Source organism: Sceloporus occidentalis, unplaced genomic scaffold (assembly GCF_023333645.1).
Source record: "Sceloporus occidentalis isolate IW3139 unplaced genomic scaffold, rSceOcc1.0.p SCAF_36, whole genome shotgun sequence".
Taxonomy (NCBI): Eukaryota; Metazoa; Chordata; class Lepidosauria; order Squamata; family Phrynosomatidae; genus Sceloporus; species Sceloporus occidentalis.
Genome location: NW_028317016.1, coordinates 10,508,432 through 10,580,520, shown reverse-complemented (window position 1 = coordinate 10,580,520; position 72,089 = coordinate 10,508,432). Strand labels below are relative to the sequence as shown.

Genomic DNA, 72,089 nt, shown 5'->3' with positions numbered 1-72,089 from the left:
ATGGCTGAAGAAAAAAAAATAACAAATGAAACTCACAATAAAACAACTCTATATACCCGCAACAATAATGGGAAATATATATAATATAGGAGAATAGGAAAGCAAGCCACTAGTTAACGTGGCAAATGATTACATGTTATTCACAAGAACAGCGTATGCATGTGTGTAAATTTTATTGATAAATAACAGCATAATAAAAGGGGAGGCATAATAAGTGTAGCCAAAAGATTGTCAGCTTCGGTACCAGTATATTTAATGTATGTTCATTTGTAAGTTGTATTTACTTTTACGGTACCCTATTGTAACAGCTCTAGCAAATCTGTTGGTGCTATATAAAATGTAAATGTAGTCATGAAAGTACAACAGTCTACAGACCACTTTATTGGGGTACAATAGCTATGGATACATTTGTAAAGGAGGCCCCTGTCTGTAAATCTCACTGCGTAAGTAATATAAACGGCAGCTACATTAACTTTATAATTATTTTCCTTGTGAAAGGAATACAGTAAGAGCATAAAGGGTCATAGCCTATTTTTTGAAGTACCCAGCACAAACTAAAAAAAAAAAAAAAAGGAACAAAACACTCACAACTAGAAGAGCCATGAGGAAACTCACCTTGCTTAAGTTTGAATACTGGTTCACCACGCTGTTACAAAACCTCTCAACATCTTGCGTGAGCAGCTGATCTGCATTTGCTATCCTGTTGTCCAAGTTGCCCATTTTGTAATAGGTAGAGGATCTTAAATGGGGGGAAAAGAGAACAATCTATGTGGGGAACGTATTATACCTTGTGATATTTTATACATCTAATGGAACATTACTGAGAAAATAAGTAATTGTCTCTTAGGCTCAAAACATGGTTATATCACCACGATCACAGCAACAATAACCACAGTCAAACTCTTCCAGCAGTTATCAATCTGGCCGGGATTTTGTTCACCGGCTCTTTGTAGAATTGATGTAATTCATCAATGTTTGTGGCTTGAAGTCCTAGTCATACAAAAATATTCCCGAGCCCCAATAGCACTTACCAGCTTGACGATATACAGACAGACATGATCCTACAGAACAACAGTAGCTGCCAGACACGAGAAATCCATCTTGTATGTCCAGTTATTTAGCCTTCTTCAAGACTATGTTAGCTGTAGCTAAAGTTTACACACACACACACACACACACACTAATCTATATATATATATATATATATATATATATATATATATATACACGCACACACACAGCTACAGTTTTTACCATCATTAAGACATGGCAAAAATTGCCCATAGATCCTGCTTTGCATAATTTTGTTTCTGGAGATATAGGTTTTAAAAGGTGGCAAACCCAGCAGAACAGATCTCTGCCTTGTAGGCCTCTATTTTTTTTTTCTCTTAGACAGCTACGTGGTAGAAATACGATACTGCACATGCTGCACGCAGATACGTGACCGTCAAAACCGAGATTCTAGCAGCTGACTGGCAGCTATATGGAGCCAAACCGAAAGTCGGCACCAAACCGGAAGTGACCCTCCTCCTACTGCGCATGCGCGAAATCGGAAGTCCGCGCATGCGCAGAACGGACCTGAGCCCAAACCGAAAGTGGTCGTCCCCCTACTGCGCATGCGCGGACGTCCAGTTTCGCGCGTGCGCAGAACGGACCTGACTAAACCGGAAGTCGTCGCCAAACCGGAAGTGACCATCACCCTACTGCGCCTGCGCGAAACTGGAAGTTCGCGCATGCGCAGAACAGACCTGATTAAACCGGAAGTCGGCTCCACACCGGAAGTCGGCCAAACCCGGAAGCGACCGTCTCCCCACTGCGCATGCGCGAAACTGGACGTTCGCGCTTGCGCAAAACGGACCTGACGGAACCGGAAGTCGCCCAAAATCGGAAGTGATCATCTCCCTACTGCGCATGCGCGAAAACGGAAGCTCGCGCATGCGCACAACGGACCTGCCGAAACCGGAAGTCGGCTCCAAACCGGAAGTCGGCTCCAAACCCGGAAGTGACCGTCTCCCTACTGCGCATGCGCCAAACTGGAAGCCCGCGCATGCGCACAACGGACCCGACCGCCACTTTTTTTTTTTTTTTTTTTTTTAAGCTGATGAAAGATTGAGACGGGTCGTTGCATAGATGAAGATGATCTGCAGCAGCATGGTAGCAGACTCTTTTCTAAAGACACAGTTGTCGGCACATGCACAGTATGTTTTCTCCAGTGTCCCAAACACCAAAGAATTAAATCTTCTCGGAGGGAAAGGCCGAATAGATAGAGATTTCCAGTGAATCCCTCCATGCATTTAGATGCAAAATTAACCATTAACCTCCATTTAAGGGTGCAATTCTTTTTAACAATATTGTACTGAATAAACGATTATATGAGCATCCAGGTTTCACATACGTCCTGTAATTGGATTATATCATTTTACATTCTCTTGGTAAAAACACGTTTAATCTTTAATGTTTGTATATGTGTATATATATACAGTATATATGTTTTACAGCAAATAGCATGTAAATTGCGATTGTCTGATTCTATTTCTGCCCTCACACAAACATTTGTGCGTATCATGTACATTATATAGATATATGTAGATATATGTATGTACTTCACATAGGACCTTTTACTTTACCTGGGCATGTTAGGTTCCCCATGTTGTTTTTCATGCATGCATGCATATATATATATATATATATATATATATATGTTACTCACATTGTAACACCTACACTTTTAGTGTGTTCCAATTAAAAATGTGTTTTGTGTGTCACAATAAAAAAATTTGTATTAGACCTGAGAGTGCTTGTTCATTTGTGCAAACCTCTTTTGCTATACATAATATATATTATATATATATATATATATTTATATTATATTCACACACACACACACGCATACAAATTTGGTCCATCAAAATATCAACCAGATCAGAAATACAGAAAACAGGCTGCGGTCTGATGACACGTTGTTATCACTAATTCAAGTTTAAGTTTAAAAGGCTAATTGATTATTAGAAAACTCTTTTGCTATATTACAGCTACAAATTTCCATGAAAACAGCTAGCAGACCCCAAACATTTAACCAACTACAATATTTTAACCCATCTTTGAGAAGTACCTGCCTCGAGCCCCGTGTGTATTTCCTGATCATTGCCTCTGGGTCTCGGCGCGTATGATTCTTCTCACCTGATGCGGCAGAGGTAGGTGGCAACACAAAAACTCACAACTATGGATAAATATCACTGTTCTGTTACTGCTTATCTTAACGGGAAAATATAATGTCACAGACAGCTTCACCAAAAATCATGTTAAATATGCATTAATATGCTTTCTTAAAAAAAAAAAAAAAAGCAGCCAATGAGTGACAAGAAAGCCATGCATTTCCCTTGTTACAAAAGGTAGGTGCTTTTATCTTATTACATTGCAAGACAGCAGAAAAACATTCAACTGATACCTTACATCTCTTCCCAGGAAGACACACGAAATAAAATATCTTCCTTCACTGAACCCAATCAAAAATAAAACCTCAGACCAATATAAGCAGGCATATTGACATGCAGCATCCCAAAACCTGCAGTTTATTATGTCATCGTTCCAGATGGGAAAAGTTGCAGTACACAATGAACACGAATGGACTTAGAGCACTTTCCAAGGGCTATAGCCAAGGAAATTTAGAATATGGCAGCAGCTAAGATATATAAGTATTGAGGTGCGTTCAAATAAAATAAACAAGAAAGGGAACAAGTGATTCTACAATAAGCAAAATACTTTATTAAGCACCATAGTGCTACTAGAGCATAAATCATAAAAAATCAATACATACATGGCAGAAGAGCAGATAATGTGGAAGATCCCCAGCGTTTCCGCACAGCAGAACCACCGAAGTCCATCGAGGCTGCCCGTGTGTCCCGAGACAGTTCTTGGTCTTGTTTTAGCTTCAAGGTGGCTTTATGCTTGTTCCATGTATGTTCCCTTAAAAAAGCAAATAACAGGAATAGGTTGCAGTAGTTGTCTTAACCGAGCAGAAGGGGTTCTAAAACATTTGGTCCGGAGTGAGGTCACTTACCAATGGCAGTAGGTAACTCGCAGGAGTCGAGTCCGGTCACTCGGCAAGGGTAGCAGGCGAATTACACAGGAGTGGTGTCAGGTCACCAGAGAACAGGACTGGGCAGCGGTCAGGTCGATGATTACAGCCAGATAACTCTAATAGGATTGGGTTTCTTGCCACGACTTTTAACAACAGATAAAGAGTCAGATTACGGAGTTGAAAGTCAATAAAAAGGAAGCCATGAGCACCGTAAGTGTAAGGTGTATGCGTGAGGTCTTACACGGCTATTACTGCTGGGCGTTAATTAGCACCATGTACTACAAAGAAATGGAATGTGAATCAGTGCTGTCCGGAATTCCAAAACCTGCAGAGTTTCCAATGGAAGCAGAGACTTACGGATAAACACACATAATATGTATTAACTCCTTAATTCCCTCTTTAGGGATTTGAGAGGTAGACAGTAGTTCATTTTTGGTTTCAGATCCACGTTGAGGACAGAATAGACTGTCCTTAAGTGTAGCGAGGATAAAATGTGTAATAATAGTAATGGAGATCTGTGTAGGGAGAGGAACAACCCAGGACCACCATAGAGCTGTCTCTATTTAGCATGATTATAATGCTAGGAGGGTACAGGTAGGCATTTTCATTATGCGGTGCTGGCGAGTGTTACCGTCGGACAGCACCCAATATAAAGCCAACGCTTGCCCTTTTCCTACACCTTTGTTCACCAGAAGAAATGCTCTCCACTCTTCAGTCCTTTTTCCCAGTCTGTCTCTGGCGTGGTGCGGGTACTATAATACATGGCTGCCCAGCAAAGCCGGCTTTTCCTCCCCATCCCCTGTTTCTTTTGATTGATTAAATATTAATTGCTTACCATTTGATGAATGCTCTCTTTTTCTGCCAATTGACAAATATGTTTTCTCGTGTTCAAGCTCCAAGAAAGGACCCATGCAAAAAACAAACAAACAACAAAACAGTAAAATTTCAGATGAAGAAAAAAGCAAATAAAAAAGAAAAGATGCCAGAAAGACTCCTTCTGCATCAGAGGAAAACATCATGAAAACTGATAACTGGTTTCGCTTAATCAGTTCTATTATAACATACATAACACATAACACCCTCAGCTTCATTAGGTTAACTGCAGCTCTAGTTTTATTATCATGAAGCCCAATGGAGTGATCCAGCTGATTATTGCTGTGGTTGCTTATAGCAATTAGACCATTTTTCAGCCAGCAGAATAGCTTTGTGTCTGAAATGCCGCCCTGACCCAGGCAAAAAAAAGAAAAAAAAAAAAAAGAGGAATATGATACGATTGGCGTCCAAGACCTGCAGTAACTGCGCTAACTACGGCTGTATAAAATAGTTTTGTGTGCTTGGGTTTATCTTCAGCTCCGTAGTTGGCAAAGGACTACAAAACCGAACGCGAACGTTCAAGCGAACGCAAGCGCAGACTATTATTATTATTATTTACTGTTTTATATCGCACCATCAAATTCCAGAGCGCTGTACAATGGGTAGACAGGACACAGCAAGTAGCGTGTAACATAACACATTGACTTAGAGAGACAACAGGTGAGGAGAGCCCTGCTCAAAGGAGTTTACAATCTAGAGGGATTTAGGGTGTATTACACCATAGTTAAAAGGTGCCATTGTAAGGGATAGACTAGCCACACTAGTGTAAGTATTGCATTAGAGGGACTAGGAGAGATGAGCTAAGGGAATATGGGGGTTGTTAATGTGCAATATTATAAGCGTCCTTAAAGAAGTGGGTCTTGAGGGATCTTTTGAAGGACCGAAGGCAGGGGGGAGAAGGATAGACCGGGGGAGGGCATTCCAGAGGATAGGAGCAGCCCTGGAGAAATGTCGTAAGCGTGCATGAGAGCTAGAAATCAGAGGAGAGGATAGAAGGAGATCGTTGGATGAGCGGAGAGACCGGTGTGAAGTGTGTTTAGAGAGATGAGCGAGGAGATGTAGGGAGGGGAAACGCTGTGAAGGGCTTTGAAAGAAAGAGTGAGGATTTTGAAATGAATCCTGAAGCGCACAGGCAGCCAGTGAAGAGACTGACAGAGGGGAGAGACGTTAGTAAAGCGACGGGAGGGGAAGATGAGTCTGGCAGCAGCATTCATGGTGGATTGTAGAGAGGTGAGTCGGTTAAGAGGGAGACCAGCTAAGACAGAGTAACAGTAGTCAAGACGGGAGATGATGCTGGGAGTGAGGGGAGGAGGTGACATTGAAAAGCGCTTGGGATGAGACAAGGGGAGAAGAAAGTAGTCATGGTGCATTACAGACAGAGTGTGGGGTTGCAGGTGGCTGGAGAGAGATAATGATTTTACTAACAACAGAGGAAAGAGGAACAAGAGGATTGTGAACACGGTATGTGAAGGAAAATGGTGATGGGAATGGAATGGAGGTGGGGGAAACACAAAAAGCAGTAGGCAGCACTTGACAGTTCAGTGGAATATTGATTGCAGGGAGTCTCCCAGGCCTTTTCTGTCCTTCCTTGTTGTCCTCCTTGGTGAACTCCCAGATAGCGGCATTTAGTAAAAATTGGCACTTGTTTGGAAAGTGGCACATTTATTAAGATTTAAAAAATAGGGTACTTAACCTTAGGGGGCAGCGGCAGCTGCTCTCCTCCACTGCAGTCCAATCACTTTCCACGGGTTAGCTGCGTGAAATCAGGTGAAGCACTTTGCACACGCGCACACAATGTTCGCAGAGTTGGGGATGGGGCAGTAAGTATATCACATGGCAGGAGATATAGAATGCACAGAAAATAGCTGGTGAGGGGTGAGCCGGGCCATTCCAGTGTGCCCAATAAAGCCATATATTTTTGAAAACTAGACACCCCAGGGTATTTTAACTCTTTGCATGCACACATTTTACCACCAGCATTTTTTCAAAGTTTGCAGTAGTATTTTTTTGTGTGTATTTTTCCCCCCACACACCTACTTTATGTATGAATTTACAGCTCCTGGTACATGCCGCTGTCACACGACACCCCAATATGTGTTCAGCAACATCTCCTGAGTACAGTGATACCCCCACATGCATGGGTTTATCATTTTTGGGGGGAACTAAAAGGCCACATTTGGGACGTGTGCATTTTTCTAATTGGAAATTAGATGTGTGGCCATCCTCTCCCCCCCCCCGTGTTAATTGGAACATTGTTGAACCCGGCCAATTCAATTTACCCCATCAAATCATAAATTTGGGCATTTAATATGCCAGTATTTTAACTCTTTCCATGCGAGAATTGTTTTAAGCTAATGTGCTAATTTGAGGACTTGCTCACAAAAATATATTTTTCATATATAAATTATTTTATTTTTTACATTTTTTTCAACTTGAAGGTTCCCCTGATAGTGACATCAGTGGGAAATAATTTTTACATTTTACTGTTTTATTAAGCTATTTTTTCTAATTATTTTTAATTTATTTTTACTAATCGCACTGTGATTAGAAAGCTGCGCTCCATTGACTTGCATGGTTGAATGTCCTGATCGAGGCATTCCAGCGACAACACCATTTCAGTTTAGGAGGCGATCGTTGATCGCCTCCTAAACGCTTTTAAAACGGGCGTCCGGAAGTTGACACCCCGGGGAGGGGCCAGACATGGCCCCTAGTGCCGATCGTGGCGTTGCTGAATGCCTCGAGGTCGAGGCATTACAGAAACACCGTTTGGATGCAGAAAGCGAACGTAGATCGCTTTCTGGACCCGTTTAAAGTCATGACGGTCCTGGCACGTCAATTGTCACTAACCTGATGTTAGTGCATGACGTGCCAGAACCGACAATTGTCATTAAGGGGTTAAAATATTTATGGATAGGGAAGGCTTCCCCACGACACTTCCTCAAGCGCAGACCTGTATACCTTGCATTCGCTTCTTGGATAAGTGATGTAGTTTACAGTGACGTGATATTACACCCCGCGTGATGAGCCCGGTGATTTATGCCAGCAGAACAGTATCCTAGTAGCCGATGCATACCTCCACCTTCATGCCACTTCATGGGTTGTATTTTGATAAATAAGGTGTATGAGTTTCTATGGGTAATGTATTTGCCATCAAGTTGAAGTTATTATTGGTTTAGTAAAAAAAAAGGGTATGTTAAAAAAAAATATATAATAAGGTATCGGAATGGTCTTACTTACATTCCTTCCGTCATTGCGGCCGCTGTAATCAGTCGTTTTAAGTAACAGTGATTTTGAACACAGGTGCAGCTCTAAGATGCTGGCGTGCAAGCAGTTCTTCACACGAGGGTACCGGTTTCCACGCAGTCTGCTTCTCCAGACGTGTTGTTTTTTTTTTTTGTTTGTTTGTTTTTTGTCCGTTCACATCCAACCCTTATGTTTGTATTATATCGGAAGGTTTAAAGCCACCAAGCGGTGTAGACAATTTTTGTTTTTATCATTATTAACCCACAACAACCTGTATAATTATTTAAATAAGCGAGAGGTACGGGGAACATTTGAAGGGAATACATCAATGTGTTGCCCACAAAGTATTAGAATCGGATATTGTGTAAGTGAGATTCCAACTTCAAGAAGTGCATCATTGCAGAGTATGGAACGTAAGGAAATGCGAGTAAAATTAATGGGTCACCAACCAGGGGCGTAACTAGATGCCTCAGGGCCCGGGTGCGAGAATCTGTGAAGAGCCCCCCCACCCCCGCCAAAAAGACATGATTTTTACCCAACAATTTTTTTTCAACTAATTCAACAAATTCAATTTACATATTGAATCATATCTGTAAAAAAAATCAAAGAAAAAGGGGGCGCATGTACAAAGGGCATAATCCAGGGGTGTCCAAGTTTTTTCTCCAGTGGGCCACTTCATCAGAATTGTATACGTGCGCGGGCCGCACTCATTTTTCACTGTGACAAAAAATATGGCCTTTAATAAAATATGCAGATTAAAATAAAGTAAATAACACAAAACCTTTACTCTTCCTCTCACTGATTTCTGGGCCTTGAAAGTTTTGCGACTACAAATTCAGGATTCCCTAGATTTATTCTAGGGATGAACTAAAATGAAAATTCTGGACCAAAACATTCAGGGTTCACTTAGCCAAAACCGAAAATGACCCCCACCTTTAAAAATAATACTAAAAACTCACATGTTTAATAAAAGTAGGTAACACACAATTGGACAAAATTAGCAATATGACTTGGCATGATAGGAGTGTGATTGCTAACAGCAACCACACTCCTATCATACCCAGGCAACCAGTAAATGCTGGTACCTAGGCATGATGGGACTGTGCTCGCTGTTAGCAATCACACTCCTATCACGCCAAGTCAGCCAGTACATGCTGGTACAGGGTGGCTGTAAGTGATGTGCAGACCCCATACTGCTGGCAGCTAGCTAGGTTTCAGCATGCACTGGCTGACTTGGCATGATAGGAGTGTGATTGCTGTTAGCAATCACACTCCTATCATGCCAAGTCAGCCAGTACATGCTGGTACAGGGTGGCTGTAAGTGCAGACCCCATACTGCTGGCAGCATCACTACACAAGGGGGGGAGCTGGCCAGGTTTCAGCATGTACTGGCTGACTTGGCATGATAGGAGTGTGATTGCTAACAGCAATCACAGTCCCATCATGCCTAGGTTCCAGCACTTACACATCCATGCTATCACACACACACTCATTTATTCATATAATCATTAATTCACAGATTAATTCCCTCAATCACACACACTCATTCAAACACCCTCCCCACCCCCTTACCTGCACTGCAGCTCCTCGATGCTGCTCACAGACTTCAGCAGGGGGCGCGGCCTCCCTCTGCCTTCTCTGCTAAAGCACAGAGGAAGTAGGATGTCACGTGAACTCCGCTTCATCTGTGCAGTCCAGAAGACCCTCCCACAAGTAAGTAGCAGGGCTTGAGGTGCGGCTCGCGTAAGATCGGTTGCCCTGGCTGCCGATCTTACGCGGGCCGCACCTCGAGGTCTCGCGGGCCGCATTTGGCCCGCGGGCCGCATGTCGGGCGCCCCTGCCTTATTTTAAAAAAAAAAAAAACGGAAAAAAGATTTCGGGCGGCCCCTTGGCTTGGGCCCCCCTGCCGCCGGGGCCCGGTCGCGACCCCGGTAGTTCCGCCACTGTCACCAACAATGGTCACTCGTAGTAATTTGAGGCTAGCATAAATCTATGTAAAGGGGAACACAAAGTTACAATTGACCAGGGAATTTGCTCATTTGAAATATATCTATTTCCGACGAGGCACTGAATCTCTCTTTTATCTTTCCGACCAGAGAAACTTGAATACATTTGAAGATCAAAAGGAGGACTGTGCTGACCCGAGTGCTCTGTGTGGAAAAACAAAACTAACGTGAAATTACAAAAAGCCCAAAGTGTTAACTTTGCATCGAACCCAATCCGTGGCTACTCGATTAGGAAGTCATATTTATTGAGGAGTCTGTTTAAATTATATGTGGAATATTATGCACTAAAGAAGTTAAACGAATTGTGGCAAATGTTTGGATTTCAGTTATGTAGACTACTTTAGTGATCAGTCATAGAAGTCAGTCCCCCCCCCCCCCCCCCCGCGCACATAAATTGGATAATTTATGGTATTTCAGAAATCACTACTTGTGAAATGTCTGTGTGATTTTCCAACATATACTTCATTGCAGATTTCCATGGGATAATGATTAAGTATCCTATTACAGTGGGAAGGTAGGAGTGTATACTAGGGCATTACACATAGGATTTCATCCATGTAGTTTATGCAAGTTTACAGCTACCCGCTTCCTTACCGGTATAATATGGTGGTGGAGTGTTCAGGAGAAAAACATTTTTTTGCACATTTTAACTACCTTGGATGCTTTATAAATATCCACGGTGACACAGGTTACTTCAAAAGGTTTTAGCAATAACTGGGGGGGGGAAACAGACCAAGTACTGTTTAAGGTCTGAGTCTCTACATCGCATGGCACGGGAAGTTTTCTATGGCCGCTGGTTAGAGCCAACCGTACGGATTTGTTCCAGCGAATGCAGTAAGTTTGTGGATCAAACGTTACCCAGAATGTTTACCATTTGCCAGGATGACATTAAGCACAGAGTAGAGACTTTGGGGAAGGATTCACACACATTCAATTTACTGCATACTTAGTGCATGCCTTCATCAAGCACATTTCTATGTTACACGATTTGCTCCACCCCCCCCAAACACATCTACAATACATGGTTTACGTTCCAGTAGAGACTGCTCCGTTGAACAATGTAAAAAGTCATCCTACTAGTTTCAATTAATAGATTTAAAATCTTACTGGGAAGGACATGTAAATCTTTATCAGGGAACTGTATAAAATCTGACGACGTATGAATTCAGTCCAACCCGCACACCTAGTGAGACATACGAACCTGTCAACTGGCTCTATTTTGGGCCAAGTGCCAACGCTCAGGGATTTTACTGAGCACGCCGAGTATTTATGATACTCAACTGATTAGTCAGGTGCAAACAAATTGAACCGGAGATTCATTTAAAAGGAAAACCGTTACAGTAGATGCAATGCCCCAGCGTATCCCATCAGAGCCAGGTGATCCTCTAGTCTAGCCAGCGGTATCTAGTGCAAAACAAGAAGTGACACAATCATCTACGATCCTACGGCCATTCTTTGGTCAAAAAAACAAAACAAAAAGAAATGATAGCATTCGCTTCGGAACTAAACTTCAAGGAAAACGGGAGACACCTTTCTCCTGGCTAGAAAAGTTACAGTAGTTGATTTCTACCATATAAACCAAATTCACTTATTTATACCCTGAACTTTCAATGTTAGCGTAGTATTGGTGTTGATTATTAAACGGATAAGTGCACAATTGCCAGTTTTCTAAATGGCACATGAATTGTTTAGGATTAAACAATAATCTGTTAAAAAAAAATAATAATAAAAAAAAAAAGACTGCATTATATTTCGCCACAAGTTACTTTCGATTTCCGGTGTACCCCGATATTTATCAGCATAAAACACTTAAGAGCTGAATTCAATGGCGTCATCTGTGATCTGCTTGAACTCAGTTTCCTCTGCTGTCCATGTGGAGGTAGTACTGCGAGAGAGGGGAAACATGAATCAGTGACCTCAATATTACGGAGCAAAATAATAAAAAAATTAGGTCTAATATTAGAAACACCACGTGTATCACCAAAAAAACCAGATTTGCACATATACTGGTGGTGTGGCTGTGCCATCTTCAGGCCTTAAGCCTGGCACTGGCATTACAACATAAGGATCCCCTTAAAATGAATAAGGCAAAGCACGCTTTCTTGGCAGAGGTAATATTACGTCTCGTAAGAAGCGGCCTTTGCCTCATCAAACAAGAGTTTAGGTTCTCCCTAAACAGCGATCGACTGTCCCGGTGACCACAAGGACACAGAATGAAATATTATATGCGGCTTAAAAGTATAGCGAGGCCCAACTATGATTCAGTACCTGCCGCCTATTCCTATGAAAGGTGCCCACTCACTCGCAATGGCAAGGGTCGGGGTTTCAGCTTTCTCGCTTTACAATTCAGTTTGCCGGTTTGTCCAGCCTCAAGGGCTGAGCTGGCCCTGTATAATGCACAATGTGATAGGCGAAGAGACTTATTATTTATGTTTTATATAGCACCATCAGATTCTGTAGCGCTGGACAACGGGTAGACAGGACATAGCAAGTAGTATGTAACATAACAAATTGACTTACAGCAACAACAGGTGCGGAGGTCCCTGCGCAAAGGAGTTAATCTAGAGGGATTTAGTGCCATTGTAAGGGATGGAGCAGCCACACTAGTGTAAGTACTGCATTAGAGGGGCTAGGAGAGGTGAGCTAAAAGGGATTTTTTGAAGGATCGAAGGCAGGGAGAGAGCCGGATAGACTGGGGGAGGGTAACTGGTGCTACATGATCGAGAGCAGATGTGAGAGTGGAGTTATAGACAGAGGTGGCGTTGTTAAGGGCATGTCATGTTTGAGATAGGAGAGAGAGTAAATTGATTGAGTTCTGAAGTTCTGAAGGTTAATAGAGCTGAGGTCTGTGCGGAGATCTGTGAGAGCCAGGGACACCTTTATCTAATCAGTATCCATGTCTTAAAGTTCTCTGCCTTCTCCCCACCCACCCTTACAAATGAACAACGGCGTAAAGGTAACATAATGGGGAGGAATAATCACGTAGATTCAGTGAGAAGGAGAAGATAACTCCCAAGGTACACAATTAAGGTGGGTTTGTAACATATATATGCCTTGCTTATTTAATGCCTAAGCATAGTTACATATACGTATTTAGTGTTAAGAACTATAAATGTGTGTTTTTAGCAAAAGGGGCACATTCACTAAGTCTCCAAGTAGTAGTAGTAGTAGTAGTAGTAGTAGTAGTAGTAGCAGTAGTAGTAGTAGACGTTGTAGTGTGGTCACTTTTCATAGCATTTTCTTTAGAGATGAAGGGAATTATGATTTTTATTTTTTTTTAAATACAATTATGCAGACTCTGCAGTGCTTTCATGAAATGTTTAAAAGACTTACCTCGTGGTGCTTCCATAAGGACTTTCTGTGTGACACTGTGCTTCCTTTTCTTATCCTTAGCTTCGTTCACAGTTGAAAGAGGCAACGTGCTGGAGACAACAGACGGCATTAGAAGACCAATGTATGAAAATCTGGAGCGTGTGTAACACAACGTCTAAGCAACTGATTTTGGAACACGCGGACAGCAAAAAGTTTCCACGATCGGATGGCTTCTGTGGATAAAATTCTGTCAACGGCAGAAAATGTCACTGAATTTATAAGGTCCACACGCTAACGGCATTTCTTTATAAACGTCAAACAATTCTAAACTGCCTGCGGTCCTTCACTTAGTGTGTTTCAGTTTAGGAACTCTGGACGCATGCGGAATCCCAATCTGCACTGCTTGGGCACCGTGTGTTTAGTTTTATTAACTACAGGAGCGAAGCTTTGGTCGATTAGTTAGCACAGGGTTCCATAGGGATCTTCAACTGTCCATATTTACAGTTTTGTGCACATTGGTGTTATTGCCAGAGCTGTAAGACTCTTGTGTATCGTAATCAAAGTCAATAATCCAAAGTGACTGATTTAGCATAGCCACAGTGAAAACTCTCAAACATACTGGAGACGGCAGTTATTGTCGGAACAGCAACCTTTAACAGTGGGTTCACAAGGTGAGAGACAAAACGTATTACTACATCTCTCATTCCATAAACTGCTGTGAGATACATAACCAAGCCACGGGGAACTGAACTCTTAGGCAAGGTCAAGCCACCCCTTATTTACAGAACTGGGGCATAACTACTAATCCTAAGGGGGGACCTGGTTATATCATGATGACCACAGCAGTAATAACCACAGTCAAATCTGTTCAATCTGACCGGGATTTTGGCCCTCTGCTCTTTGCACAATTGATCTAATTCATCAATATTTGTGACTTGTGTTGTTAAAGAAGCCCTAGTCACACAAAAACATACCTGAACGCCAAAAGCATTTGTCAGCTTGACGACATACAGAACGATATCCAAAAATGGCTGAAGAAAAAAAAATAACAAATGAAACTCACAATAAAACAACTCTATATACCCGCAACAATAATGGGAAATATATATAATATAGGAGAATAGGAAAGCAAGCCACTAGTTAACGTGGCAAATGATTACATGTTATTCACAAGAACAGCGTATGCATGTGTGTAAATTTTATTGATAAATAACAGCATAATAAAAGGGGAGGCATAATAAGTGTAGCCAAAAGATTGTCAGCTTCGGTACCAGTATATTTAATGTATGTTCATTTGTAAGTTGTATTTACTTTTACGGTACCCTATTGTAACAGCTCTAGCAAATCTGTTGGTGCTATATAAAATGTAAATGTAGTCATGAAAGTACAACAGTCTACAGACCACTTTATTGGGGTACAATAGCTATGGATACATTTGTAAAGGAGGCCCCTGTCTGTAAATCTCACAGCGTAAGTAATATAAACGGCAGCTACATTAACTTTATAATTATTTTCCTTGTGAAAGGAATACAGTAAGAGCATAAAGGGTCATAGCCTATTTTTTGAAGTACCCAGCACAAACTAAAAAAAAAAAAAAAAGGAACAAAACACTCACAACTAGAAGAGCCATGAGGAAACTCACCTTGCTTAAGTTTGAATACTGGTTCACCACGCTGTTACAAAACCTCTCAACATCTTGCGTGAGCAGCTGATCTGCATTTGCTATCCTGTTGTCCAAGTTGCCCATTTTGTAATAGGTAGAGGATCTTAAATGGGGGGAAAAGAGAACAATCTATGTGGGGAACGTATTATACCTTGTGATATTTTATACATCTAATGGAACATTACTGAGAAAATAAGTAATTGTCTCTTAGGCTCAAAACATGGTTATATCACCACGATCACAGCAACAATAACCACAGTCAAACTCTTCCAGCAGTTATCAATCTGGCCGGGATTTTGTTCACCGGCTCTTTGTAGAATTGATGTAATTCATCAATGTTTGTGGCTTGAAGTCCTAGTCATACAAAAATATTCCCGAGCCCCAATAGCACTTACCAGCTTGACGATATACAGACAGACATGATCCTACAGAACAACAGTAGCTGCCAGACACGAGAAATCCATCTTGTATGTCCAGTTATTTAGCCTTCTTCAAGACTATGTTAGCTGTAGCTAAAGTTTACACACACACACACACACACACACACATACACACTAAAATATATATATATATACACACGCACACACACAGCTACAGTTTTTACCATCATTAAGACATGGCAAAAATTGCCCATAGATCCTGCTTTGCATAATTTTGTTTCTGGAGATATAGGTTTTAAAAGGTGGCAAACCCAGCAGAACAGATCTCTGCCTTGTAGGCCTCTATTTTTTTTTTCTCTTAGACAGCTACGTGGTAGAAATACGATACTGCACATGCTGCACGCAGATACGTGACCGTCAAAACCGAGATTCTAGCAGCTGACTGGCAGCTATATGGCGCCAAACCGAAAGTCGGCACCAAACCGGAAGTGACCCTCCTCCTACTGCGCATGCGCGAAATCGGAAGTCCGCGCATGCGCAGAACGGACCTGAGCCCAAACCGAAAGTGGTCGTCCCCCTACTGCGCATGCGCGGACGTCCAGTTTCGCGCGTGCGCAGAACGGACCTGACTAAACCGGAAGTCGTCGCCAAACCGGAAGTGACCATCACCCTACTGCGCCTGCGCGAAACTGGAAGTTCGCGCATGCGCAGAACAGACCTGATTAAACCGGAAGTCGGCTCCACACCGGAAGTCGGCCAAACCCGGAAGCGACCGTCTCCCCACTGCGCATGCGCGAAACTGGACGTTCGCGCATGCGCAAAACGGACCTGACGGAACCGGAAGTCGCCCAAAACCGGAAGTGATCATCTCCCTACTGCGCATGCGCGAAACCGGAAGTTCGCGCATGCGCACAACGGACCTGCCGAAACCGGAAGTCGGCTCCAAACCCTGAAGTGACCGTGTCCCTACTGCGCATGCGCCAAACTGGAAGCCCGCGCATGCGCACAACGGACCCGACCGCCACCTTTTTTTTTTTTAAGATGATGAAAGATTGAGACGGGTCGTTGCATAGATGAAGATGATCTGCAGCAGCATGGTAGCAGACTCTTTTCTAAAGACACAGTTGTCGGCACATGCACAGTATGTTTTCTCCAGTGTCCCAAACACCAAAGAATTAAATCTTCTCGGAGGGAAAGGCCGAATAGATAGAGATTTCCAGTGAATCCCTCCATGCATTTAGATGCAAAATTAACCATTAACCTCCATTTAAGGGTGCAATTCTTTTTAACAATATTGTACTGAATAAACGATTATATGAGCATCCAGGTTTCACATACGTCCTGTAATTGGATTATATCATTTTACATTCTCTTGGTAAAAACACGTTTAATCTTTAATGTTTGTATATGTGTATATATATACAGTATATATGTTTTACAGCAAATAGCATGTAAATTGCGATTGTCTGATTCTATTTCTGCCCTCACACAAACATTTGTGCGTATCATGTACATTATATAGATATATGTAGATATATGTATGTACTTCACATAGGACCTTTTACTTTACCTGGGCATGTTAGGTTCCCCATGTTGTTTTTCATGCATGCATGCATATATATATATATATATATGTTACTCACATTGTAACACCTACACTTTTAGTGTGTTCCAATTAAAAATGTGTTTTGTGTGTCACAATAAAAAAATTTGTATTAGACCTGAGAGTGCTTGTTCATTTGTGCAAACCTCTTTTGCTATACATAATATATATTATATATATATATATATTTATATTTATATTATATTCACACACACACACACGCATACAAATTTGGTCCATCAAAATATCAACCAGATCAGAAATACAGAAAACAGGCTGCGGTCTGATGACACGTTGTTATCACTAATTCAAGTTTAAGTTTAAAAGGCTAATTGATTATTAGAAAACTCTTTTGCTATATTACAGCTACAAATTTCCATGAAAACAGCTAGCAGACCCCAAACATTTAACCAACTACAATATTTTAACCCATCTTTGAGAAGTACCTGCCTCGAGCCCCGTGTGTATTTCCTGATCATTGCCTCTGGGTCTCGGCGCGTATGATTCTTCTCACCTGATGCGGCAGAGGTAGGTGGCAACACAAAAACTCACAACTATGGATAAATATCACTGTTCTGTTACTGCTTATCTTAACGGGAAAATATAATGTCACAGACAGCTTCACCAAAAATCATGTTAAATATGCATTAATATGCTTTCTTAAAAAAAAAAAAAAAAGCAGCCAATGAGTGACAAGAAAGCCATGCATTTCCCTTGTTACAAAAGGTAGGTGCTTTTATCTTATTACATTGCAAGACAGCAGAAAAACATTCAACTGATACCTTACATCTCTTCCCAGGAAGACACACGAAATAAAATATCTTCCTTCACTGAACCCAATCAAAAATAAAACCTCAGACCAATATAAGCAGGCATATTGACATGCAGCATCCCAAAACCTGCAGTTTATTATGTCATCGTTCCAGATGGGAAAAGTTGCAGTACACAATGAACACGAATGGACTTAGAGCACTTTCCAAGGGCTATAGCCAAGGAAATTTAGAATATGGCAGCAGCTAAGATATATAAGTATTGAGGTGCGTTCAAATAAAATAAACAAGAAAGGGAACAAGTGATTCTACAATAAGCAAAATACTTTATTGAGCACCATAGTGCTACTAGAGCATAAATCATAAAAAATCAATACATACATGGCAGAAGAGCAGATAATGTGGAAGATCCCCAGCGTTTCCGCACAGCAGAACCACCGAAGTCCATCGAGGCTGCCCGTGTGTCCCGAGACAGTTCTTGGTCTTGTTTTAGCTTCAAGGTGGCTTTATGCTTGTTCCATGTATGTTCCCTTAAAAAAGCAAATAACAGGAATAGGTTGCAGTAGTTGTCTTAACCGAGCAGAAGGGGTTCTAAAACATTTGGTCCGGAGTGAGGTCACTTACCAATGGCAGTAGGTAACTCGCAGGAGTCGAGTCCGGTCACTCGGCAAGGGTAGCAGGCGAATTACACAGGAGTGGTGTCAGGTCACCAGAGAACAGGACTGGGCAGCGGTCAGGTCGATGATTACAGCCAGATAACTCTAATAGGATTGGGTTTCTTGCCACGACTTTTAACAACAGATAAAGAGTCAGATTACGGAGTTGAAAGTCAATAAAAAGGAAGCCATGAGCACCGTAAGTGTAAGGTGTATGCGTGAGGTCTTACACGGCTATTACTGCTGGGCGTTAATTAGCACCATGTACTACAAAGAAATGGAATGTGAATCAGTGCTGTCCGGAATTCCAAAACCTGCAGAGTTTCCAATGGAAGCAGAGACTTACGGATAAACACACATAATATGTATTAACTCCTTAATTCCCTCTTTAGGGATTTGAGAGGTAGACAGTAGTTCATTTTTGGTTTCAGATCCACGTTGAGGACAGAATAGACTGTCCTTAAGTGTAGCGAGGATAAAATGTGTAATAATAGTAATGGAGATCTGTGTAGGGAGAGGAACAACCCAGGACCACCATAGAGCTGTCTCTATTTAGCATGATTATAATGCTAGGAGGGTACAGGTAGGCATTTTCATTATGCGGTGCTGGCGAGTGTTACCGTCGGACAGCACCCAATATAAAGCCAACGCTTGCCCTTTTCCTACACCTTTGTTCACCAGAAGAAATGCTCTCCACTCTTCAGTCCTTTTTCCCAGTCTGTCTCTGGCGTGGTGCGGGTACTATAATACATGGCTGCCCAGCAAAGCCGGCTTTTCCTCCCCATCCCCTGTTTCTTTTGATTGATTAAATATTAATTGCTTACCATTTGATGAATGCTCTCTTTTTCTGCCAATTGACAAATATGTTTTCTCGTGTTCAAGCTCCAAGAAAGGACCCATGCAAAAAACAAACAAACAGCAAAACAGTAAAATTTCAGATGAAGAAAAAAGCAAATAAAAAAGAAAAGATGCCAGAAAGACTCCTTCTGCATCAGAGGAAAACATCATGAAAACTGATAACTGGTTTCGCTTAATCAGTTCTATTATAACATACATAACACATAACACCCTCAGCTTCATTAGGTTAACTGCAGCTCTAGTTTTATTATCATGAAGCCCAATGGAGTGATCCAGCTGATTATTGCTGTGGTTGCTTATAGCAATTAGACCATTTTTCAGCCAGCAGAATAGCTTTGTGTCTGAAATGCCGCCCTGACCCAGGCAAAAAAAAAAAAAAAAAAAAAAAGAGGAATATGATACGATTGGCGTCCAAGACCTGCAGTAACTGCGCTAACTACGGCTGTATAAAATAGTTTTGTGTGCTTGGGTTTATCTTCAGCTCCGTAGTTGGCAAAAGGACTACAAAACCGAACGCGAACGTTCAAGCGAACGCAAGCGCAGACTATTATTATTATTATTTACTGTTTTATATCGCACCATCAAATTCCAGAGCGCTGTACAATGGGTAGACAGGACACAGCAAGTAGCGTGTAACATAACACATTGACTTAGAGAGACAACAGGTGAGGAGAGCCCTGCTCAAAGGAGTTTACAATCTAGAGGGATTTAGGGTGTATTACACCATAGTTAAAAGGTGCCATTGTAAGGGATAGACTAGCCACACTAGTGTAAGTATTGCATTAGAGGGACTAGGAGAGATGAGCTAAGGGAATATGGGGGTTGTTAATGTGCAATATTATAAGCGTCCTTAAAGAAGTGGGTCTTGAGGGATCTTTTGAAGGACCGAAGGCAGGGGGGAGAAGGATAGACCGGGGGAGGGCATTCCAGAGGATAGGAGCAGCCCTGGAGAAATGTCGTAAGCGTGCATGAGAGCTAGAAATCAGAGGAGAGGATAGAAGGAGATCGTTGGATGAGCGGAGAGACCGGTGTGAAGTGTGTTTAGAGAGATGAGCGAGGAGATGTAGGGAGGGGAAACGCTGTGAAGGGCTTTGAAAGAAAGAGTGAGGATTTTGAAATGAATCCTGAAGCGCACAGGCAGCCAGTGAAGAGACTGACAGAGGGGAGAGACGTTAGTAAAGCGACGGGAGGGGAAGATGAGTCTGGCAGCAGCATTCATGGTGGATTGTAGAGAGGTGAGTCGGTTAAGAGGGAGACCAGCTAAGACAGAGTAACAGTAGTCAAGACGGGAGATGATGCTGGGAGTGAGGGGAGGAGGTGACATTGAAAAGCGCTTGGGATGAGACAAGGGGAGAAGAAAGTAGTCATGGTGCATTACAGACAGAGTGTGGGGTTGCAGGTGGCTGGAGAGAGATAATGATTTTACTAACAACAGAGGAAAGAGAAAAGAGGAACAAGAGGATTGTGAACACGGTATGTGAAGGAAAATGGTGATGGGAATGGAATGGAGGTGGGGGAAACACAAAAAGCAGTAGGCAGCACTTGACAGTTCAGTGGAATATTGATTGCAGGGAGTCTCCCAGGCCTTTTCTGTCCTTCCTTGTTGTCCTCCTTGGTGAACTCCCAGATAGCGGCATTTAGTAAAAATTGGCACTTGTTTGGAAAGTGGCACATTTATTAAGATTTAAAAAATAGGGTACTTAACCTTAGGGGGCAGCGGCAGCTGCTCTCCTCCACTGCAGTCCAATCACTTTCCACGGGTTAGCTGCGTGAAATCAGGTGAAGCACTTTGCACACGCGCACACAATGTTCGCAGAGTTGGGGATGGGGCAGTAAGTATATCACATGGCAGGAGATATAGAATGCACAGAAAATAGCTGGTGAGGGGTGAGCCGGGCCATTCCAGTGTGCCCAATAAAGCCATATATTTTTGAAAACTAGACACCCCAGGGTATTTTAACTCTTTGCATGCACACATTTTACCACCAGCATTTTTTCAAAGTTTGCAGTAGTATTTTTTTGTGTGTATTTTTCCCCCCACACACCTACTTTATGTATGAATTTACAGCTCCTGGTATATGCCGCTGTCACACGACACCCCAATATGTGTTCAGCAACATCTCCTGAGTACAGTGATACCCCCACATGCATGGGTTTATCCACATGCATGGGTTTATCATTTTTGGGGGGAACTAAAAGGCCACATTTGGGACGTGTGCATTTTTCTAATTGGAAATTAGATGTGTGGCCATCCTCCCCCCCCCCCCCCCCCCGTGTTAACTGGAACATTGTTGAACCCGGCCAATTCAATTTACCCCATCAAATCATAAATTTGGGCATTTAATATGCCAGTATTTTAACTCTTTCCATGCGAGAATTGTTTTAAGCTAATGTGCTAATTTGAGGACTTGCTCACAAAAATATATTTTTCATATATAAATTATTTTATTTTTTACATTTTTTTCAACTTGAAGGTTCCCCTGATAGTGACATCAGTGGGAAATAATTTTTACATTTTACTGTTTTATTAAGCTATTTTTTCTAATTATTTTTAATTTATTTTTACTAATCGCACTGTGATTAGAAAGCTGCGCTCCATTGACTTGCATGGTTGAATGTCCTGATCGAGGCATTCCAGCGACAACACCATTTCAGTTTAGGAGGCGATCGTTGATCGCCTCCTAAACGCTTTTAAAACGGGCGTCCGGAAGTTGACACCCCGGGGAGGGGCCAGACATGGCCCCTAGTGCCGATCGTGGCGTTGCTGAATGCCTCGAGGTCGAGGCATTACAGAAACACCGTTTGGATGCAGAAAGCGAACGTAGATCGCTTTCTGGACCCGTTTAAAGTCATGACGGTCCTGGCACGTCAATTGTCACTAACCTGATGTTAGTGCATGACGTGCCAGAACCGACAATTGTCATTAAGGGGTTAAAATATTTATGGATAGGGAAGGCTTCCCCACGACACTTCCTCAAGCGCAGACCTGTATACCTTGCATTCGCTTCTTGGATAAGTGATGTAGTTTACAGTGACGTGATATTACACCCCGCGTGATGAGCCCGGTGATTTATGCCAGCAGAACAGTATCCTAGTAGCCGATGCATACCTCCACCTTCATGCCACTTCATGGGTTGTATTTTGATAAATAAGGTGTATGAGTTTCTATGGGTGATGTATTTGCCATCAAGTTGAAGTTATTATTGGTTTAGTAAAAAAAAAAGGGTATGTTAAAAAAAAATATATAATAAGGTATCGGAATGGTCTTACTTACATTCCTTCCGTCATTGCGGCCGCTGTAATCAGTCGTTTTAAGTAACAGTGATTTTGAACACAGGTGCAGCTCTAAGATGCTGGCGTGCAAGCAGTTCTTCAGACGAGGGTACCGGTTTCCACTCAGTCTGCTTCTCCAGACGTGTTGTTTGGTTTTTTTTTTTGTTTGTTTTTTGTCCGTTCACATCCAACCCTTATGTTTGTATTATATCGGAAGGTTTAAAGCCACCAAGCGGTGTAGACAATTTTTGTTTTTATCATTATTAACCCACAACAACCTGTATAATTATTTAAATAAGCGAGAGGTACGGGGAACATTTGAAGGGAATACATCAATGTGTTGCCCACAAAGTATTAGAATCGGATATTGTGTAAGTGAGATTCCAACTTCAAGAAGTGCATCATTGCAGAGTATGGAACGTAAGGAAATGCGAGTAAAATTAATGGGTCACCAACCAGGGGCGTAACTAGATGCCTCAGGGCCCGGGTGCGAGAATCTGTGAAGAGCCCCCCCACCCCCGCCAAAAAGACATGATTTTTACCCAACAATTTTTTTTCAACTAATTCAACAAATTCAATTTACATATTGAATCATATCTGTAAAAAAAATCAAAGAAAAAGGGGCGCATGTACAAAGGGCATAATCCAGGGGTGTCCAAGTTTTTTCTCCAGTGGGCCACTTCATCAGAATTGTATACGTGCGCGGGCCGCACTCATTTTTCACTGTGACAAAAAATATGGCCTTTAATAAAATATGCAGATTAAAATAAAGTAAATAACACAAAACCTTTACTCTTCCTCTCACTGATTTCTGGGCCTTGAAAGTTTTGCGACTACAAATTCAGGATTCCCTAGATTTATTCTAGGGATGAACTAAAATGAAAATTCTGGACCAAAACATTCAGGGTTCACTTAGCCAAAACCGAAAATGACCCCCACCTTTAAAAATAATACTAAAAACTCACATGTTTAATAAAAGTAGGTAACACACAATTGGACAAAATTAGCAATATGACTTGGCATGATAGGAGTGTGATTGCTAACAGCAACCACACTCCTATCATACCCAGGCAACCAGTAAATGCTGGTACCTAGGCATGATGGGACTGTGCTCGCTGTTAGCAATCACACTCCTATCACGCCAAGTCAGCCAGTACATGCTGGTACAGGGTGGCTGTAAGTGATGTGCAGACCCCATACTGCTGGCAGCTAGCTAGGTTTCAGCATGCACTGGCTGACTTGGCATGATAGGAGTGTGATTGCTAAGAGCAATCACACTCCCATCATGCCTAGGTTCCAGCACTTACACATCCATCCAGTAAATGCTGGAACCTAGGCATGATGGGACTGTGATTGCTGTTAGCAATCACACTCCTATCATGCCAAGTCAGCCAGTACATGCTGGTACAGGGTGGCTGTAAGTGCAGACCCCATACTGCTGGCAGCATCACTACACAAGGGGGGGAGCTGGCCAGGTTTCAGCATGTACTGGCTGACTTGGCATGATAGGAGTGTGATTGCTAACAGCAATCACAGTCCCATCATGCCTAGGTTCCAGCACTTACACATCCATGCTATCACACACACACTCATTTATTCATATAATCATTAATTCACAGATTCATTCCCTCAATCACACACACTCATTCAAACACCCTCCCCACCCCCTTACCTGCACTGCAGCTCCTCGATGCCGCTCACAGACTTCAGCAGGGGGCGCGGCCTCCCTCTGCCTTCTCTGCTAAAGCACAGAGGAAGTAGGATGTCACGTGAACTCCGCTTCATCTGTGCAGTCCAGAAGACCCTCCCACAAGTAAGTAGCAGGGCTTGAGGTGCGGCTCGCGTAAGATCGGTTGCCCTGGCTGCCGATCTTACGCGGGCCGCACCTCGAGGTCTCGCGGGCCGCATTTGGCCCGCGGGCCGCATGTCGGGCGCCCCTGCCTTATTTTAAAAAAAAAAAAAACGGAAAAAAGATTTCGGGCGGCCCCTTGGCTTGGGCCCCCCTGCCGCCGGGGCCCGGTCGCGACCCCGGTAGTTCCGCCACTGTCACCAACAATGGTCACTCGTAGTAATTTGAGGCTAGCATAAATCTATGTAAAGGGGAACACAAAGTTACAATTGACCAGGGAATTTGCTCATTTGAAATATATCTATTTCCGACGAGGCACTGAATCTCTCTCTTTAATCTTTCCGACCAGAGAAACTTGAATACATTTGAAGATCAAAAGGAGGACTGTGCTGACCCGAGTGCTCTGTGTGGAAAAACAAAACTGACGTGAAATTACAAAAAGCCCAAAGTGTTAACTTTGCATCGAACCCAATCCGTGGCTACTCGATTAGGAAGTCATATTTATTGAGGAGTCTGTTTAAATTATATGTGGAATATTATGCACTAAAGAAGTTAAACGAATTGTGGCAAATGTTTGGATTTCAGTTATGTAGACTACTTTAGTGATCAGTCATAGAAGTCAGTCGTCCCCCCCCCCCCCCGCGCACATAAATTGGATAATTTATGGTATTTCAGAAATCACTACTTGTGAAATGTCTGTGTGATTTTCCAACATATACTTCATTGCAGATTTCCATGGGATAATGATTAAGTATCCTATTACAGTGGGAAGGTAGGAGTGTATACTAGGGCATTACACATAGGATTTCATCCATGTAGTTTATGCAAGTTTACAGCTACCCGCTTCCTTACCGGTATAATATGGTGGTGGAGTGTTCAGGAGAAAAAATTTTTTTTGCACATTTTAACTACCTTGGATGCTTTATAAATATCCACGGTGACACAGGTTACTTCAAAAGGTTTTAGCAATAATTGGGGGGGGGGGAAACAGACCAAGTACTGTTTAAGGTCTGAGTCTCTACATCGCATGGCACGGGAAGTTTTCTATGGCCGCTGGTTAGAGCCAACCGTACGGATTTGTTCCAGCGAATGCAGTAAGTTTGTGGATCAAACGTTACCCAGAATGTTTACCATTTGCCAGGATGACATTAAGCACAGAGTAGAGACTTTGGGGAAGGATTCACACACATTCAATTTACTGCATACTTAGTGCATGCCTTCATCAAGCACATTTCTATGTTACACGATTTGCTCCACCCCCCCCAAACACATCTACAATACATGGTTTACGTTCCAGTAGAGACTGCTCCGTTGAACAATGTAAAAAGTCATCCTACTAGTTTCAATTAATAGATTTAAAATCTTACTGGGAAGGACATGTAAATCTTTATCAGGGAACTGTATAAAATCTGACGACGTATGAATTCAGTCCAACCCGCACACCTAGTGAGACATACGAACCTGTCAACTGGCTCTATTTTGGGCCAAGTGCCAACGCTCAGGGATTTTACTGAGCACGCCGAGTATTTATGATACTCAACTGATTAGTCAGGTGCAAAAAAAAAAAAGGGAATCTTTGAACGCAATAAAATTAAAAATGAACCGGAGATTAAGCAGGTCTAATTTAATTTTTATACAACTACAAAGCATATATTATGTTAGTCTCTATTTTTTTTTAATTGTGTAAACTTTTAATGATGATCTTCCTTAGAATCACTCTTCTAATAACCTGGTTAATTATCCCATATAATAGCGACTACTAGTGGTCACTAGGAAATCCAGCATTGGACCACAAGCGGTAAAATATTTTTTCCTATAACAGCGACATCTAGCTGCCAACTAGTAAATTCAACATTGGACCACAAGCGGGTAAAATATATATATGCAGACATACGGTATATGCCGCCAAGGGTTAATAGGGCGAGATATAGAAAACATTATGTTAAGCTCATGGAAATGCATCGTATCTGGAATGAAAACTTTAGAATCCGAATGTGATTATTACATGCTGTGCGCTTTGTTCTGGGAGGGGGGCCGTATGTAGTGTACTGCAGTAGACTTTCCCCGTTAACAGGTCACCTCCCTTCCTCTACCCAATAAATTGCCATACCGAACAATTCAGTGAAAGAATAAGAAGTTATATATAAATTATATACATAGTCTGTAGGGGGCATAAGGCATTTCTGGAGGCAGAGTGGCATATAGGTGGTTAAAAGGCATTTCTGGAGGCAGTGGCATATAGGGGGTATAAGGCATTTCTGGAGGCAGAGTGGCATATAGGGAGTTAAAAGTCATACCATGGGGCAGAGTGGCATATAGTATGGTATAAGGCATATTAGGGAGGCAGAGTGGCAAGCCTAGGGGCAGATGTACATAACGGGGGGGCAGGTTGGCAAATAAAAGGAAATATATTCCTATATCGCAAGCATGCATGCGCAATTTGTATCGCCCGACGCCCGGGACATGCAGTTCCGGGCACTGGGCAGGCAGCAGGGTTAGGATCCAGATCCCCCGCAGTGGTGCAGGGGACCTGTATCCTACTCTCCGATACGCTCAGACAGCTTCCCGTGCCGGCACCCCCCCTTGGAAAGTGCTGGCATCGTTGTCTAAGCGCATCGTGCAGACGTTCACGATAAGCTTTAACAATCTCCCTTGCCGGGAATTCCCACAGGGGGAGTCCCGGCAAGGAAGATTGTAAAAGCGTTAGTTGAATACGCGTACTGCGTAGATGTCCCCCGCAAGACCCCGGAGCACTTAACTTTTAGGGTGCGGCCTATAATCAAGCTAATACGGTATATATTTTTCTCAATCATAGCTTTTCTTAAATATGAAAAAATACTTTACGTTAATTAATAAAGAAATGAAAGTTTCTTACAAGAATATCGTGAAGAATACTGTGATCACCGTTTTGTTCCACTGAATAAAATGGAACTTTTTCCATCTAAACATTTCTGCAGTAGCAAATGTTTTGATTCCATTATGTCTAGTGTATTTAATTTATTAGGGCCTTTTAACACTTTTGCTTTCTGGCATTTTAATACAAATAATGTGATAAAAAGAATGTTTTATAGTTATTTGTATGGCAAATAGCGTGACTCCGGTATGTATAAGGGGTGCGTGTGGGTACAAGAGTTCGACTGCTGGTCTCCAAAGGTTTCCAGGGCTGCTTTTCATTCCCAGTCCGGCCCTGTGTGGAGAAGTACATCAGGGAATGTGTATGTTGCTGCATCTTTTCAGGATTACAGAGTCCATACAAAACCGAAGAGACCAATTCTGGAGCAGCATGTTATCCTTCAACTTTGCTGCCTGTTTTCAACATAGTGTTTGAGATCTACAATTCCAAGACATGCAGTTCTGCCCCATTACCTGTGTGTGGAATGAAAATGACTGTTACTTGAGGAAACAACCAGAACGACAAGAATTATTTTATACATCTAGGATGGTTGAAACATTAACCCCTACATTCCACTGGGTATTTGCTCAAGCATATGTAACCTGTCTAGTTCACAGTTTTGTGTAGAACAATTTCCACACGACTAAGTTGCGCCAAAATATCTCTATCCTTTGGGAGTAACGAGGGAAATTACAAGCCAGGCATCACCTTTCTGAACCTGTAAGTCTACGCGATTCGCATAGACAACTTCCGCTGCAGCCGGAAGGAGGTGCGGTTAGCAGCGGGGGTTGTCTGCGTCCATCGCGCAGACCTTCCCCGGCTTTCAGAGATCAGAGTTCCCCTCACCGGGAAGTTGTCTACACGCTGCCCGGACAACACACCAGAACCTCCGGTAAGTTGTGTTGTTTTTTTTTTGGGGGGGGGGGGGTTAAATGGGGGGCATAAGGCATTTCTGTAGGCAGAGTGCTCTATGAAATGCCTTTTAACCCCCTTAATGCCACTCTGCCTCCAGAAATGCCTTTTAACCCTCTATATGCCAGTCTGCCTCCTGAAATGCCATATACCTACCTGTATGCCACTCTGCCCCATAATATGCCTTTTAACCCCCTAAATGCCAGAGTGGCATATAGGGGTATAAGGCATTTCTGGAGGCAGAGTTGCACACAGCAACAGGCATATCATGGGACACAGTGGCATATAGAGGGTTAAAAGACATATCATGGGGCACAGTGGCATATAGGGGGTTTAAGGCATTTCTGGGGCAGAGTGGCAAGCCTGGGGGCAGGCTGGAAAATAAAAGGAATTCAAAACAAAATATTTTTCTCAATCATAGCTTTTATTTAAAAAAATAGTTTACATGAATTAACATTTACTGGTAAAACTTTTTCCCTATAGGGTCGTCTTATATTCAGGCTTTTTCTTTTTTTTCCCCCTAAATTAATATTGAGATTTTGGGGGGTCGTCTTATAATCGAGCAAATACGGTATATTCTGCAGGGGGCTCAGAGAAGGGCTGTGGTGACAGAGGACACCAGCATTTATTTACATAGATGGCATCAAAGTACATGGGTAGTATAATTCAAGCAAGATAAATGTTAGGATGAGGTCATAGACTTAGGTGTAACTTAAGGACGTTTTATTTCACAGAAAAGATGATGAACGCGGTGAAAAGCCTTCCAACAAGTTCGTTATGTGAGGGAATTGAGACATGCATGGTATAGGCAAATGGCGATACCGAATATAAGTAAAGACTAAGGATTGATGAGGAGAAATGTCACAGCCTAAGACTAGAGAGTCAAAGGTTTGGATGTAATGGAATGAAGTCACTTTACTGAGAGGGTGGTGGATCCGCCTCCCATCAGAAGTTGTAGAGACTCATACAGTGAAGCAATGTAAACATGCATGGGTCCGGCGTAAAGCAGTCCTGAATCTAACACAAGACTGAATAAGGGCTTAACAGTTCCTATCCGATTTTAACCCCTTAATGACAAAGCCCGTACATGTACAGGCTCAAAATGCATTGTTTTCAATGGGTTTAGGGACCGCCCAATGTCCTTAAGGGGTTAAATTCAAATATTCTATCAAACTTATCTCCGGCAATACCCCCCACCCCAAATACAATAACACATTTTTTTATACATTCTGGAGGAGAGTAAAGGGCTCCTTCACCCACTAGACCAATAGTTTGGTGGGCGCCTAAAAGGCTTTTTTTTTTTTTTTTTTTTAAATATTACAACCCTATTTGATCCTCTATGGAGGCTTTGGGGACCTTGTTTTTCTTGTACGTTATCTTTTAAAATGTATGCTTTCCCTATTTACTTTACTTTTTCTTAAGACCAAATATACCGACAACTGCATGATAGCCATTATACAAATATTGCAGGCACCTACTGGGTACCCTAATGCCTCGGGCCATTTAGTCTTAGAAGTTGTGAACACACAGCAGCCCTTTCAAAAAGAACAGATACATTCAAGCCAGTTGTGAAGTGGATGCATTTCTCTTAATAAAGCATCTCTTACCTTGAGTTGGATTCCTTTATGTTCAGTCTTATGTTCCATATGTACAGCATCTCCAGAGTTGCTCCGTATGCACACTGCCAGGAAGAAGCCTTATCTATAATAATAATAATAATAAAAAAATAAAAAGGAAATTGGTATCGGTAAGTCTTTTTTGTCCCTCTGCTCCCACCGTACATTTCAGATCCACTACGCCAGTAAGAAGTGTGTAAAAATACATCTAAAGACATATACACAAACGCGGGAAACCTAAAGGACAACCAGGCCCATCACTTATACACGTGTAAGACTCCCTGTGGACTGCGCTCTGCGAAGGCATCAGGGCTAGACATAAAGTAATGTATTTTAATGCTACGTCGCGTTGGGCTTAAGAGCATGCATGCATACATACATACATACATACATACATACATACAGTGTACACGGGGTACCATCAGCTTCATACAGGACTGTAATCCTCAAACGGCCAGAGATCACGTACTGAGAGTTTTAAGAATCTGAACGAGGTCCGTCATTTTAGGGAAGCCGGGATTCGTATCTCGGTTACGCTTATACTTGTTGTATGTAATAAACACAACGCATACGCCATCGGAGAAACAAACGCGTCCGACAACAATACAGACATCTCTGGCGTTCGCTGCCAGAGGATTGCGCATGCGCCGCAGGGGGTCGTCCAGTGCGCATGCGCAGATCAAAAAGGGAAAATAGTTTTGCATTATACCTCGACGTTTTGCTGTAAATCACACTGTGTGCCTTGGCTTATGTCAGACCGTTATGTTACAGTATCACAGCGCCTAACGTAAATTATAAGCACCGTTTCTGCCGTTCACATACACGGTGATTTTCAGGACTGCGGAATGTTGTGAAAGCTCACACTCAGGGTCAGGATTTGGGTGCATATGAGGGACGGTACCACTGACTGGAGTCAAGCTATCAGACACTTTCAAATCAGTGGTCATGCCATCAGACGCTTTTTCTTTAGATTAGCAAAAGGTGCATTAGACCTGGAAATGTGATAATAATCATATAATGTTACAATTTTTAGTGGATTTTGCAGAGTTCTCACACAAATATATCTCCCTGCAAAATTAGATACGTTTATTAAACAAATTAAAGGTAAATATCCGCTCATATCTAGCAAATTACCTTTTATAACATTTCTGCATATATTACAAAATTCCACCATTGGACCAACGCATTTACACTGCACATATCTCACACACACACCCCTATATAATATCTTACAATATGGTGCATTTTTACTGTTGAAATTTAAAGATATAGCACCCCAAATAGCAGCGCAGTACTTGATAAATGTCATATTTCAACATTCTACATGGGGTTAAAAAAAATTCCCCCATTGGAATTTACACTGCACATATCTCCAACACAACCCCCTCTATTATTTCTGAGAATATGGTGCATTTTTACTGTGGAAATTTAAAGCTATAGCGCCCCCAAATATCAGCCCAGTAGACAGGAACTGCCATTTTTCAACATTCTACAGGGGGTTAAAAAAAAATTCCCCATTGGACCAATACAGTTACACTGCAGATATCTCAAACACATGCCCCTCTATTATTTCTGAGAATATGGTGCATTTTTTACTGTGGAAATTTAAAGCTATAGCGCCCCAAATATCAGCCCAGTACACAGCAACCGTCATTTTTCAACATTCTACATGGGGTTAAAAAAAATTCCCCCATTGGACCAATACAGTTACACTGTATATATCTCAAACACATAACCCTCTATTATTTCTGAGAATATGGTGCATTTTTACTGTGGAAATTTAAAGCTATAGCACCCCAAATATCAGCCCAGTAGACAGCAACCGTCATTTTTCAACATTCTACAGGGGGTTGAAAAAACATCCCCCATTGGACAAATACAGTTACACTGCAGATATCGCAAACACATGCCCCTCTATTATTTCTGAGAATATGGTGCATTTTTACTGTGGAAATTTAAAGCTATAGCGCCCCAAATATCAGCCCAGTAGACAGCAACTGCCATTTTTCAACATTCTACATGGGGTTAAAAAAAAATTCCCCATTGGACCAATACAGTTACACTGTATATATCTCAAACACATGCCCCTCTATTATTTCTGAGAATATGGTGCATTTTTACTGTGGAAATTTAAAGCTATAGGGCCCCAAATATTAGCCCAATTCATAGAAAATGGGATTTTTCAAAAATCTACAGAGGGTTAAAAAAAAATCCTCCGTTGGACCAATTCAGTTACAGTGCAAATTGTATGGGCAAAATCCACTAACAATTGTAACATTATATGATTATTATCACATTTCCAGGTCTAATGCACCTTTTGCTAATCTAAAGAAAAAGCGTCTGATGGCATGACCACTGATTTGAAAGTGTCTGATAGCTTGACTCCAGTGTACCACTGGGGGGTGTATTCAGCATATAAGGTCACTGTTTCATGTACAAGTTTCAGTGGAATAAGAAACTGAATTGGGCATGCAAAGAGTTAACTGCCTTACCTAATTCTCATTCCCTTTCCCTACCTTTGTTGTATCAGAAGAACGGTTTTCTGGTGGGCAGTGGCGTCTCCAGCTTTCATATTTATGGGGACAGATGGGGGGACAGGGACCAAAATAGGGGGGTGGGGGCAATTATAAAATGCTACATACACACTATATATATGTTAGACATGCATTTTTAACTACATAATATGTACTTAGCTCTTTGAAGTAAAGATTGAAATATGATTTCAAAATAACAGCTTAACTGGCAGTTTTTATTCTTTAATATTAGCCCCTGCTGCCAATATAGGGATGCACCGAAATGAAAATTCTAGACCGAAACCGAAACTTCAGCACTTCACAGACATCCACCAGCTGCCAGAGAGGAGGATCCAGGTCCCCCGCAGTGCTGCAGGGGGGAATCCTCCCCTCCGGACACCCATGTACAGTCTTACTTACGTGAGGAAATAGCAATGGTGGCTTTGTGTACATTGTTACTGGCCTTTTAATGCCTTAGATATGCTGGCCTTGCCCTGGCCTAGGGCAACATTAAATACATCACTGGAAATGGTGGTTTATTGAAAACATGCATTACAGAACCATGCATGATATTTGTTGAGCCACCTATTCACCTTTCACAGGGGTACCATAAGGGATGTTCACATTTGGACTGGTCATCCGGCACGTCCCGTGGACTGCGATACTTACCAGTACTGCTGCTCCAGTGGCAGATCTGGTCCTGCATTCTGTAGATGCCTGCTGGATATGCGCAGCCCCAGTCTGCACAAGTAGAAAATTGCAATGTGCAGCCCAGTCCCAAGCTTGTGAAAAGGCTTCAGGAGATATGACTAAACATTGGCTGAAAAGGACTCATATTACTTAATATAGCACAATTTCTTTCAATATACACCCCAGCTGACGCACTCAGCATATTTCCCAGTAAGTGCCCCCTACTGCCACCCAAACTATGTTCCATTTTGTAAATATTACAATTGCCCAACTAATGTCACTTTTATCTTGGCTTTCCAATGGTTGAAGCAGTAGCTAAAGCAATTCTCATGCCTTTTTTATGACCTTTGCTTACCCACATTAAAAATTACACCGATCTATGTGTTTTGTGGTTGCGAGCGTGAAGACCAGAATGCGGCTCTTCTTTAGCAAAGGAGGACATCCTTCAACTAAGACTTGCATCAGTGATATGTGGTAATTTTTTTTTTAAATGGATTTCAGAAATACCTATTGCTCCCCCCCCCACAAAAAAACCAAACCAAGACAGCCCTTTAAAGCACACAAGCACACGTGTTGGGCTCAATGCCCCTCTCTCAATGTGCAACATCCCTTTCTTTCTCGCTCTTTAAAAACAGCTCTTACAGAAATAGCGTGGCAATCAAACAAACACTCTAATTTCCAGTTACTCCTTGAATGCTTAATGTGTAACTTATAATGTTCCTTAATGTGAAATGTATAAGGTCTAAATTAAAAGTTTACAATGAATGATACATTTGAACCAAGGGAAGCCTTGATCAATTAAGCATACATCATATATTACACATACGCACAATAATTCAAAGTATACACATTACAAAAATATTTTTATTTGATGGTGGAAGGGGAAAAAAAAAATCCAAAAGCCAAAACTATGCATCCCCTGAATTCATAAAGGCTGGACAAGGTTCTATACAAAATGACAATTCCAAAAAAAAACAAAAAACAAAACACCTACATTTCAAGTCAAAACCTCTAAAAAAATAATTACTCTACAAGCTTTATAGTCCATTACTCGGCAAACCGTGTTCACACATTTACAACTGGCCCTACACAATAAAGGCCACTATAGGTTTCGTGCAGAGGTAGGTAGACGATGTGGCACCTCTTCAAATTGTTGTACGCACCTGGACTGGTGCCTGTAGTGTTCACCAAGTTACTTGCTTTGTGTGAGGTGGCTTTCGAAATAATTAATCCTACATATCAATAACATGTACTGCTAATGTAATTGAATAGATTTAAGACAACTGGAATAAATTAATAGTATCACTAGAACATACATTACACATACAGTTACAGACATGAAAAAATACCCATGGAAGACATTAGAATAGAACAAAAACAAAACGACAAACTATTTTCTACATGTGCTTTATAACATTAGACCCAGGAAACCATAGTTACATTTATATCATATCCCGTGCTAAAATGTATACAACCCTTTATATTGGTTAAATTCCATTGAATAAAGTTTTCAAATAGATACCGCTATAGAATGATCTGACGTAATAGCATAATAAATGCTTGTTAACACCAGAGGTGTATAATTTAATAATACATAGACTAGTTAACTTGGATGTTTTGAAAGCAGGCAAATCGGCTGGAGTCCACATTGAAACATACACTGGATTCCAAGAAGGGCGCTCAGCCAAAGCAAGCATCATCTTTTCTTGATCACTGCTTTGTGCTGCTGCCCGGTTCGGGCTGCATGAAGCTTCTGAGGGTGAAATAATAGTGATGATAGCGAACTGAATCATTCTAATTCGCACCTGGTGATTCTGTGTTATACTTTTTTTTAAAAAAGTGATCTTAATAGTAACCATAGCCTATATCTAAAAGGATCTACAACACCGCCCTCTATTCTTTCTGACCGTGAAATACTTGGAATCTTGCTCTGGTGTGTATGTTATGGATTTGTTATGTTTAACACAGATTCTAATCTCATTGGGTGTGCAGAATGATGCATTTTTTAGTTACAGGAGTTAATTAATGAAACACCTGTATTTATTAAATCTGCCCCTGGCTGCCTCTACTAAAACCAGGAACAATTACAATGAAAGCTCTATTTAAGTCCCATTGTAGCAAAACATCAGTGTTTGATGATACTCAATAGGAGCTCTAAGCTTGGACAGCATTCCACAGTATACTTCCTGTTTTCGATAGAAGAATGCCAATAAGGAATGCCAGCATTCTATTCCAATAAAGAACTGTCTTTAAGCAGGGGGTACGAGTGTTTTAACTTCCACACAATTTTCATATTAGTGCTCTTACTAGAGCAAAAAAAATCCATTATAATTGACTAAATCCCAGGGGGACGTTGACATCACACTGTAGACTGCCGAGTTGTTCAGCACAAACATAAGATGAGATAAGGCACTCTGTGATATAGTTAACCGGTGGTGGCTCCTCAAGAGTACCATGCTAGATACAAAATGCTCAGAAAAAAAACTAAAACAATAAATAGAAGGGGAAATTTTCAGGGGAACATAAAATATTGTGGTCACTCTTGTGTCTCCATCGCTATGCCAACATGCGCATGGCGAATGGTGCGGCCATGTAATTTGTATCCATCTAGTCTTATAGCAGCCACGCTACCAAGCTTTCTTCCCTCTGCAGGCACATGGCAAACTACTTCATGATCATAAGGGTCATAGTCACTTCCGATTGGGGTCATTTTCTGCAGTCCATGTTTAGTGAAGACACCCTGCAGCTTGGTGTCCACCTGAGAAAGGACATCACGCATATCCTTCAGCCCCTCCTCTGCTGCCTGCTCCACCGCCTGCTCAACCAGGTCTGCGACCTCCACCAGGTCACGGCAGAAGCTCTGAATCCCTAGAAACAAAACATACATACACATAGTCAATACATATTACTTCTACCTTTACTACATATTGTACAAATCATGTGAGACTACCGCAGTAAAAATGGTTGCGTAACTCAGGTTATCATATGGCTTAAAACCAAATGCACATTTTTAGAAAGGAAAAAAAAATACACGCTGGCCCTTTAAGAAATGACCATAAATGCCATTGTTTAAAAGGTGACAGTAGTGAGCCTTATCTGCACTCACATTCTGTTTCTATGTCTGCCCACACCTATTAAGAACCACTGATTAAGTCAATGATTAGATCACCAAATTCACCGGATGTTGCTTTATTATGCATTCTGAAAATACTCACCAAATAGTTTTGCGTCCTCTACGAACTTTTGTGTTCTCTTCCGAACATTTGCAGAGTCAGCCAAGGCTCTTCTGTACTGCTCCTAAAACATGACAGAGGTATTGAAACAATCCTTCCTGCCTAAAGCTAAATATGTGGTCAAGGACACATCATAAAGAGCTAAAGAAGTTACTGTACCAGATATGTTTTCACTAATATTGGAAACCAATATCTCCACCACATCGTATTTTGTCAGTACCAGTGAGACGTTTTTCCTCCCCTGGACACAGGCCGTTCTTTTAAAAAAGCACAAGCCTACTTCTGTGGAAAAACTAGATTTCTTGGCATACGTCCAATGCGCAGACAGCTTGCATTTAAGGCATGTACAGGATTGATGAGTTACTACGTCATTTTTTTTGTTTGGTATTTAGGTTATGTATATATGTATACACACACACAAACGTGGTTTTTTTTTCTCTTTTCACTTTTAGGGTAACATTTTACCCAAGGCTTGAAATGTACATACTTTCAATTGTATCACTTCTTCTTCTAGCTTAAGTGCTTTCCTCTCCAGTGCCCTCATGGCATATGACTGCCTCTCATCCACAGTAGTCTCATCAATGGTGGTCTGGTCACCGGCATTTCTCTGCTGAGCAGCAGCGCTAAAGGCACACAAAGGGTTCCTGAAGCAAAAATATACATTTTGGTGAGAAACTGGTACAAAACTTAATAAAAGACTGCACATTATACATATGCAACATTGACACACACACACACTGTGTGACAAAACACAACAAATGCCAATGTTACTTATTTTTTAGTTTTCAGTTTAAACTAAAAGCTAAAAACTCAGTCCTAACAAAGCGATAATATATGTAGGGAAATGCAGGGAGTATAACACAGAAGTGTGAAGCCAAACTCGTCTCCTGGAAGATAAGGAGAAGTAGGACAAGGAAGAGGCAAGTCCACTGCGGTGATTCTGTTGACACCCTCCAAGGGGGACAAAACCATAAAGTTCTCCCCTATGCTGGCACGTATTTAAAGAATAATTGTATCTTTTAAACAGAATGGTCAAAAAGGTTGCATACTCTGTATTAATAACTTCCTACTCTGTCAATAGCATGTTGAGAAATATCCAATAGGTTAAAAGCAGATGACCTTTCCACATTCCTTTTCCGACCACAACCTTTAGTGGAGATCACTTCCTTCCCTCCCAAAGGACTTTGGTTCCTATTTTATTTGTTCTGGTTTTTCTTAATACATGTGGGTAGCTGGGTTTTTTTTACCTTGTGAAACATAACATATGTCGGAGTTCTGGCGCAACACAACAGGGGGAAAAGAGGCTCCAAAAGTTTATTTGGCTAGTTTTGATGTGTTTTATACATTCAACTCTATGAATGACTTTTCTTTATGAGGAGTAAAAAAAACTAAAAAGCCCGCTATATCCTATTGAATTCATACTGAAGACTGAAATAGTACCACGTGTAACAAATCAATTTTGAGACATTACACTGGATTTCCCAAGAGAACGACCACCAAAGATCACAAGGCAATTCAAATATAAATACCCCAGAAGCACCAAGACAATTAGTTTGTCAGAGGTTTGGAAAGCACCAATCTTTCCAGCTAACCCTTTGCCCTTTAAAAAACAGATAATTAGAGGCATAGTAACACTGCATGAGGGACACAATAAGTAATTTATACCAAATTCAAGTCTAATTTATAGTATTATCAGTGTCTTAAGGGACACTCCAGCCATTATATGCACTTTATTATATATGACAGCTGGGAGATCCCTTTAATTTTACATGGCATCCCCCCTTGCAAACGTCCGAGACTTCTCCTTAATTACGATATACTTACCTCCAGTTAGCTGTAGAGCTGGTTCCACCATGGGCGGAGGTCTATTAAGACCCCCCATGTGCATGTGTGGAATGCATTCCTATAGATTTCAATGGGAATTTTTTTTGCCTCTAATTGGCTGCTTCAAGCTACCAATCAGTGACATGAGTTGTTGCACAAACGAGGAGAGATGTAACCTCTGCCTATGGTAGCTACCTTGTTTTTTTTTTTTTTTTTATATGTATGCATTCTTTTAGAGCGGGGCTATTAAGAAATATTTAAAATATGTTTAACAACATACTTGCATTGAATACAAAATGTAAAAAAGACAAGTGTGACAAATGTAAATTATATAGCTTTATTTAGGGCTGCAACTAACGATTATTTTCATAATAGATTAGTTGGCCGATGAATTGGATAAAAAAAAATAAAAATTAAATTTTCTCATTTATTTAAAATAACTGGATGTTAAAAAACAAACAGCAGAAAAAAAACAACTTGGCTTGCCACACTACCTTCCAGATATGCCACTCCACCCTCCCTACATATGCCTTATATACCTTATACCCCAGTATACCTTATACCCCCAGATATGTCACTCCGTCCTCCCCAGATATGCCTTATACCCCACAGATATGCCATAGTGCCCTCATAGATTTACAGACTCGTTCACAGCACGCTGACAATACTTTTCTACATAAATACAGGGTTAAGCTTCACTGCCCCCAGGATTTAGATTCCCCTTAGTTTGCCCCCCTTTACCTCTAACTGCACCTTAAGTTAACTTTATTAAATGCATTAAAGTTAACCCTCAGTCCTCAGCATTAAATTAACCCTAAACACCCCATCAACCAAAACTGCTAAATTAACCCTAAACACCGCACCAACCATAACTGCCCCTAAATTAACCCCCACCTGCCCTAACTTTCAGCCACCCAAATATTAATTTTATACTCAGATGAGTGTCACAGCCATGTGGACACTATAGGAATTGGGCGGGGCCAATCTTCAGAGTGACTGCAGGGAGGGACTGGGAGAAAGGGGCGGGGCCAATCAGCAGTGACTGCAGGGAGGGACTGGTAAGTAAGAACTGCTGTGAGTCACACTGAAACGGATTATAAAACGAGGAGTATTTTTTCCCAGAGCATTTGCTCTGAAAAAAACCCTCATTTTATAATCGATAAAAATGTATTCAACTAATCGATAATGAAATTCATTGGCAACGATTTTCATTATCGATTAGTTGTTGCAGCCCTAGCTATATTATCTGGCTTTTGCCCTCAGCACCTGCGTGAACCTTGACAAATAGATGCTCCTACGATACATTGTGCCTATAGTGTATTCCAGGGCACACAAAGCCTCCCTGAGGGTATTTAAAATGAGAACAATCCTTTCTTGAAGCATTATCTTCTGGTCATAATGGTCCTTTCTAGTCCTTGGTTTGATCGTTGTAGTCATGGAGGGCAGTCTCAGATGGTCCTAGTTGTGATTTAAATTGCCATAGTCAGGTTCTAAAGGCTACTTAATTTCTGGTGTTTTGTGAGAATTTGACCCTCCTTGTCCTCAATTCATCAGCTCGGTCTTTGTTTAAACATTCATGAAGGCCAATAACCTGCCAACGTGAAACATTACTGGGCACAGAAGTGGACATGCTGATGAAAAAAAAGAGACCTCTGAGAACAGTGAAAAGGGTATTTAACACAATTTAACAGCACTATCCTCTTTGTAGTTTATTTTACTAATCAGACCATCACACTGCGGCTAGTATACTGTCGACTGTCTAACCAGAGAACAGGTCAAGGCCTAATTAGGAGAACATACTCAACAGAAATCTATGCTTTATTATAATGATGTTCTGTGTGAAAAACTTCCCCCCAGGCCGTGGAACATTCACACGTTAATAGGAGTGTCTTAGCAAACATGGCTTCCTAAGTCTCTTGAAGGTAGCGCAAGAATTCTATGTATACGTCGAGTCCTATAAACTAAGTCAATCATGCAGAACAATATACAGTAGTTTTAATCCCCCCAAAAAATATTACACAACAGATACTCATCACACACATATCTTTATCAGATATGAACTATTTTACTATTCTTAGTTCCTGGATTATGCCACTGCCTACACCGACTACGGCACGCGACATTTACTCCAAAGAGGGTTTATATGATAGAAAAACTATATAATATTACCGTTGTTACAAGTTTCTAGCTATAATTCCCCAGAGCGACACCTTGAGAAAAAGGTTACCATTCCGACTCAGGTTACGTCTGCATGCATTCACTTCTCCCGCTCTACTTTCCACAACATTTTTTTTTCCTTTCCTAGGAAATGTGGCATGAATATTTCAGCTAGGCTACGTGATAGAGAGTCTGTGTACAATGGATTCTCAGCTGGGCAAATTCCTCCTCCCCAACTCCCTCCCCAAATGCAGCTGTGCCTCTCTAGAAAAAAAGCAGGCCTTCCAGAAGCTCAGGTAAAACAAATGTCACAAAGCAGACAAGAACTGCCGGGCTTCGATGGCCAGTCCTTGGTCTTGTGGGGGGTGGAGGGGGATGTTAACCCTTTCATGTCCTCTGCCCTGCCTCCAGAAAAGCTTGAACGCCCCCGTGTTTTACTCTATTTTTAACACGGGACAATTCCCTGTTTCATCACCTACTAATAAGTGCTCTTATGGCCAGAAGGATATCGGACGTAATACCAGTCTCGTGGTCATTTCTGCTGCTGATGGGAAGCTTTACACAAAATAACTTCCGTAATTCAGACTTCCACTAAAACGCATGACACAAAGTGTAAAAAGAAAACGATCACGCCAAAGAGAACATAAACTCTTGTATAGCAGTAAGCAGCAGGAGAAAGCTCTCCTGCTATCTGTATGGAGAGATACGGAGCACTGCTGGGCTTCCAAATAATAATTAACTATTTGTTTCTGGGTGATTTTAGTGTGCAGTGCATTGTGGGTCCCATTAGAAGAACACTGTTTAACGTGTGAACCCCATACCCCATGACATTACACTGCAGCCTGATATACTTAATAAACTAATGTAATGCCTTCACAGGTTTAAAAAAAAAAAAAAAAAAAAATTACATATCCGTATCAGACTGCCACCTTATTGGAAATCCGCCGATGTACCTTCCCATTTCCAGGATATGTATGATTGTTATATTATCTATGTTGATGTGCCCCCGCCAACCTTTGTAAGGTTTTGGAGATGTGAATGGGAGATCAGGACAGGACCATCGATGTGCTAACTTTGCCATCTCATGCCTCCTTAGGGTAAAACAGTCTGTTTTAAAACAAATTAAGCAATTAAACAATCTGGGGTGAGACATAAGCTATGTGTTTTTTTTTGCTTATTCGTAGAACAATGTATCATTTGATCAAGCCGTAACCAACAATTCAAATACATGGATATATACCATACGTGTAGATGCTTTAAGCAACATGGTAACTATGCAGCCGGCTTAACAGCAGATTCCCCCTTATCAGCTCCTTAGGACAGACACAGGCGACATTTACACTCAGTTCCACCCAAAAACCGTCTCCAAGCCTGGGTGTGACTAGTCAGCTCTGGCAGTTCAGCAAAATTAAGAGGCCTGTAACGATACCTCGTTGCAACCCAAAGACACCAGAACCTCGGCCACAAGACATGGAACTTGTAGCCCACCTCCAGTTACCGATACGTGTTAATGGGCGGTCGGGATAAGGGAAGCCGCCTACTTGATGAGATTTAGGGTTTTTTTACAATTCTACAAGATACATATTGATCAAAAGCTAGAAGTCTGCTTTTCTATAATGCCCGATTAACACTTAAAGCAGACCAAGGAAGCATCTGATCGACTTCAACAGGCAAGTAAAGACTTGGTTTTACTAAATAGTCCGCTTTAAGAACCCACTTAAAATTTGACAGCCAGCTAATAGATATCTATATTAAACATGACAGCATGCGAGGCGTATGCAGCCGTTCCTTTGACAGGAAATGTTTAACAACACCCCGAGATCACAGGTCTTCCACATCCCCAGGGTGTCAGGGTCCGGTAGCAGTAAATATTTATGTTACCGCCACGCAGCAGCCAGGACAATGAGACAACTGGCTCTCCGCAGGAATCACACTACATGCCACAGACCGGAAGTCCCCTATTAACAACATATACAATGGAGAAAGAGCTTGGCTCATATTGGGGCAATTTTTCTAATTAGCATTAAAAAGTAAATTACAATTTCACTCGACTGGAGCAAAAATCTGATAAAGAAAACAATTACGGAATTCTGGGATTATTTCGCAAGTAAATTGGACCATTACACCACCCACAGAGCTGCCTTTAAATGTCCATTATGTTGGAAATTATGAAAAAGATAAAGTGGTAGGTCATTATATACAAAAATACACCAGTACAAATGGTATACAATTCCCATCAAAAAAGTATCTCCTAACAGTCATCAGTTTCCATAGTTCCTCCCCAACTACTACTGTCCAGAGTCTAGGACAAAGTGTCTGGGGAAGATACTGATGAAGGAAGGTTTATGGCTTTATTTGAGACAGCAATAGAAACCAGTACACTTCTTTCAGCAGTATATAGCATACTAAGGCTGGCTAAAGGGCTTTGTGACAAAGAAAAATGTGCCTTTTAGGGCCCAGCTCAAGAAGATGAGCTCATAGATGAACAGAGAGGAACTTCGCACTCATTGGGAATTCTTTAGATGCCTTAAGAAATAATCACTCAGGCATCTTTCAGGCTGTTCTGAAGCCACTTCCCAAGAATATGCAACAGCCATTTAACAGGGTTCTCAAAAAAAACCCCCCCAAAAAAACAACTTAGATTTCTTACACACTTAAGAAACCCATCATAAAGATCTCAACAGTATTTTTATTGTAGCCGATGGGATGGTTCCTAGCCTTCATTTTTAGATTAAGAATTTACACGGCCCTAGACCTTTCTTCTGTTAAAATGGGCACACTTTTCATTCCACGTGCTCTATGATTTTTAAGATCACTTTAAAATACAGGTCTAGAAGTAGACTTAAGTACACAGACAGAGAACCAATCTACCATGTATATCAGGCACAGGGGATGTTTGGTATACCAGCGTGGGACTTCAAACTACCATTCTAACTATCCGGTGAAGCAAGTGCCAAAAACACCAAAATAGTGTGCCTGGACACAGTGATCTTAAATAAACTGTGTAAAAACATACACCTGGCCATGCAAAACTGCCTAAATATTCAGCATATACAAAGACCACCACGACAATCCTTAAAGCCAAAAACAGGGCTTTCCTAAACAACTCATGAAAAAAAAAAAATCTTCTAAGCCAGTTAACAGATACTGTAATGAAATACTCCTGCACTGGAGAGATTAGGCGACAGAGAGAGAGCAGAAACTCTATAAAGCAATAGACAGCAACTCTTCCTCTGCTGTAAGAGAAGGACCCAAATATTAAAGTGATGCGAATATACCTATCGTACGCACCTCAGAAAATGCCCCAACGCCACACTTATTACCCAGCCACACTGTACGATCATCACTCACAGCAATCATCGCCACAAAGCGATTAAAAGAAATAATGGACCTTTTAACTTGCTTTACAACAAAACGAACGTTGTATATAATGCATAGTATTTGCCTCCCCCCACGTACGCGACACATGACTTGATCCACTAGCCACCCACTCCCACTCCCACTCTCCCTCTCCGCCTGCCTGCCTGCCTGCCAGCCACAGGGATGCGGCTCTCGCCCTGTATTCGCACTACGAGCACGGGTGGTCTGCTACAGCTCAATGGCCACTTCGGGGAGTTGGATAACCCGCACCGACACATTGTGTTAAATATGAAGCAGGTACACCACGCTCCATCAGCTTCCATACTGCGCTTTCCATGCCCTTACTATGCAAATACGCATACTTATAAGGCAGCCATAGACAGGGCTCTGCACCCAATTCCAAGGCGACATGTATTGCGTGAACCTATGTTGGCTTTCTTATTGCTTACCTGACGTGCCTGGAACTAAATGTAAGCAAAATCCCAAACTGGTCCGCAGCAGCCCTAAGCCGTAACCCTGCCATGTTCATCATCACTTTCCTCACTAATGCCGTTACGCGCATGCGCGATGTTTTACAACTCATTGACGGGGCAGCACTCCCAAGGCGGCCAATGGGGAGTAGGGGTGGAACTACAGCTCCCGGCGAGCACCGCGACAGCATCGTTACACGCTGCATTAGGGATTCCGACGGGTGCTTAGTTACGCCAGTAGTAAAGAAGCGCTATGGAACCGTGAACGCGTTATACGCTTATCCTGAATAAATTATAGTTTCATAATAACATTGTAATTAGTTCCTATTATTAATATAAAGAATTCACTTGTATGCTAGCTTTATGCTAAATAAAGCAACATTTACAAGGGAAGCATGCATCAGTGTTGGTTGGAAAATGTAAGGAAAATAAATTGAACCGTGCAACCAACATCATAGAAATCATAATAATGAGCAATCTTATTATGAAATACATTTACAGCAGTCACCATGGTAATGGGTGGAGCGTTCTGTTGGGTTGTGCCGCGGATTGACCTTGCTGCATGTTCTGTCAAATTAGGGGCGCTGTCTGATGGGCACACTGACCTATACTAAAAGTGTCAAGGTCAATATAAGGACATGTGGTGTAGCACCATCTCACTATGGTTGCTACAGTATCTAGTTGATAATATAGCAGAAAAAAATGGTTGCAGGTACATAATAGCCCTCATATGCAGTTTAATCTCATACTCCTGGACCTCTCTGCTGCTTTTGATACTGTTGATTACCACAACTCATTTGGCCTTCAGTATCATCTATATGCAGATGATACCCAAATCTACCTGTCTTCTGTTCTCTCTTTGTCTCTCATGTCCAATATTACCAACTGGTTGTCTGCTATTTCTTCATGGATGTCACAACGCTACCTGAAACGTAATCTTTGTAAACTGAACTCATTATGCACCTTGCTTCCGTCTTCACCCCGATACCTAAATTCTCTATCACAATTAACAACAAAACTATCTCTCCTATTAACCAGGCCTGATGCCTTGGGGTCATTCTCGATTCAAACCTATCCTTCATGCCTTACATTCAGTCCCTAGCCAGATTCTGCATTTTGCACCTAAAAAACATCTCTCCCATCCGCCCATTCCTCACCCAAGAATCCTCAAAAACTCTGGTTCATTACTTTATGATTTCCCATCTTACTATTAAAACACTCTTCTGGTTGGTCTTGACTCTCTCCTCTGCGGTCTGTCCTAAATGCTGCTGCAAGGCTCATCTTCCTTCCCCACTATGTGAAATCTTCCACTTACTCCCTATTACCTTTAGAATTAAATTAAAAAACCTTGTGCTAACACATAAGGCCCTCCATAACACTTCTCCTCCATACATTTCTGCCCTCATAAAAAATACCTACTCGATCTTTATGTTGATCCCGTGGGCTAAGGCTTTCCTTGAGTTGAACTTGCTAACCCCATTGCTAACCCCATTTTGGGCAACAAAGAGCCACCTTGCAGATATTTAAAGTGTTTTTTAGAGCTCTGTTATAAACCAGATAGTTAATTTATTATTATAAAAACATATGTATATATGCAAACCAATTTTCCTGTAAGATAGAGAACATCTCCAGCTATAACTTAGTATATATTAGGGAGTAGTGACACCATTAGCTAATTTATTGCAGTTCCTTTCAGGGCTGCAACTAACGATTATTTTAATAATCGATTAGTTGGCCGATTATTTTTTCGATTAATCGATTAATCGGATAAAAATATTAATTTTTTTTTAATTTAAAATAATGTAATAAAAAACGTACAATTTACACTTTCATCTCTTTATCACAATGGCCTCTCTCTATTCACCTTCTTATTTTACTGACATATTAATAAAAGCTACAAGAACCCAAACACAGTGTTTCTCAAACTAGGTTTTAATACAAAGTTATTAGTAAATATTAATTCATATGTTAACTATTTTTCATATTTAATAAAAACAATGAGAAAAAAGCCTTGTTGAAATTTTTTTTATTTACCAAACTGCCCCCGGTTATGCACATCTGACCCCCAGCTTGCCACTCTGCCCCCATATATCCCTTATACCTCTTATATGCCAGTGATATGCAACTGAGCCCCCTGATATACCTTTTACCCCCAGATATGTTTTATGCCCCCCTGATATGCCTAATATCGATATGCCTTATAATTCATAATACCCCCCATACACCACTATAACTCATCCATACACCACTCTGGCTCCTCCTCCTCACATACACCACTCTGGCTCCTCCCCCTCCCATACTCCACTCTGCCTCCTCCCCCTCCCATATACCACTTTGCCCCCTCCCATACTCCACTCTGGCTCCTCCCCCTCCCATACACCACTCTGCCTCCTCCCCCTCCCATACACCACTCTGGCTCCTCCCCCTCCCATACGCCACTCTGCCTCCTCCCCCCTCCCATACACCACTCTGCCTCCTCCCCCTCCCATACATCACTTTGCCTCCTCCCCCTCCCATACTCCACTCTGCCTCCTCCCCCCTCCCATGCTCCACTCTGCCTCCTGTCAGCCACGGAGGTTCACAAGACACCAGGGAGCCGGGTAGAGAGGCAGAGTGCCGTATGGGAGGGGGAGGAGCCAGAGTGGTGTATGGGAGGGTGGCTCCCCCCTCTGACTCCTCCCCCCTCCCATACACCGCTCTGCCTCTCTACCCGGCTCGGTTACCGACAGGAACTTTCACTGCTGCTACATAGAAGCCTCAGCGTAAGTGAAGGTGAGTAACGGAGGCTGTCTGTGCGATGCAGACCCCCACCGGCTGACAGAGAGGATTATCCTCTGTCAGCCGGTGGGGGTCTAAACGATGCGCACAGACAGACTCCGTTACTGCCCTTCACTTACGCTGAGGCTTCTATGAAGTCAGTAACGGAGCCGGGTAGAGAGGCAGAGTGATGTATGGGAGGGGGGAGGAGTCAGAGGGGTGTATGGGAGGGGGAGAGAGACGGAAGTGAGAGACCGGCCGACAGTGAGGGGAATCCAGGTCCCCTGCAGCGTTGCGGGGGATCTGGATTCTAGTGTTATAATCCGATCTCTGTTTGAGGTCGGATTATAATTTTTATAATCGATAAAAATCGATTCGATTAATCGATAATGAAAATCGTTCACAACGATTTTCATTATCAATTATTATCAAATTTATCGATTAGTTGTTTCAGCCCTAGTTCCTTTCTTAAATCTAAAAAAGCTAGAATCAACTCTAGAAAACCACAAAAAAGAAAAGCAGAAAGGTGTTAGCTATTATTATTATTTGTATCATTAGTTGATGCAAGAAAAATGTTATTTGAAATGTGAATTTACAGCTCTTTTTAAATTGTATTTATTAGCCTGGATGTCCAAATTCTTCTTTTTAATTAGCAAAATATCAGTAATTTAAATGTTTGATAGCAAAACATAATCTGGATTGGTACGTTTCAATTATTTACCTGGGCAACAATAGGGATTTGCAGGCATTGTATGTGAAACATTGCATACAGTGCCAGACTTCACATGTAAACTGTAATATATGTATATAAAATCAGGTGTGGACGTTGACACTACTCTAGAATACTCAAACTGTAATCAAACTGTGAATTGGAGAGCAGTGAAATTAAGCAATGGAAACCTGAAAATGTTATTTCAAGTGCTTCTCATTAACATAGTATACAATCCAGCACCTGTATAACAGGATGTTGAACGACACCACGCAAGGCTATGTCAACATAATATTTAGGCTTTACATTTCCTAAAGTTATGTGTATTTTCCCCAGAGAGTAATATAAAACACAAGACTATATATAATGTCAGGGTCCATTGTTGTCAAGTGAAAAGTCAGGATTGGAAGTTTTATTTTGAGGTTTTTTTTTAGCGTTTCAACCAGTAATTAAGTAAACCCCAATATAAATGTTTCCGAGTGTATTCTTCACAATATGGGTGTGTAGCATAACACTTTTAAGTACAAGGGAAATTGCAATTTGCATACTATATGCATATGCTTGGGGGGGATTCGGCAGAATCCCCCACCTCCACTTTCAAATACACTGCTTCTTTTTTGTTCGTGAAACCCTTTTTTGCAAGGTGTCTGAGGTCATCTAAGAATTTGCGCACAGTTAGAGGATATAGTCAACTGATTATATAGGAGTGAAATGGCAACTTACTTTACAAAGTACTATGGTGAAAAATCAAAGATATGAAGAAAAGGGTTGTATTTAGTAGTTTGTGTAATTAAGTGTCAATTAAGTTATCACTTAATTTGTATCAAAATTGGAGGTCTTCAAAAGCTGATTGAAGATACATGAGTAACAGGTGCTGTTCAATTGGTTAAAAGTCTTATTTTTAAACTAGAGGTATGGTGCTGGTGTCAGTAGAGGCCACGGCAGTAACCAGATCCCCAAGACTTTGTTTTCGGGGGACCCTTCCTTTCCTCCTTGGCCAGTGGCCTGCAGTAAAGCCATAAACCCATGATGATCAGTGCCAGCTAGCTCATCATCTGTGTCAGGACAACATGTCCCTACGTTCAACAAAGTAGACAAATGTCAGTCCAGGTAGGTGTAAATATATCTAAAATTAATGCATTTGTATAAGAAATCATATTTTTTATGATTTACTGCTTATTTGAAGTGACACATCTATAGCTACTCCAAATAATCGTGGGAAAACCATCTATCATTCAAAATCTTGCTTCACTCAGCAGGTCAGGCTTGAGTCGATTGGTAGACTTCCTTGGCATTTTGGTGCTAATGTGAGCCAGAACTGGGCTGGAACACACGACCTCCATCGATGTGATATGGGTCTTACAGCATCATACGTGTCCTGTGTAGAGATCTCTGTTGTGTTCAGCTTGTCCTTTGGCCCTGCAACATAGGTGGAGGATGGGCTCTGTAAGATAAAGAGATGTACTCTGCATCATCCTATTTGCAGATTAGTATCTGGATAAGCTAAACTGGCCTCATTGTCCTGCTGATAGAGCACAGCATGGACTATTGTGGCTCTGCTGTTAGTGGAACAGGAGCGTTTTGATATGCTGATTACACACAGAACTGGAATGTTACAGATGTTGCGATGAAGGACACAGAGGCACCATGCGACAGGCAAACAAAGCATTGGAACTACCAACACTAAATCTCATTTAAATCATAAGGCTTTTTACATCCAGCTTGCGTGCTCATAGGGTTCACTTGGTGTGTTTATACTAAAGGCACAGCTAGCATTTTTTTCCCCCATGTATTGAAGTTTTTTTTTTAATGACCAATTCCCACAATGCCAGAGAAAAAGGGTATTTATTTTTAATTGCATTTTTTGCAGATGGTTAGTTGTACTAGAAGAAATACATAACCCCTGCATTTGGATATGGAATACTCATTGATATTCATATAGCTACTCATTGATAGTCACAGAGCTGCCATTAGTTTATGAGCTTTTTGTTCTGCTGAAAAAAAGAAGATCCTACGTTATGTTTCACATTCTGTACATCACTTCCAGAGAGGCAGAAAACCAACTATTTCAAGGGATGTTATCATGTATCAACAGTCTTCCTAACATTGTAGAGCAGTAACCATGGAGGTACCCATAGAATCTGCGGGAACAGGCCATGAGATGTTTCTTGCCCATTGCCATGGTAACACACATGTAACCCTTTTCCAATCCCTGCCACTTAAATCAAACAACATATTTGGCCCTTTTGGTTCCAATTTCAAGGAACTTGGTGCTCATCCTTGATAAGAAAATTATTAGTTATAGCTGTAATCCTGCTGTGAATAGGTGGTCACATTGCCCAAAAATTTAGGGTCTGTTTCTGTTGGTTAACACTTCAGTAATATCCTGAAAGGTGACAGAGCCCTTTGGGTCATAGGAGAATCCACAACTCAGGGAACTTGTGATATGTGACATCTAGGTTTATTCACTAAAGGGAGTGTTGTCAGTAGAGTTTGCAGGAGTTGTGGTTTTAACCATCACTATTCATTGAGAAGGCCCAACACTTGCAAGTTCCTTCAGCAAAATGTGCTTAGCTGGTCCTATATTAACCAATGTGTAAGGAGACTTTGAAGAAATCTTGCTGATTTAACTATGCATTACACAGGACCAAACTCTTCCTGCAGTAGAAGTTGGGTTGGACCTTCATAATGTATAGTCAAGGAGTTAAAACCACAAGTCATCGGCAGATTTTCCTCTCAACACCCACTTTTGTGAAAAAAAACCCCCAACATCTTGCATATGTATTGAGTTTGAAATCGACCATTAAAAAAAAAATATTTAAAAATATGATCCTGCTTTATTTATAGAAGCTTTACGGGTTCTGGTGTAACAGCGAGTCTGTCCCTACATATGTACTTACATGAGGTTTAAGTGTCACGCACAATAAATATAGTGTGTTCAGTCATAAGCTTTTATGCTTGAATACACACGAGAAAGATTTATGGAAAAGGGGGCATTGCAAAAATCATGTAATTCTTATCCCAGTCTTTCTTCTGTTATCAAAAAAAGAACCATGGAAGTCCATGAGTGTCAAGAGGGCCGACATATAGTTGAGATTAACCTGTTTGTAGCATTCAGATAGGGATTGATCCATGTGGATAGCTGGGTGGTCCTATATGACAACCATTGTAAGAGAGGGCAGGTGGCGGAGGACAAAGTGATAAGGCCATCAGTGTTATTCCTGCCCTGCCCCCGAACAAATTCTATTCATACAAAATGTCTTTCCCTTTAACATTTAGATAAATGTTTCTTAATCCATGATCCACACACCACCAGTTCTTTTAAAAGCTGACTTTCAAGAGTATAGGAGGGTCTTTAGAAAAGTGTCAGAACATGATACAGCAGAATTTAGGTTAATTTAGCTGGAATTTTGGTGAATTCTGTTAAACGGACACTCCAGTACTTTAATGCACGCAATAGTTGATTATGCCTTTTAAATTATGGTTTTCTCGCCTTTTAAAATGAATAGAGGGATTCAGCAGAATCTTCCTATCCGCCTGCCCTCGGTTCCGCTGTGTTTGGATATGTTGGTTACGCAATCTCATAAATTTTGACAGGGATCCCTGTATCCCCAGCCACCTTTCGTATCTGAAAACCATTACACCTAGGAACGTTTGGATTAGTATTCAATGCTTACACTACACACATGGTACCTATTGTATAGATTTTTTTTATCTGTTTTTCTTTTCTGCTTTGGTACACTGGTGCTGTAAATTCTGTAATAATTACATATAAATTCACCTTCGAATATACACAATCCGAGTATGATGTCGCACTCCTACCCCCTTGGTTGTTTTCCTCTGTGATCTTGAATGACTGATCCCCAGCAAACCCGCGCTAATTTGATTTCTATTTACCTTGAGAGGGAAGCGAGTGATTGATCATCTGTGTAAACAAATTCACAAGGAGACAAGACAATTTGACTGCAGCCGCGCAGACAAAATGACTGACCTCCCACAGCGCAAAAATCAGTGAACTAAAAGTTTAACACATTTTCAAGACACTAAAGCCTCACTTCATTTATTAAAACTGCATGTAATTGTTTTATTATTTCAATCTGTATATTTTTGGGAAATATTCTGTTTGCAAGGAAGTATGTTACACCATAGAAGATGAGATCTAAAATGGCTTAGTTTCCTAAGGTTCTCTTTCTTCTAATTACCCATCTGTGTGAACCAATCAACAATTGAACAATAATGGAGCATTACCTTCTTGGGGAGGAATCATACAACCATACAGACAGGAAGTTAAAATGTCTACCCCCATGGTATACATATAAGGTGGGGTTCTAATGCGCTTATATTCCGTGTTTGAATCTGTAATCCTTTACAATGGTTTATCAAGGGTATTCAAATAGTAAAATGTTGGATAAGAACAAAGGTGGACAGAAACAGACTAGATGGAGAAAATGGTTCTCTGCCATCAATATTCTGGGTTTCTAAACCAAGCAAGTTTGCCATTGTTTTTGCAATTGTGTTTTTTTTTTTTTTTTATTTGGTGGGGTCATAGTAGTTTTGTGGTTCTTCACCATGCCCATGAAAAAAAAGGGGGGAAAAAAAACCAAAAAAAAAACAACCCATGATTTTGGTTAATATTTGCTTTTGAATTCAATGTATTAACGAGTTTTCTTGTTGAAATACGGTTTTCTTGATAATTTAAGGTTTGCTAGTCCACAGTTTACAGTACATTTGAAAATAAATAGGCATTGTTGATACAACACTGAAAGCTGTTGATGAATGGATGACTCATCTTGTAATGTTTGGAGTTTGAATCCAAAGTACCAGAATATTTTCGTGATTGGAGAAGATTTTTCAGAAGAATAGTGGTATATAAACTCTAATTATGAAAAACCCCTATATAACCTTCAAAGATTTGGGTGACACCACAGGGTGATTCGCTGCTTGTTATGTGGACAGTCTTTGGATGATTTATTTATTTTTTAACAAAGGAGGAACATGTTGCCTTCTTTTAATGTAATTATAACACATCTGAGCATTTTATGAGCCAAATGGCCCGTGTGGGATTCCTAGAATCAGGGCCGTAACTTTCATAAGGAAAGAGAGGTACCTGTCCCAAGAACCACAGAAGGGAGGTTTGAGTCTCCGACTCTGCCTACAATGCAGCAGCCTTGACAATACGTGCGTAAAGAAATACACATACTATAAGGAAGGCTATATGACACTCCTAAACATAGTTGTGCTATACTTAGCGTGATTAAGGATATGGATGCCCAATATTAGGTTTCTGCCTACAGTGTCTTTGAGGTGCCACAGGAGATATGAACCACCCAGCTTTGCCACCTGTAACATCTTAAATATTTTTTTACTGTAGGCAAGTACTACCACCTGTAGTATTTGTGATCAAAGAGAGAAACATATGTATTCACTAAACTGAGTTTGCAGGAAATTTGAATATTTCATATCATCAACTTTACAATGCATTATGAAGGGGCTTCTTCCCCCCAGAAAAATCAAACTTGGTCTTATCATATGCCAATCAGTTGAAATCAAAACCAAAGAGTTTATTTTTTACCAATAAATTGTGTTCTGTACATGATCATTTCATTGGCAAACAAGTCAAAGATCCATAAAGTGCATACAGCTCTTTGTACAATAATAAAGCGAACTCAAGTGAAATCTTTAGATGACGTTTTTACTCTTCATCATAACTTCACCAAGCCCGTCTTCAAAAGTAGTATTCTCTCCAAATGATACCAGTCTTCTGTACTGAGCATGGTCATAAATCCTGTTTCACTTATATCAGAAATCTATTCAAATATCCTTCAGATATGAGGTGATCTGTGGCAATTCACATAACTGTCAAATATAACCATCAATAAAATTAAATTGATAGGGGAAATTATAGCCTTTACATAGCAGGATGCCATTTTAACATAGCACATACATCTTTTATGGTATTCATATTACTGGAATAAGACCTTTCCTTGGGCAGATTACAATTTGGATTTTCAGTCGTCCTCAATGCATTTTTATCTAAAGTTCCTATTTTAGGTAGTTGGCTAATAAGCACAGTTCATTAGATGACAATTACTCAAACCTACCAAAAAAAGTAACTCCAATTAAACCAAGAGTATACAATCACATCCATTGAAAGACTCTACAGGTGTATGGATTTTCGTATATACAATTTATGGGGGCTTTTTGTAGATATTCTTTTTAATATACCTCCCCATTTACATTCCATGGTTTGGTTTATTATTTTACACAATGTTTAAATATCCAGGCCACACAATTTCCTGCAAGCCCCCGTTTGGTCTGCATAGAGAGCAACAAGTCATTGTGTTACCCGTCAATGACATAGGCGGCCAAGACTACTAGCAGCACAGTTGGTGCTAATAAATACTACATCTCGAATAGCCCCTCGCTACTACCTTATCCACATGGGATATTTCATAGCATGCAGCATTTCATGATGATCACTTCCCTTTAACTGATCAGCCACATGACTTTCACCAACCCCACATATCTGGTATTCTAATGTGTAGATTCTCACATAGCCTTACCTGCTACTACATGATTTCTCTGTCTGAGATAATAAATAACTTTGGATGTCTCTTGCAAACTGCAAAAGCCAATACACGGTTTCAATTATCTGTCCCAACGTTCTGATCAGGTAACTTCAATTTCCCAATACTGAAATCTTTTGTAAGTGAATTTTTGTAAGGTCCTTCACATTTTTCTTTTTAATGACCCCTCGTTTGCTTTTAGGATCAGACATAAAGCTGCAGTCTTATAACATTCGTTTACCAAACATCTGAATAAAAACATCACTGCTGTATTTGTAGTCCTGCCAAAGATCAACATCCATGGTGCCACCATGTCGTAGGCTACACTTGTGTTCTCACAAAGAGTTACTGAACAACAGCTGCCAGTAAAAAAGTTTACTATGGTCTTTGTTTAATTTCCCTGTTTAGTTTTTTGTTTTTTTATAACATGCTTTTCATTTTATACACCTCAGTGAACTGTAAAACAGCCAAAATTCCATTGATCCAGTGTTCAGCTCAATTTTGTTATATTTCATTCTGAGAGTTCAGAGCATCCTCTATGGAGCTAGGAGCCTTGGATTTAATTGTCCCGTTTCCAAAACTCACAGTCTTTCTGCATGATGCCATCTGCAAGAGGTCATCACTCTCCGAGAGCACTTGATGGAACTCTTTCTAGGCCTTTTTCATCTCCCATTCCTCGAATTCAAACACACATGATATACATTAACATAGGAGGATGGATATCAACAACCATAAATCTCTAAATATCCACAAGACCTGGTACCCAGTTAATAGACAAGTATTAGCCAAGAGGGCATAGTAAAACGTTTCATAATCCCAGTAGCTAGGGAATTTCTCTTGAACGACCTCCTCAGATAAAAACATTGAAAGCTACGCTTTGGCGGTACCTGTATAAAAAATAATGTCTACCTGGAGGTAGAATGATCTCTCCTTTTATTCTTCAACACTCAGACTATTGCCTCCGTTGAAGAGTTTTATATAGTTACCTTAGCCTTTTGCAGCACTCTGCCTTTGTTCGTTGTCCTAATCGATGGGGTTCTACGTCTCATTTCAGCTGCACTGTTGACAGGAACTGGGCGTTCAGCTTCTTGCTGGGTTTTAGGTGCCTTTATATAAAAAATAAAATAAAAACCAGGATGGTTTTATATTTGGGAATAGAATTTAACTGATGTACACACACACACACACACACACACACACACACAGTGCCGGCCTAGTGCACAGATCTATGTGGGGCCCCTCCTCTGTGGTGGACTGGATGGGTGCAGATCTTCTTGGAGGAACAAAGCCAGTTGGGGAGATTGTCGATGTGCAGTGTATGCATGTCTGTTAGTGTCGAGTGTCTGTGTGTTAATGCTGAGTGTCTAGTTACGTTGGTATGAGCGTGCATGCGAGTGTGCGGGCACCGGAAGCGCTGACAATTTGGCGGATGTTCCCATCATATTATGTCCGCGGCGATGCGGATAAAGATAAATTGAAGATAGAAGAGAAGGTTGAAGAGAAGCGGCCGGCAGAGAAGGTAGGGAAACATTTAGGGACCGTGAGCATAAATGAGAATGAGAAAGTTAATTTTGTTCCTGAATTAAAAATGCCCCTGAATTTTTGGCTAAAACGAATGGGCAGGGAACATTATCTGCTGCCGAAAACGAACTGGCTCATTTGCACATGCCTAAAATACATACATACATAACACAATTTTAATTTAAAAATTGTACATATTATGAACTGACTGCTTCTAGCCACTAGATGGAGCACTAGACCAGGAGAATACTTACTGGGCTTTCTGTCTTCCCAGTCACTGATAACCCAAGGGAGGGCGCCCCTGCCAAAGACTTCTTAAGGTTCTCCTTAACTTCCGTCAGCTGCAGTTCCAACTCCACCCGGCACTTCTCATTGTTTTTACACTGTTCTTCTAGCCCAGCCAGTTTGGCTTCCAGTTGCTGCTGTTGCTTACCTGAGCATCAAAAGCACTGCATATTAGATCCCATAACAGAATGAATGATTTCTACAGCGTATAATGTCACAGGATATTTCTTAAAATAGTATCACAGTTATAATAGATGTTTAACTATTATATACATACATAAGCTATCATATACATACACCGAACAGCCATAACATTATGACGACCTGCTTAATATTTTGTAGGGCTCCCTTTTGCCTCTAAAACAGCCCTGACCTTTCGAGGCATGGACTCCACTAGACCTCTGAAGGTGTGCTGTGTTATCTGTCACCAAGACGTTAGCAGTAGATCCTTTAAGTTCTGTAAATTGCGAGGTGGGGCCTCCATGCATCGGACTTGTTTGTCCAGCGCATCCCACAGATGCTCGATTGGATTGAGATCTGGGGAATTTGGAGTCAACACATTCAACTCGTCAAACCATTCTCAAACTATTTTTGCTTTGTGGTAGGGTGTAATATCCTGCTGAAAGAGGTCAATGCCATCAGGGAATAATGTGTCCATGAAAGGGTGTACATGGTCTGCAACAATGCTTAGGTAGGTGGTGCATGTTAAAGTGACATCCACATGAATGGCAGGACCCAAGGTTTCCCACCAGAACATTACGTGAAGCATCACACTGCCTCCATCGGCTTCCCAAAGTGCATCCTGGTGCCATGTGTTTGGGTACGTGTGCGCCCCTCACCTGGAGACCATCCACGTGATGTAAAAGAAAACGTGATTCAGACGTGGCAACCTTCTTCCATTGCTCCATGGTCCAGTTCTTATGCCCACGTGCCCTTTGTAGGCGCTTTCGGCAGTTTTGACACCTTACTATTGGAACCAGCATTAACTTTTTCAGCAATTTGAGCTACAGTAGCTCGCCTGTTGGATGTGACCACACAGGCCAGCCATCACCCTCCACATGTATCAATAAGCCTTGGCCGCTCATGACCTTGTTGCTGGTTCACTGCTTTTCCTACCTTGGACCACTGCAGACCGGGAACACCTCATAAGAGTTGCTGTTTCGGAGATGCTCTAATCCAGTCATCTAGCCATCGCAATTTGGCTATTGTCAAAGTCGCTCAGATCCTTGCACATCAATTTTGAGGATGAGATGTTCACTTGCTGCCCAATATATCCCACCCACTGGCAGGTGTCATGATAAGATTATCAGTGTTATTCACTTCACCTGTCTGTAGTCATATTATTGTAGCCCATCGGTGTATATGTTCCATACTATTTGTATTCCATCTACATTATGTTTAGTAGGGCAGGGCTGATATGGCCTTATTTGCAGTTCATTTACCAACCTGTACTGCTCTTAAGGGTTTCCTTGAGCTCCCGTCTCTCCTTCCTTAGTGCTATCAGTTTATTTCGAATGGCTTCCTTTTCTTTTTCTAGCCGCTCCTTCTCAACGATAAACTTTCGGGCATCCTCCTCAGCTCTGTTTTTACCATATTTATACTGGTTGGCATCTGAAACCATAATAATTCACATTTAACACAAATGTTGATGATTTGATCCATAAAAGTAAGACATTGTGTATGGTTTGCCCCCCTTCTATTTAGTGGATAACGCATGTTTAGGAGAAAATCCTATGTGAAAAGGTGCCCTTACGGGGCTCTCCTCTTGCGGAACTTTGGGTATGATACCGGTATTTGTAGTGTACTTTTTTCCAAAATAGTTTGAAGAGCCACATATTTAACTTGCTCTTAAATCCCAAACATGTGCCATTGTGGTACAGGTTTGAATCAATATTTAAATGTTCACAGTTGTAGACTTTTGGGCCAACCGTTCTTATAGCAGACACTTACTAGATGCATGGCGTTTTACTTTAACCTCAGGATCCACACGCCGTGACTTCTCACTGCAGGAGGAAGCGTGACGCTTCACCTGAGCTCCTCCAGGGGTTCGTATGGGGTCTTCCACCTTGGACAACAAAACATATGACGACATTTAATGACTAGATCACCTTCCCAATAGCTAGTCTTTAGTCAGACGTTCTACAGGTTTTTAACACAGTAATCAGATTTATCGTGTACATGAAAAGGTTGTGAAAACATACAAAAATTGTGAAAAGGTAGATAAAGTCTGTCCTCACATTCTCATTATAGACTTTCACTTAAGTTGGCTATCCAACAAAAAACGTTAATTAGGCAAAAGGGACATATGTAGTACTGTTAACTAATCTTACAATAACATGCAATGTATTAAATTATGTGTCAGTAAATCTGGATACATCAGTATCATTCTCTTATGCAGCATAGACTGCACCCAAACCTCTCACTTCTTAGAATCTAGAAGTTGAATTTCCACTAAAATGATGCTGGAAGCCTGTGAGAGAAAACGACCAGCTACTGTACCTTCTCGTAGGCAACATCATCGTAAAGCCTTGAGTCGCTGCTACTGCTTTGAGAAGAGGTTGCCCATCTGGAAAGAGGAAAATATTAAGTATGTTAACTTCATGGAGAGGATGCTGTGAGGCCATAATTTTATCCTTAACCATTCGTGTGCCTAGAGGTAGCCAGGCAGAGGCATATTTTGGCCTTGGTTGACAAGACCTATGGCGGCAACCCCTCTGCCGCCAAACCAGGAGCAGCTCTACGGGCGATCAAGCTCCCTGGCTCGCCTATGCTCAATGGGCAGATACAAGCCACCATAACACGTTGTTCCATGGTGCCTCTCATCCCAGGTGGAAAGCTGGGATATGACATTATGTCTAAGCATTTGGTAGTATGGATGCCTGTTGAGGAGGGGGTGCTGCCCTGGATCAGGCCCAGGATAGCACTGAAGAGCAACTGTTCACTGTAGCAGGGTGTCCCCCAGGCATATCTCTTATACAGTTGGCATTAATAAACCATATTAGCACATAGCACATATAAGTTATCCTGTTGGCATAGATAAACCATTATATACATAAATCGTGTTTTGTTATCACATACACAATGTAAAAGCCCAAAAGTTTCAACGCAAGTGAACAATGTGTTCCCAAGCTGCATGCGTGTGCTTGCTTGGATAGTACAGCCACATCCAGGGGTAGGCACCAACACTGCTCATGGTGGACAATTTAATGATGTTCTATAGACCTTAAAAAACCTTGCCACAGACACTGGTGTCCTTGTAGAGACACTTTGCCTATCCCTCCCAACATCTAAAAAGCAGTGCAGTTCTAAGCACCTTATACAGCCATACTCTTTACTGGTACTTACAGGAATGAATGACGCACGGCCGTGACAATGTTTGCTATTGTTTCTACATCAATGTAATCATAATGTAAGGCCTCTGGCTTTGTTTTGGAACCAGTCTGAGCCAAAAGGAGCCCCAGCCACCGTCCCATCTCTTCTGAAGAGCTGGCCTGTCAGGGAGCAAAAAAAGGAGGTAATTTAAGAGTCACAGAAGAGAATTTAGAAGTAAATCAGTAAAAAGTTTGTACATACATAAGTCAGCAACATAATATATATTTTCAGTTGCCGATATATTCAACATTGCGATCGTTAAATATATAATTCTGTATATTTACTGCGAATTCAATAGTTTTTAGACTAATTTATTTTCCTGATCTATAATAGCACCGATTCTTGACCCTGAACAGCATAACTATTATTTGGCTGCAAAACAAAGAAGCCGGGCCTCCTTTGCATTGAGTTACAGTCACAGTGCATTTATATAATGTATGTATCTATTATCACTACTAATTAATAACGCCATAAGGATACTTGCCTCTAGAACAGAGACATCCTGATTCTGACGCAGAATCCGGAAGGCAAATGGGTGCTGAGGCCCGAGACCTGGCGACACTTCACAGCCTCTCAGCGCAATAGAATTGACATGAGTGCGTAGATCGTTACGGTCCTTGTGGAAATACAGCGTGTGGCCCTTTAATCGACACCACCGCTCCTTCCAACACTGATTTACAAGCACATTCAGGTAACCTGGCAAACAGCAATGGCAGAGAAAAGACAAGAGGGAGTCAGGTTTACATATTGAAATCTGACCCAACATGCCACTGGTTTCATTATACTATGGGCATTTGGGGCACACTCAATTCTCCAATTCTATCCAGAGATTTGTCCTAACTGGAAGAAGTGGTCATCTTCCTGCCAGTAAATATCATGAAACGACAGGCAAAATGTACAAGTGTGCTACTTAAATGTAAATGAGGCTTTTTAGTCTATTGGGCAGCATTTTGTATGTGCTGGAGATATATTTTTTTGTTGGATGGCAGGTCTATCTTTACCGATCCCCCACCCAACAATTTCTTCTTCTGATAAACCAGATATTGTCTTTTGATAACCCTGTTTGGGATAGTAAAACATATCTGTTTAAATTTAGGATCACCGTGCGGCATCACCTGCATCATTTTGCAATACAGTATTTATAGTTCCTACCACAGCAAGGGACATCTTCCTCAGTGGATGATGTCTGATGTTCCTCTGCTGCCTGTTTCTTTTTAGAGAAGCTGATAATTCTAGTAATCTTCTTCCCAGCAGCCCGGCTCATGGTTCCTTTCAGCTCTGCCAGCCCGCTCCTTCGACACTTCCCTGGTGAAAACATTCAACCTTTATTACTCACATATTTCTAAGAGATGTGCAAGATGTATCCCAAGGCAAAGAGAGGATGCAAAGAAACGGCATAAGAGTGTGTTGGCAAGACAAAATCCATTCACACGTTTAATCAAAAAGATGATGGAAAGGTTCTCAGGAGGGGTCTATACATTAATAATCAAGATGGCCCGAGAATGGATTGGTATTCAATGTCCATTTTATAGTTAGGACATTTTTGAAGACAATTACCCAAGCACATTCATCTTTGCAACAACGTTTGGCTATTTTTTCTGAAACTAAGGCAAGTGTGGTAAAACAAAATTGAGTTATGAAAATATTTAATACCAGTATAACCAATAATGATAACCTAGAGGGACTCCAGTTTATAACAGGCTTATTCAGGTGTGATATAGACTTACAATGATTGTAAGAAAAATCATATAATACGATACGATTCAGGACACGAACACTAGAATTTATTTATGGGAGTTTGAGGAAACTCACCTGTCTCTCTGTTCTCCTTCCCACTGCTGGGAGAGCTGTTATCTCCATTTGCCGCGCTGTCCGAGTCCGATGTCTTATCATGGGACAGTCTCTGCGGAACATAAATAAGATAGGACTGTGAATGTGGACTGCAGCGACGACATCAGTAAACACCGAATTTATCAAGCTTAGAAACTATTTGCTAATAAATGTTTAAAGACACATTATCGTCTAGTCACGCAATTTATTCTTTGTAGTTCTTTGATGAAAATGAACGTTTAACTTCTTTCTTGGCCATATCCTGCCTGTGAAAATACACCTGTTTTTTTTTTTTAACTGCAGTTTTTACAAAATGAATCAAATGATCTTGTAATGCATTATGAAAGTAGCAAGGGAGAAATATACAAAATGACCATAATCTTAATTTTTCTTCCTGGGTACACATATCGGCCTATGATTTTTTTAATCCCTTTTAACGGAAATCTTATTGCTCACCTTGTCCAGCTCTAGCTTGTGTCCCAGTGCTGGGGAGGCTGGGGAATTTACATTGCTTGTGTTGGTAGCCTCCTTGATGACCTGTAGAAAGAACAAATCATATTAGTTTGTTTGGTTTAAGAAAAAACAAACAAAAAAGACCCGCTATTTTAGCTGCTTCCACTTGTCCATCATCCCTATGAGGTCACTTAATAGCAAAAAAAAACCCCTGTAGGCTTGATTTCCATGGACTTCAAGTTGAAATGTAACTATGCTGCAACAAACAGCTTAGATGACTTTGTCAAAGGTTTAACTCATATTTAGCTTCACTCACCAACACAGTAAACCAGACATGAAAGCCAACAGAGTTCTGGTCTCTAGGAATCATCATAGGTCATACCAATGGTTAGTGTTACAATTCTTCCAAATGGGGCGCACATACAATTTGGAAGAATTGTATAGATTATTAAGTGTTGGAGGAACGCTTATTTGGGTGCTGCTGCCTAATTAGGGAAAGTTATTTATTCATTTACACTAGTGGTGTGCGTTTTCTTTTCTTGTATCAATGGTTAGTGTTAGACTTCAGCTGGTCCAACTTTTTTCAATAACTTTGGACTTAGTTGATACTTTGAACCCCTTCCGCACCCATCATGGAAGCATCATACTTAAATTATGTCTTCAATATGTGTATTATACACATGTATTGAGGTCTCAGATGAACACCTCGTTATAAATGCCCAAATAATTACATGTAGGTAAGAGCTATGTTGCTTTGCCGAGCCTAACAAAAAAAATTAAAGACTGTTAAAAATATTGCAAACAAAAAGGGAAAAAAAAATAAAAAAAATAAATAAAAAGAATTCTAGGTCTAGTTCGAAAAAGAAGACACATGCAAAAAGCATAAGAAATAGGTGTTCTTAAATAACGGATCTGATCATATATAACTAAAGGCAATAGTTGCTGAAAATCAGCTCTAAATTTGGCACGGCACCATACAGAGGAAGCAATTTCTAAATCAGGATTTTTTCAAATTGATGTTATCCTTTTGTTTTCTGTTCATTCTTAACTCTTTGACCTTCCTGTTAGTATACCGTGTTGTTTTTCGATCTGGTAAAGTAATTAATGGCTTGGTGCATTGTACGTGTGCTTAGAATTTTGTTGACAGCCTTTTCCGGAGCTGGATGTCCAGTTAGCTAGTATAAGAAGGGCCACCAATATGGCAGATCAAAGCCAGTTTGATATCTTGCAGCCACAATCTTTGTATTAACCTGAATGCATAACCAGATGCAGGCCTTGCAAAATAAATTCACTAGGCGTGAATGGATGGATGGTCAATATAACACTCTGGGTAGCCATTACAGCTTCTTCATCTATAAAACGTCATTTTCGAAACAGTCAACAATGGCACTTATTGTGACCATTACAGTTCTTCCACTGGCTTGGCCTAAAGGTAGCATAGCTCCATAAAACCCATGGAGCGTGTATTTATATCAAGTCCTCACCCTCAGCCATTCCTCTGCCTGTTCCCGACTCTGTACAGCCAAAACCAACATCTCTGCACTGGGGAGGCAGAAACGCAGCTCGTGCTTCTTCCGGCGGCCATCCTTGGGCACATAAGACACACCACAAAGCTGTAACGGTATTTCCAGATGAGGATGCTGGTCCTTGGAGCTCTTGTAACACTGGAGAAGATAAATACAAGTGGATATAGGAATAATCATAATACAGACAGACAAATATAGAAATCCAACCAGAGAGTATGCACAACGTAGCTAGTATAGAAGGTTCATCGAAAGATTAAAAGCACATTGAGAGTACATTAAATCTCATACTATTGCAAATGAAAGGATGGTCCCTTTAGAGATATGTTAAATGACAGCTTCAGAGGTTTAGAATATTGTTAACCTTTTTGGTTTACCATTACTTGCAATTAGTTATAAAATATCGAAGCCTTTTTTTTTTTTTTTTTTTTTTTAAGAATGTTAACATGACAATCATTCAAGATGTACTGCAATAAGCAACATCAAACAATGTGATTATTGACCCATGTGTTCGTAAAGTACTCTTGTAAACCAGTTAGGGCTAGCTCATATTCATCCTGTGTGAGATGGAACGGGCTAAGGGTTAAAGCTTAGAAGACTTCCAGGGTATGCTCATAAATCTGACCACTTCTGATCACATTGATGGAAATATTAAAATGCTGCACACAGTTTCCATCCCTTTGGCCCCACAAGTACGGAATCAGGAAATCCTATCTGGCAAATGCTATATTTTGATTATGTGGGGGTGTTCTGCAAGAAAAAAAAAAAAATTCAACTTCCTTCCCTTTTCACTTTATCTCTTATTTTAACTTTGTGATTTATTGTAAAAGCTACATGTTGCTCAACAATCTAACTCTCAAAGGGAAAATATCCTCTTAGTTCAGGATGCATCTTTTCTGTGTACAATATATTCCAATTTGCAGAACGTAAAATTACTTTACATGTGAATGGAGACCAACCGGCAATTACAACTTCTCTAAACTACAACTCCCACGATCCTCAGATTGCACTTGGTTGGCCAGAGTCTTAAGATGATCATGTGAGTTTCCATTGGCATCAGCTGGAGACCCCCCCCCCCACTAGCTAGCCCAGTTTGGAGCGGATACACCACAACTGAAAGCTTACCAGCAGTTTGTTATCCTTGATGAGTGTGAGCTGTTTGGCCCACTGTCCGAAGCGTTTCTTGCGCAAGAGAAAAGCACAGATCCTGCTGTCCCGAACTAGGTGGAGAGAAGCCTCTTGTGAAGGCCACTGATGCATCTGGCGCTGGGCTTTACCTTCCTCATCCTCCTCGTCGTAGGACTCGTACGAGCTACTCAGACCATCAGATTCGTTATCTGTTCACACACAGAGAGGTGTTAGATACATAAATATAGAACATGGACCTTGTAATTATAACGATCTAGCAACTCTTACGACAAGTATGATGATCCACTATAAATGGTATAAGTAGTTTTAATCACATTAAGAACACAGGAATGTTTAAGAAAGTTTAGTTTCCATGGTAATCTACAGCCCATTTTTTTCACATGACAATTGAGCGCTTCTGTCAAAAAATGAGAATGTTTGATTAAAGAATGATATTCAACACTATTAGGAATGCTTTTTCTAATGCCGTATTTAGGTTGCGATGGAAGTTATTGCAATGATATAGTAGAGAAGGTTTGGGGGTTTCCAAAATACAGTAGTTGGGGTGCGAGTCAAAGAATGACCCCTAAAACCTCAGTGATCACAGTAAATGTAGGACTCTCAGAAAGCACACCCGCTAAGCCCACCAACAAGAAGTGTGGTACTACAGAGTGCCAATGTGTTTTATTTGGTACGTACAGGAATTCTTCTGTTCCCCATTTATATGAGTTAGTGGATAATTATTATCGGCTTCTTCGTAATATCCATCTTCTATGGAATTTGGGGGGCTGGAGCTATCTGTTGAAACACAGAACGTTATCAGAGGCATTGAGAAGTAAAAATGAGGGCAAAATATTTATGGGGTCAGTTTCCAAGTTTACTTACTGCGAGATGTGATGTACTCTGTGGACTTCCCAGGTCCCAGTGGAACGGCCTCCTCGTAGTAATCTTCAGGTGGTGGGGTTGTCGGCAAGGGAGGTGGTGGAGCAGAGGGGGGTGGTGGCGGCTGACATGATGGGCTCTCATTAGCTTCTCTGTAGTCATCCTGCATGTCTCGCAAATCCTGCAGGTCACAGTCTGCATAGAACAAAGCCAGCTGACTCCACTAATCCCAGCAGGTTGAGTCATACAACGTTACATATAAAAAAACCCTACAAAAACCCAGACAGCTCCTACACTTCTTCTACACACAACTATATACAAAGAACAAAGCTTGCCTGCACACACATAGCTTCTCGGAAATAAGACATGCAATATATTTCATGTTAAGCTAAAGACAAAAAAACAGGATTGATACAAAGAATTAAAAAGAATGAGTCGCTAAAACACATATTACGTCAACAGCTATTACTAAAGACTGAAAAGGCAAATTATCTCAAGAACCGGCCTGTAAAAAAAAGTCCTTTGTGCGGAGATGCCATAGGGTTTAGTCAACAAAGAATAAGCAGGAGAGCTGAACGTTTCAGACATCACACCAGCCCTGAATCAGTGAGACTCTGTATGCAATGTTTGCAACGTAGAAATATACTTTGAAGTCTATTCATGCCATGCAGCACTTGTTTAATAACTAGTCGGTACAGATATATATGACATGGAAACATACCAAACTCCTCAAAGAGAGATTCCACGAAACTGGTGCCATTGTGATATGTGGCTGTGTTCATATATTGAAAGTCCAGCTCATCTCCTAGACAAAATCAGTAAAACGAAATCAAGACCAAAGAATGATGAAGCTCAATGTGAAAACCAGACACTTGCCGCATAAAGATAAAATGTCCACTAGGGGGCAGTATTTCAACAGTTTCAAAAAAACGTCCAGTTTTATACATTTCATTACTACAGCAAGTCATTTTTAGAACATGTTGGTTTTGGGAAAAGTGCCTTTAAGCATAAAACTCACCAGACTAAAAGAATATTCATATTTGATACATAACCACCTACACTGAGGCAGGCACACATACTGCCATCAATAGGTTGACCACTTTGATGCATCAGGTTTATACATAAGATCACTATATTAAAGTGGTTTATCAATTCTTTGTGTTTATGGAAATGTATTTTGAAGCATTATTACTGCATTACAACACTGTACCATAACAGACAAGGGCAGACTAGAAAGACAAATACTGTAATACATTGGAATAAAAGAAAGATCAATATTTTCGCAAGGGCAACAAATGTATACTGTTCACCACCTCTGTCAGAACATGTGTAGCATTAGTGGTTGTGATGTAATTTGATATATTTAAAAACATTTCTGTACCAGGGGGAGGCTGCAGTTGGCGCAGGATGCTACACACTGCACTTTGCTTCTCTCGAGTGGTTGCGCTCAGGAACTCATGGTCTAGAAGTTTCAGAAGAACATTCAGTTCAGGCAGCAGCTGATCTAGAACTGGGAGAAAAAAGAAATGCATATTAGGCAGATAACCCAAGACAGTAAATAGAACAAAGTCCATTGGACAATATTTAGCCATAAAAAAATAAAAACAAGCAAACAAATCAGTGAGCTCGTATAACTTGATATTTAGAAGACTGGAGTCAGGCGAGTGTTAGTAGGGGTGACAGGCCCAAGTACAAGCATTTTTTTAATCAATTATATATCGAGACAGATGTGGGAGTTCTGAAAATGATCCCTACATACAAATATGTAACGGACAGTTATGATGTAAACTACCGCACCGAAAATAACCGAGGGCAGCGAGTGAAACGCTGAGTGAGATAGGAGGAGCATTAATAGAAATGCGGGAGAAACTGGAACTCAAGTAATAACTTGAAGCAATAAGGTTAAGCAAACGAACAGGCTCTTTTCTAAATGGTTGCGGTTGGCCTGGGGTGGATATAAAGCCAATGGAATGTTTGAAATGTGAAGAGATCGTTAAGTGGTCTATAAGGCGATATACCCAGTGGGGTGAGCCGAGCCAGAGACGCCTGGCACCTTATCTCAGCTTCCCAATGGGGAATGTATGGCGATGTATGACTAATAACATAACGAGGAGGCTGCGTACAATCACTCCAGGTATGGGGAGGTGAGTCAGGGATGTCTATCAGTAAAATGTTATGGGCCCCTAATTCCACAGCAGTGATGTTAACACAAAAAGTTTCAACAAAGGGATAAAAGGATCGGTGGCTTACATTATGCCATGGTGACCTTTAACCTCTTTAAATTTGAGAACCATTGCGCAGGTTGGTTTACAAGATTCTCCTTGGCGCTTAGAACCAACCAACCTCTCTGTCCTGCTACACGTTGACAGCCTCTAGATCTCTATTTTATATCGAGTGCATCTTATGTGCCATTGTCTTTTAAAGCCCTCAGACGCACAGTCACCAATGCACAAAACAGACTGAACGTTGTATTTATTATTTACAGGTTTCATATTCCGGACATTTTTAATACTATAAACTGGCATTGATATGGCCCATTATATAGGCCAGAACCTCCTTTTTCCAACGGGCCTATTAACCGTACAACAATTTGAAGAAGTGTAACTTGTAACGTGGATGGGGGAATCACAAGAGGTTAGGTGTGACTTTTATAGTCTTATGTCAATGTTCTATTGAAGTATAAGGATTAATTTAAGTTTATCAGAAGCGACAGTTGCAGACATACTACCAACTCCTCACTAAAATGTACGTCCTTGCCTTTGTAACTTCAGAGGATAAGAATTTGGTTGAAATACAACTCCCTACATTTTCAGCTAGTTCAGGAACAGCTGTGAGTGAGGCAGTTTGTAACCATTACTGGGAGACATATGGTGTAAAGGCTGTGGGTCCCGATTTAGAGTGACACTTTAATGTATAGTAGCTGGGTGTCCCCATTAGTTGATCATTTTTGTCCCCTTCGGTTTCATAAAAATCCCTACTATACATTAGTAACATTTCCCCCATATCCCAGCTCCTTCACTTGTAGGTGATGTGATGTGTAGGATTTGTAGTATGTTCACTGTATTAAATGCCAACCAGCTCCCACAGGTGGTCTAACAAGACCACCGTGTATATGCTATCCCATTTAAAGATTCATAAAAGAACTTTCCTGACACAGATTGGCTGGCAAGAGTGGCATGCAAATTGGACTGTCGAGCACTCTGTGCGCTGCAGCTTCTCCTAAGAGTGCTTTATTATTTATTTTTTTCTACAGTTAAAATTATGAAAGTACTAGAATACTCACTCTTTGTCATTAGGACTGAAAAACACCACTCATCTTATATTCAAGGTTATTTTATAATCCGACCTCAAAAAGAGGTCTGACTATAAGACTGAGATCCAGATCCCCCGCAGCACAGCAGGTGACCTGGATCCTCCTCATCTCCCCTTCCAGTTATGCATATCTGACACCAGACTTGCCTCCCGTGCTCCAGACTCCCTGGTGTCTAGCGGGGGCAGCCGGTAGACGATGCACTCAGACAACGTCCCCTGCTGCCCCGTGCTTCCGCTGGGGCTTCTACTATGGAGCTCTGGAAGGTCACGCCGGCACACCGCCATGAAGCACCACCACCAGAAGCACGGGGTAGCAACGGATGTTGTCTGCGTGCATCGTACAGACGTCTACCGGTTGCCCCCACTAGACACCAGGGAGTCTAGTGTCAGATGTGCATAACTGGGGGGCAGATTGGCAAATAAAAACAAGAAATGAATTTCTCAATCATAGTTTTATTAAATATGAAAAAAAGAGTTTACATGCAAATTAATATTTACTTGTAAAACTTTTCTCCTATAGGGTAGTCTTATATTCAGGCTTTTTTCCCTAAATTAATATTTTATTTTATTTTTGGGGGGGGGGGGTGTTATCTTACAATAAAGTAGATACGGTATATACATATATGCTCCTGTACAATATAGATTATTTCCACTAAGCTAGTTTTCAGCTGCCAGGAATAAATCATATGATGTTCTTATGAGAAAGCAAAGACAAAACCCATTGTCATTGAGCAGGGGTCTCCAAACTGTGCCCCCAAACTGTTGCATTATTGCAGATGTAGTTCTACTTTTTCAGCTCAGACGCTGGTTGAGGAGTGTGGGAGATGTAGTCCTGCATGGACTGGATGGCCCAGCTGGATGGCCGCAGCTTGGAGACCCCAGTATTATAGCTAAGAGCGGTGAACATAGCAAACTGATGGCTGGTTACAAGGTCTACTGCGCAAAAACATTAGAGAAGAGTACACATAATAAACATCAACACAGACACTGTGTAAATAAAAAAAAAAAATTCACAGAAAACTCTTCAGGACTACGGAAGCTATGCTTTTGATCAGATATCTGAGTTGAATATTGAAAACTCAATGAATTTGATTTGCCTCATCTAAACATGCCCCAAACGCTTTAAGAACAGCAGAAAGCTATATAATCAGTAAATGACAGATGGACAGGCAGAGGTAGATGGTTAATGCTGAAAACTCCCCGGGATCAGACCAGGCCTGACACACAATGCTGGGAAAACAGATTAAAAACAACGAAAATGTGAAAGTCAATAAACAAAGCAGGAGCCTGCAACGGGGCCAGGGCACCTGTAGATAGCACTGGGAGCCAGCCCCGCTTCCTTCCTAAACCCCGCCTCCTTTTTATTCCTCCTATCACAACTTCCTCCCTTATTTCTCATCATTGTCATTCATTTAATCTATTGATTTCACAGCCACCAGACATTTTCTATTCAGATATAGCCCACTCATTTCTCTATGCACCTCTCCATGCGTTTCCCCAAGCAGCAGTTGTCTCGGTTCTATTATGGAATCTATGGCATGTGTAATAATATTTGGATAAATGGTGCTGAATGTCTTATTTTCAGTATATAATAATTTAAGCAATTTGCAGAGATATCAGGTTCAGATGATGGCACTATTGAAGGAGACACATTGCAGAGGGGGGGGGGGTGAGAAAAATATTTCTAAACCATATACTGGCTCATAATAGTGCACTTAAGGTGGAACATACATATAGCATATGTATCTATCTATCTATGAACATAATGCTTATAGTTACCCTTTGACAAAGGCCCTGTTTGGCCAAAACATTGCTTTTTTGTTTTGCTTTCTCTGAATAAAGTAACCCAAGGATTGGAAGCTGTTTGGAGTGCTGGGATTCTTTTCTGTTTTCATGCATGTTTAAGTTCCCTTAATGTGTTAACCTCAACTACTTCTGCTGGGACGCCGTTCCATTCTAGCATTTCTCACAATTTAAAATACAATTCCCTCCTGTGCTTTGTTAAATTCTTTTACGTATTGAAAGTTTTCCATTGTATCCCACCAATCTTCTTTCCTCCAAACTATACATATTGAGATGCCTTAGCGTTTCCTGATAATTCATATCCTGCAAACTATTCACAGTTTTAGTAGCCTTTACCCCAATATAACCTTTATGTGATTTAGTGATGCTTAGTGTAATCAGACACAGTAGCCTCCACTATACAGTTTCATCAACTGGACATGAATCTGCTTGCAACATAAATCCCTGCACGCCACATATTCCTCAGTACAAATGTACTGGCTTCATTAAACCAAATGTGTTCACTTCATTTCAGATAAAGTTCAGGTACAGGTGAAGACCGATTCTAAACACCGCCATGAATCATCTTGAGTAAGCGACAAGCCTTTTACCCAGACGCTTCATTATTCTACTTCTGGATTCCTGGCTTCCTTTCCTACCCTTCATGAGCAGATCGGCAGCTGTGCCACTTCCTTAACACCTCATTCGAAGGCAGTGATTAGTGAAACATGTTGCATCCAGTTGCAACCTGATGTGGCCTCTGATGTTGGTCACAATAATCCAACATCAGTTATATATGAGAGCTCAATCTAATGAGCTTGTACCCAATTGACATTCTACATCATCAAAGGACACCTTTTCTAAGCTGGTGTGAAAACTCGGGGGCAACCTGCTACATTTGGTGCAATCAACAGCAGGCTGTATTTTCTTTCCTACAAAACAGTTCTTGATGAATATTACATAATTGCCTTTATACCAAATTTCAATATGACATCACTGCTTTACTAAAATATCCCAGATCCTAGCTAATGAATACAAATACAGTAGATTAAAAAAGTGAAGAACATGTACACCAGCACCAAGTCTAAAGAGCAGGCAGTGTGCCTGGAACACTTAGTATGATGAATGGCTGGAATATGCTGTGGCTACTGTGCTGGAACTAAATGCAGTCTCTAACCCCCCAAATTTACAAACCACTGCGCTTCCTGCAACCACCCCCTCTAAACACATCTATCTACGCAGTTCTTCTGTTTCCTTCCAGTTTACTGTGGCCAAGTGAAACACAGGCTGAAGTAAACTCAGCACTTTTCATCTGGGGGTTGGGTTCACAGAAATGACTCCACGTCTGGGCTCTGGCACAAGGACTGTCAGATTTATCAATGAACATGTTCCTCTTTCCAACAGGAAAAACAGATGCAACAAAAACAGAATTTTTATTGAGGAAAGGGGTCTGGGATAGACTAAACATTATCTGGTAAAGCACTGTGGGTGCTGTAGTCCACAGAAAAACAGGGCAATCAGAGTGTGTCCATCCTTGGCAACACGTGTACAAATTACAACACTATCATTTAACATTCAGTCATTCCCTAGCTTGACTATTTTGTGTGTGTGCATACATGAAAATGTGTCTGGGGACTCGCAGTGGCAATTGCCACTGTGGTTATATTGAATTCTTTTAAATCTCAAACTTTTAAAGAGTTAACAAAAATGAGCACAATATAACGTTTTATACTT

At 41.1% G+C, this 72,089-nt stretch overlaps 2 protein-coding genes across 2 annotated transcripts; both read right to left on the bottom strand.

The window, feature by feature from the left end:
• Positions 1–35,727: 35,727 nt before the first annotated feature.
• Positions 35,728–38,279, bottom strand: LOC149297934 (grpE protein homolog 2, mitochondrial-like). Its single transcript, XM_089488125.1, has 5 exons — positions 38,249–38,279; positions 37,672–37,699; positions 36,912–37,068; positions 36,407–36,488; positions 35,728–36,059 (listed from the first exon to the last, which is right to left on the bottom strand). The coding sequence occupies exons 1-5, from the start codon at positions 38,277–38,279 to the stop codon at positions 35,728–35,730; spliced, it is 630 nt and encodes a 209-aa protein (XP_089344251.1).
• Positions 38,280–54,918: 16,639 nt separating this feature from the next.
• Positions 54,919–68,858, bottom strand: LOC149297933 (actin filament-associated protein 1-like 1). Its single transcript, XM_089488124.1, has 18 exons — positions 68,717–68,858; positions 66,643–66,771; positions 65,983–66,066; positions 65,265–65,456; positions 65,079–65,177; positions 64,377–64,588; positions 63,213–63,392; positions 61,732–61,812; positions 61,258–61,348; positions 60,598–60,750; positions 59,930–60,141; positions 59,419–59,564; positions 58,573–58,639; positions 58,024–58,138; positions 57,520–57,684; positions 56,043–56,221; positions 55,254–55,373; positions 54,919–54,942 (listed from the first exon to the last, which is right to left on the bottom strand). Exons 1-18 carry the CDS (start codon positions 68,856–68,858, stop codon positions 54,919–54,921), a joined length of 2,391 nt encoding a protein of 796 aa, XP_089344250.1.
• Between the last annotated feature and the right edge of the window lie 3,231 nt (positions 68,859–72,089).

Bases quoted from the DNA above. Each gene is read 5' to 3' on its own strand.
- LOC149297934 (XM_089488125.1), bottom strand. From the start codon at position 38,279: ATGGTGGAACCAGCTCTACAGCTAACTGGAG. The intron at 36,489-36,911 runs GTATGTACATTT...GTCATGTTTTAG, and splicing joins AAGAAGTGATACAATTGAAA to GAGCAGTACAGAAGAGCCTT. The intron at 36,060-36,406 runs GTGAGTATTTTC...TTTTGTTTCTAG, and splicing joins AGAGGACGCAAAACTATTTG to GGATTCAGAGCTTCTGCCGT.
- LOC149297933 (XM_089488124.1), bottom strand. From the start codon at position 68,858: ATGGCGGTGTGCCGGCGTGACCTTCCAGAGCTCCATAGTAGAAGCCCC. The intron at 65,457-65,982 runs GTATGTTTCCAT...TGTTCTATGCAG, and splicing joins ATCTCTCTTTGAGGAGTTTG to ACTGTGACCTGCAGGATTTG. The intron at 58,139-58,572 runs GTACAGTAGCTG...TTGTTGTCCAAG, and splicing joins ATGATGTTGCCTACGAGAAG to GTGGAAGACCCCATACGAAC.